The 72,089-nt window shown below is 42.5% G+C and overlaps 1 protein-coding gene and 2 long non-coding RNA genes across 3 annotated transcripts; 2 read left to right on the top strand and 1 right to left on the bottom strand.

Moving 5' to 3' along the window:
- Positions 1-15,216: 15,216 nt before the first annotated feature.
- On the bottom strand, positions 15,217-28,111 carry LOC132542936 (uncharacterized). The gene is made up of 2 exons (XR_009553906.1): positions 27,458-28,111; positions 15,217-17,312 (listed from the first exon to the last, which is right to left on the bottom strand). It is a non-coding gene; the product is annotated as an uncharacterized LOC132542936 (long non-coding RNA).
- A 1,175-nt stretch (positions 28,112-29,286) lies between these two features.
- Positions 29,287-32,162, top strand: JUN (Jun proto-oncogene, AP-1 transcription factor subunit). The gene has a single exon (XM_007522719.3). The coding sequence runs from the start codon at positions 30,293-30,295 to the stop codon at positions 31,343-31,345; it is 1,053 nt and encodes a 350-aa protein (XP_007522781.2). The 5' UTR covers positions 29,287-30,292; the 3' UTR covers positions 31,346-32,162.
- Positions 32,163-32,973: 811 nt separating this feature from the next.
- On the top strand, positions 32,974-34,898 carry LOC132542557 (uncharacterized). The gene is made up of 2 exons (XR_009553556.1): positions 32,974-33,239; positions 34,644-34,898. It is a non-coding gene; the product is annotated as an uncharacterized LOC132542557 (long non-coding RNA).
- Positions 34,899-72,089: the final 37,191 nt, after the last annotated feature.

Here is a 72,089-nt window from a genome sequence, read left to right as displayed (position 1 = left end):
AATAGTGTGTGTGTGTGTGTGTGTGTGTGTGTGTGTGTGTACACTAGGACACCTCCTATGAGCTAGAGAATACACCAATCATGCTGTTGTGGTTTGTTTATCTTACATGAGCAGGGTATGGAATCAACTTACCCCAATTGTTTCCCATAATATAGTTCAGTACATGCTCAAATAACCATGAGTGTTCTTGCTAAAATGCAATGAGCTGTTGTTACTCCCACTCCCTTGCTTAAAATCTCTCAGTAGTCTCCCACTGTTTTTATACAAATCTACAGGGCTGAAAAGCATACTCTGCTAACTACGTGATCATATATCCATTGTGCCTCTTACCTCCTGGACTTTGCGCATGGATTCATTTTTCCTGAAGTGTCTTTCCAGCTCCTTGCTTCATTTTCTACTTTAATTTGCCTAAATACTAGTCATCTTCCAGTTCTCAACTTCAGATGTCACCTTCTCCAGGAGCCCCTTTTGTCCCTCAGATAAGGTGAGGTCTGTCTTATGACTATGTGTTTAATGGTCTATCCCATTAGATTCTGAACTCCTTTGGGGATAGTGATTATATCCTCAGTACCAAATATAATGTAGCTCCTAATAGTGTTCAATAAGTTTTTAATGAATAGACGAGGAAACAGCTGAGTCTTAAAATTACCCCCATTTAACAGAAAAGAATATGAAATCAGGCAAAAATGCCTTTCTATGGTCAGACAGTGGATGATTTAAACTAGAACTAAATCCTTCTAAGTTTACTCTCTTGGATCACTATTTCACTTATATGGAAGATAATAACAACCTCCTAAGTTGCCTCATTGAAGTTGCCCCAGCTTGCTTGCTTGCTTTATTTATTTATTTATTTATCTATTTATTTATTTTTATCAGAACACTGCTCAGCTCTGGCTTATGGTGATGCAGAGGACTGAACCTGGGACTTTGGAACCTCAAGCATGAAGAGTCTCTGCATCACCAGATGCTTTAGAGGAAAAAGGAGGAGAAGGCAGATGAGAAAGAATATCCAAGTCATACACTCCTGACATCACTTAAATCATCTACAGTAACAATTTTTATCTTTAGAGCAAAACAACTCAGTTACTTAGGAATAAAAAGATAAAGCATTTCTGCTTCTATAAAAGAGGAGGGTTACTATGCCAACATCCTGGCTCATAAATTAGAGATCAATTTACAGCTCTGTTGAAAAATAAAATGCTCTACTAGCAATCTTAAAATGCAGCTGTAGTTTGCACTAGGCAGGGACCCAGTGGACTCAGTGCTGTTAAGTATCTACTGGGTAATCCTGAACAGTTTGTCCCACTTTCAGGCATCTGTCTCCTGAGTGGAACCGTGGTACTAATGGTGGTCCCTTGCTGGGATTTGTGGGAATTAGATGATGTCATAAATGTGAAGCACTGAATGCCTATGCCTGGCACATTGTGGGTACAAAACAAATATTTGGGTTTTATTTTCACCAGGATTATACCTGGAGCTCGGTGCCTATATGATTCCAACATTCCCAGAAGTCAATACCCTCCCCCCAACACACATTTTTAACAGAGGTAAAAAAACAAAGAAAAATGAAAAGACAGATACAGAGAGAAGGAATGACATCTGTAACACTACTCCACCACTCCTGAGGTTTCTCTGTAGGTGGGGACCAGAGGCTTAAACCTGAGTCTTTGTACATTGTAATGTGAGCTCTCTACATGGACCCTGATCCAAGACTGACTTAGTGGGCAAAGTGCATATTTTCCATGTGGGAAGCCCTGGGTGCAGTCCCCAGCACCACATGCACCAAGAACAGAGAGAATGGAGCATCTTAGAATAGGAAGCAGTGGTCTGATGCCCAGGGCAGAGTAATTCAGATATCACATATACATAAGACCCTATGATAACTCTCTGGTACTACATTGAACAGCAAAAGAGGGAGGGGAGATAAAGTCTGCTTTAGAAATAGAACAGTCATGAAAAAGCCCAGCCCCATCCCTACTTAACCTTAACTCCCACCACCAATCCTACCCCCCAGAAAAGTAAAGTTCCACAAGACTAAACAAAGCCATTTCCCAATCATTTGTTCAAGGAACAGCCCTTGTGGGATGTGATTGGTCTCTTACATACAATATGTTTGATCTTAACTAGAAAGCCAAAAAGTAATATATATAGTGGAATGGTATGTTTTCCTTCCTGTTGTCCTTAATCTAGGCCTTGCCAGTAAAAAAAAAAAAAAAAAATGCATTTAGTCAGTCAAAACAATTATTGCCACTCACACAGCAGGCATGTCAACATACCTGTTGACATGTACACACATATTCTAAATATGCATGCAATGCGATGCAGCCTGATAAAACTGTGGCTCCCTTCCACATGCATTCAATGAAATGGATGGAGAGAACAGAGACTTTGCAGCTGGATAAATGTAGGTTCAAGAGAGCCATCTTCTTTTAATAGTAGCATGATTTTGAACAAATTACTGGAGAGCTCAATCCCCCTTATCTGAAAAAGAAAAATAATTAGGGAGTTTGGCAGTAGCGCAGTGGGTTAAGCACAGGTGGTGCAAAGCACAAGGACCTGCGCAAGGATCCCGGTTCGAGCCCCCAGCTCCCCACCTGCCAGGGAGTCACTTCACAGGCGGTGAAGCAGGTCTGCAGGTGTCTATCTTTCTCTCCCCCTCTGTCTTCTCCTCCTCTCTCCATTTCTCTCTGTCCTGTCCAACAACGACAACAACAATAAAAAAACAACAAGGGCAACAAAAGAAAATAAATATTAAAAATATTTTTAAAAATAATAATTATGATAGCTTTTAGTCTTATAAGCATCAACTATGAAAAGTGCAGGTAAATGGATAGTCTTCTATGCTCTAGATGCTTAAAAGTATTTATGGCACAAAAGCCAAGAGTGTGAAATAAGAGGAGAGAAGGATCTTCAGCACTGAGTTCAATTTCTTCACGGTGTTTGACCCAATGACAAAGTCTTCCAACACCTTTAAGGTATTTTTCCCCCTGTAGTAGTAGGACTTGAACCTTAGCTGTCTTTCTGATGTTGTGGATCTATTTTCATTTTGCCTCCTCATATGAGCCAGCAGACTATCTGAGTGTGACTATCACATGTTCCTTCTGTGTATCTCCCTCCCCCACTCCTGGTCAGTTCTTCCTATCACTGTAAATGTCCAGTACAAAACAGGAGCTAAGTCTAGGAGAGGAGAATAGCATTTCTCTTCCACCTTGAACTTGTTCTTTCCATGGCTCTTAACACCTTGCTCTCCATCTTCTGTCATTTTGAGCTTGCTTCTGTGATAGTCAGCTGGGAGGACAGGAGGAAAAAGGATAAATAAAGGAGTGACACTAAACACCTGGCACAGAAATCTTAAAATGGGAATGAACAAAGGTATTGCTGAAATAAAAATTTAAATAAACTTTGTTTCTTCATCGTTCCTCATTTGTTTGAAAAACCAGTAGGTGGAGAGGGTAGAAGTAAAGAGTAGTCCAGATCTGAGACACATTAGAATTTGAAACCCTTATTAGCAATTAGTTGGGGGGCTTGGCAGTGGCGCACCTGGTTAAGTGCACAGGTTGCAACACACAAGGACCCAGGTTTGAGCCCCCGGTCCCCACCTACATGGGGAAAGCTTCATGAGTGGTGAAGCAGTGCTGTAGATGTCTGTTTCTCTGTCTCTCTCCCTCTTTCTCTCTCCCTTCCCTCTCGATTTCTGGCTGTCTCTATCCAATAAATAAAAATAATAAAAAAATTTTTTTAATAATTACTTTGCATATAATGCAGAGAGCTTCCTCCAATTTGACCTTTATAGCTTATATTCTACAGTGGTTAAACAGAGGGTCAGGTCAGAACAGTGTAGCCCCTGAAATTACATAGCTGGGAGATTGCAGATACTGATCACAAAACTGAGTCCAGGTCCCAGATCTTTCCTGTTATAGGGCCATTTCTCTATAGGTCAAAGAATAGGAATTCTGAGTCATTTGGTCAGTCTCTCTCTCTCTCTTTTTTTTTTTTTGAATGAATCACATAACATGTTTCTTCTATTTACTTGTTTGTTAGGATAGAGAATAATTGGGAGGGAGAGAGGGAGAGAGACACCTGCAGCATTGCTTCACCACTCGTGAAACTTTCCTCCTGCAGGCAAGGACCAGGGACTTGAGTCTGGGCACTTGTACATGGTAACACGTGCACTCAACCAGATGTGTCACCACCTGGTCCCCTCATTGGTCAGTCTTGAACTATAGTCTATATCTCCTCTTATAATTCTGGTCTGACTATGTGTACCTAAACAATTTGAGTGGTATGCACACAGAGTGGGTCACTCACCATCAATCTGCACTCTTAGGATTTGTGTATAATCCATGCCAAATTCCTTTTTGTTGTGTTTGATTTTTTTTTTTTTAATTTTAGGGCTGTGGTGAAGAAGAGCAGAGATTAAACTCAGGTCCTCATACAAATGAAGCATGTTCTCCCACTAAGCTACATTTCCAACTTAAGCTATACTTCTTCTAAAACACACACACACACACACACACACACACACACACACTTTTTAAATTTAACAGAAAAACACTTTTCACTAAGACTGACTCCCTAATTTTTCCTCTAATATGCAGACCTACTAATATTCCTAAGACCTCTCAGAGCTCCCCAGTGCTTTCTGAATGACGTATAGCTGCTTACACAACCCTGATCCTTTTCCTGCTTCTCCCTTCACAACCCTTCAGGACCCACAAGAGCCAGGGTTTCTTTCTCTGTTCCTTTTCTTCCCTAGAATTTCTCCCCTCCACAGCATGGCTAACTAAGATTCATCCTCCAGGCAACCTTCTTTGACCCTCCAGAGATGTACCCCAGATTTCTGCTAAATCCCCACAGCACAGATGTCACTGCCTCAATTCGTCCGCTCCCTTCCAGCCTGTGAAATCTTCATAGGCACGGGTTATGCCTTCTTTTTACCTCTCCCCCTCCACTGAGATCAGCAGGGGCACTGTGACTGTTTCTGGATCAAGGAATGAGTCAACCTCCTATTTGCCTTTCAGGAGAAATTGTTTCACTCTTTCCTTGAAACTCTGGTGGTTCAACTTTGTGGTTTTTGTCCTTTTGTCTAATCTGAAATTCCTGTAGGGCACTCTAGTGATGTAGATCTTTGTCCCTTCAAATGAGATAGGTCCAACCCTTTAGTACTTGTTTGTAAATAGGGTATCTGTAGATAAAATGAAAGATCTTATCAAGATGAGATGATATTGGATTTAGAGTGAGCGCTAAACTAATGGTGCACTTATGTTACAGAAATGAGAGGGCTATCAGAGTTCCAGAGACACCCAGAGGGGAGTTCCTGTGATGAACAAGGCAGAGACTGGAGTGGCACTGCTGCAAACCAGTGAACCCCAGATCTTACCAGAAGCTAGAAGAAGCAAAGAGTGAATAGATTCTCCTTTCATGCCTTCAGAAGCAATGTGGCCCTCTTGACACCTTAACTTCAAGATTTTTGTCCTCCAGAGTAGAATAGTCTATATTTTGAAGGCACCAACCCAGTAGTACTTGCTAAAGTTGCAGACACTCTGCTTCTCACTGCCATGATATCTACATGCCCCAAAATCTCCAACTTCACCATAAATACAGGATACCCATGAAAGTGTCCTGAGGTACTGGTTCTAAAAGATCTTGCCTTTATTTTTAGCTGGGTTGCCTCTCTTAAACATGGACTAACACCAAAGAAAGGTTATCATAACACCACAGTTGTGTAAATCAGCCAGCATAGAAGGCACCAGCATCTACTGTGTACCCACTGTGGGCTACTCATTCCACTCCTGCTGTTGCCTTAAGACATCATTCACTCAACACATGTTACCAACTTCCTGGTTTTCAAGCAGGCCCATTTTACAAAGGAGAAAAGCGGGACTTGGGGAAGTGAGATGGCTTGCTTCAGACGTTATAATGAATTGTGGTCCTGATACTAAGCACCCTGAATTTCCAATGTTATTTTTCACTTCCCTAAGCCACCATACTTTGTGACAAAAATAGATTTGGGACAAGCAAGGAAAGGGGGTGAGGGAGTGGGGAGTTCAGGTGGAAAAGAATGATTCAATACTAATCAACTTTGTGTGTTTATTTCTGTTGTCTGGGAACAATTAGGGACTGTACCCTTGAACTTTCAATTTGTTGAGGTGATGCTAAATTTAAACCTTGGGTGATCATTATCTGTGATGGGTACATATCTACATGATCAAAATGAATCATGTAGAAAAGCTGCCATGGAAATGTTAGATGAGAGAGAAAGAAAGAAAGGAAGGAAGGAAGAAAGAAAGAAAGAAAGAAAGAAAGAAAGAAAGAAAGAAAGGGGAGTGATGGGAGGAGAGGAAATAAATTAAGTGGAATGTGAGGGAGAGAATGTGTTTTACATATCAAACAAAACTCAGCCATTGATTGCTTAATCTAGACTCTGGGGTGGGAAAAGGGAAATGGATATCTCCCATGTGTCTTTACACACCCCACCTCATCATGTGGCAATCCTTTGAGGAAGGAGTAACTAGCCCCCACTTTATAGATAAGGAAGCTGAATGGTGGTACTGCAACTAAGCATACAGACAAGACTGGTGTACAGAAATCAATTGAGCGACTGCCTAAATCCAAAACCTGCTCATGCTGACTGGGTGCATGGAATTGTTTAAGCATAGTCCAGACCTGCCCTTAAAGACCTTTCCCAAATTACAATTCCATGAGGTCAGAACTACTACCCCTATTTTTGGAAGTGAGAAAACTTATACCCAGAAAGGTTAAGTGACTTGCCCAAGTCACAACAGCTGGTAAATAGCCAAGCCAATAGAATTCAAACTCTGGTCTAGCTCCTAATATCTTAACACAACCCTGTGTCATTATATAATATAATTGTTTGGGACTTTACTGAAACTCTTTAAGCTTCGTTTACATGTTGAGGGTAGGTATGAAAGGAACAAATTATCTACATCCACCAGTATTCTAAAATGTCCTGAAGAATCACACAGACTAGGTTAATTGACTTTTATACATGCACCTTTAGATATGCCCACGCCCATAAAGTGCACACATACACAACATGCCTAAGTCAATTGCTTCCTAAATTGGCCTCTGTTATCTAGGTCTCAGGGGAAGGTAAGTCATTTGCCCAAGTGTGATGAATTGCCAAAGACAATCTGTTGATTCCCAAGGAGTACATGGATATCTTCTTGCAAACTATTTCTAAAAGATGAACTGCTAAGTTCTCTTGCCATTTTCTTGAGAGGCTTAAGGAACTGGTGGGACTTAGAAGGCTGAAATGTCAAGTACACATCATCCATCAGTAGAGAACTCCACAAAACACTGAGCCTCATTGATTTGACTTATTCTCTGGAAACACAGGTTTGACTCCACTGCCACCAACCATCAGAAGGGAAGCTGAAATAGCTCACTTGGATAGTGTGTTGCTTCACCATGTGCATGACCAGGTTCAAGCCCAGCCCCCACTTCACTGAGGGAAGCTTCAGCTTTGTGGTCTCTTTGTCTCGCTCTCTCCCTCTCTCTCTCCTTCATTTGTTCTTTCTAAAGTACTACTAATATTATTAATAATAATAAACAAAGGGCCCCTTAAATAAAGTGTCAAGTACACAGTTTAGTTTAATTGAGTTTAATCAATCTTCAGCTCCTCCCCCTGCCAGTAAAAAGGCTGATGGATGGCAAAATTCAACGTCTTGACCTTTCCCCTCCAAGGTAGAGAATCACTAACTCTCTACCAATAGAACCTATAATTACTATCTTTAGTATGAAAGGAGGAAATTTAAAAAAGCAGTCACATATTTTCACACAGAAAGGCAGGTCCAGGCATCATCACCATGTTGCTAGGTGTTGTCAAGCCACCCACTCAGCCATGCAGTGGGCAGCAATTAATGTAATTAGCTCAGTGATGAGTGTCCTTTGCAATGATAAACAGCTCTGCCTTGCAGAACTTGACAGACCTGCTGCTCCCACAAGCCTCTTAACCCTAGACATCTGTCCATCTGTCCACTTGGGGAACATTATAGTTATATTTGTAGAAAGAGACCAGCTTTGCTGATGGCCTCGCCAATATGTCCCAGAACCTCACCTCTCCAGAGCCCTACCCCACTAGGGAACGGTAGAAACAGGCTGGGGGTATGGATTGACCTGCCAACGTCCAAGTCCAGTGAAGAAGCAATTAGAGAAGTCAGAATATCCACATTCTGTACTCCCCAAAAGAGTTTTTCATCCATATTCCCAGGAGGGGAAGGAATGATAGGGGAAGATGACCAGAGTATTCTGAACTACAACTCCATCAGGACCCAGAGAGAGAAGAGATAAAAGAAAGGACATTTAGAAGTAGCAATAAGTGTAGGTGTAACTTAGAAAGGAAGAGAAGGTAGGACCATAAAAAATGGGCAAATATATGTAAATATAGATAGTTGTTGCAATAATAGGCAACCCAAATCTGTGGCCTTAGAAGAACTACTGTAGCTTCCAGTGAAAAAGAATGGGGACAGAGAACTCTGGTGGGAGGAAGTGTGTGGAATTATACCACTGTTATCTTATAAGTTTGTAAATCAAAACTGTCACTAATAAAAGTGAAAGAAAGAAAGAAAGAAAGAAAGAAAGAAAGAAAGAAAGAGACCAGCTTTGAGTCAGATGAAACCAGATGTATACCCTGTCTACTAATTCCTAGCTGTGTGACTGAGAGCAAGCCATGCACCTCTCTGTACTATCGTTCCCGTATTTATAAAACAGACTTAATAATCTCACAGAGTTGCACTTTTTACTTCACCATCTCCATCATCATCATCACTACAGACACCTCAAAATCAGGCCGATACTGAAATGTCAAAAGTGGGGTGTCTGAGGAAACACAAATATAGTTGATACCCAGAGCTGAAGCAGTCCATTTCATTTCATTTATTTTATTTATTTATTTATTTATTTATTTGATGCCAGGGTTATCACTGAGGATTGGTGCCTGGACAATGAATCCACTACTCCCAGTGGCCATTTTTTTCTTTTTTCATTCTCTTCTTTCTTTGCTCTTTGTTTCATAAAATGGGAGAGAGGGCAGTTGGGAGTGAACACTGCAAATAAAAACCAATCATCTGACTCGAGTCTTCATGCCACTGATAGACCCATGCAGTGGACCTTCTTTGGAATGTTAGCATCACCTCTTGTTCATGATTTGTGATATATTCTTTTTTACATTTTTTATATGTATTTATTTTCCCTTTTGTTGCCCTTGTTGTTTAACATTGTTGTGGTTATTCATGTCATTGTTGTTGGATAAGACAGAGAGAAATGGAGAGGGGGGAAGACAGAGAGGGGGAGAGTAAGATAGACACCTGCAGACCTGCTTCACCTCTTGTGAAGCGACTCCCCTGCAGGTGGCGAGCCGGGGTCTCAAACCGCGATCCCTAACAGGTCCTTGCGCTTTGCACCATGTGCACTTAACCCGCTGCACCACCACTGGACCACCAGACTCCCGATTTGTGATATATTCTATAATGATTTGTGAGCAAATAGATAACTGACAAGGCATGCCCAAAGCTACCTTGTAACTGGCAACATACGGTGTAATCTGAGGCATAAAACATGACCCAGATGATGTGGTGGGATAGAATGGGCCACAATACAAACATGAACAGACAGCGAGTCCTAGCATTCTCAGGATACAATGGTGCCATATCCAGTCTGAGGTGATTAAAAGACACAACTGAGGGTTCCCCCAGGCGGTGATGCTTCATCCAGTCATCGAGAAACAAATGTGGATTTTTTTTTCTTTGCTGTAACAAAATTGGCCAAGTGTAGAGCCAGTATAGGAAAGTCTTCAATTCCTGGTCACGGGTGATGGCTCCTGCCTGCCTTTCCTCTACCTGGACTGCACCAGTCACAGTGCCCTCCTTCTCCCAAGGTCAGCATGTACATCCTTTCTATGGCAGCCCCTCTTCAAAGAGGCCCTTTCTGCTCATCCTCTTCAAGTAGGTCCCCACTGTAACTCTTCTTCAAAACCAGCGGTCATAGGGCAGGAGAGATAGCTCACCGGGTAAGGTGTGTGCTTGCCATGCTCATGATCCTAATCTGAGCCCCCAGAACTGCATGAGAAGACAGCACTGGAGGAAGCTCTTATGTTGTGGCCCGCTCTGCAAAAAGTCAAATAAATAAAAGTGGAGGGTGCATACACTAAGGGAATATAGAACAATTCCCTAGAAATAGATTAGGATCTGTAGTTATCAATAGAGTCAGCTATCACCTCCCATCTCCTCTCTCAGAGAATGTTGGCATTCTCTACTCATTAGACCACAGAGAAAACATAGTTCTAGGTTATATGCCATTTCCACTCAATTCTTTTTATTCATGATAGTTATTTCTTACTATGAATCTATGGAGATTTGTCTATAATTTATCTATTATCTGTAAAAACACACACAATCCTAGTAATTATGGTTAAGATTTATTGGGCACTTAACTAGGTCAGGTACTACTCTAAGCAATATATATATATATTCATTAATATTCATAACAAAAGTAGGTTGTTGGGAAATTGTGAGGATGTGGTAGAGCCTGGCAGGGTTTGACCTGAGGAGTGTGTCTTTCCAGTCAGTCTCTCTCTCTACCAAGAGGTTGAGCAAGGAAGGACAGGAGTAACCCCAAAGGTGTGCCTCATCCTATCAGACTCCCTGCCTCACAAAGCACCCCGAATTCCTGATATTATGGCTATTAGATAAAAAGAAAGGGGGAGATGTCAGAAAATTGTTAAGACAGCTCCCCCTGCTCCACCCTGCATTCCTGATACTATGGCCTAGCTACATAACCATTGTTTTGCCTGAGAGATCCCCATCCATTCCATTCCTTTGGTGTATCTTCTTTCTTTCCTCAGGACCCTCCCTGCCTCCAGGGTATTAATTAATTCCACCAGTTAAAACCCTCGCAACAGTTGCTAAGGAAGTTTCTACCTTCCCAGCTCCCTTTTGCCTTTCTTCACCCCTTCCTAGCCATTTCCGTTTCCGACTTGCCACTTCCGGGTCTATCCTATAAAAGCGTTGTCTCTCTGATCAATAAAGACATTGATTGCATTGCCACTCCACCACGAGTTCAAGTCATCTCTCCTGCATCGCTGAGTGAGCAGCAGCCCAGGCTGGCTCCAGTCGAGTTCTCTCCAACCCAGAGAGTACATGCCCGGGAAGAGGCACCTCCACGCTAGCCCAGCAGTAGGTTATATTATAAGCTTCACTTTACAAATAAAGAAAAGAATTCAGAGAGGAATCTGGCCAAATTCATGTAACATGTATAAGACGTATAAGACAGAGTTAGGTGTCAGATCCAGGTAGCCTATCTCCAAGAATTAAACACCAAACACTTAAACTTTAGATAATACCCAAGGTTTATGATGAGAGGTTCTATTCCCTTTTGCCCTTCACTTCATTCCTAAAGCCTTGTGTAGTGTCTGGTATGGAATGGGAACTCAATAAATACTTCAAGGGAAAAAAATGGGGGGGGAGGAAGATAAAGAAATGAAAAAGAGAGAGAAAGATGATGGATTTATAGCTCACCAGGTAGGATGTCTGGAAGGTACTATGGCAACAGAAGAAGCTTCAATGTTGTGGTGCATCTCCCTCTTTCTGTTTCTGTTTCTATCTGAATGAAGAAAGTAGAAAGAAGGAAGGGGAGAGGAAAGGAGGAAAGAAGCAACAGAGAGGGGAAAGAAAAAGAGCTGAGGAGGAAGATGTGTTGCCAGCCCCATCACAATCTTCTTGTGGGTAAAGTAGAGCTGGGACCCACTGAGGAGGTTTCCTGACTCATCTGGAAGAATTAGAGATGCTAGTGATAGAGCTGAAAATACACAGTCCCTCTCTTGGAAGAGTGCTTCTATCCTCATCATAATGTGGTCGCATGGTTCTGACGCCCTCACCCTCGGAGCTAAGTCCAGATAACACCTGGCTCTTGCCTGCTACAAAAGGAGGTCCGTTATAACTCATACTGCAATGATTCTGTTAATGGAGACTGACACATTTACTCGCAAACAAGTAAACAGAGATAAAGAGACATTCAATGATAAGGAGATAAAATAGGACTTGAATTCACGTCTTCAGCCCCAAGTCCAATTACTCAGTCTTCATGGTACTCACAAAATTTAGCATGTTTCCTAAATGTTAGTAGGTAATCTATAAGTAACTGATTCTGGAAACAATGAATACTGCCCCAAATCACTCATCCATCTGATAATACAATTCAGAAGTAGCATTTGGTGGGCAGGAGTGGCTGCGAATGAATACAGTACTACTATAAAACAAAAATGGCAATAGCTGCTTTGGGAACATTTATATACAAATTTTGAACTCGCTATTGTTCAATTAGAAACATATTTAACAATTCAAAGGAGTGCACTGAATTCACATTATTAGGAAGTACATTAAAATTTGAATACAAGCTTTCCTAACTCCAAAGTCTATACCTTTCCACTATATCAATGGATAATGACTGCCACTTAGAAGACATGACAACTTTTATTGGCATGTGGACAAGCTAGTTTCTTTTAATGGCTTTTTATTTTTTGCAGTTGTCTAAATGTTATGGCAAGTAACTGTTACTATCCATTTATAAGAGCTATGTATCATAATATGTAAAAATACATTTAAGTTTCAAAAAATTAAGCCTATTTAAAGAAAAATATCAAGTTAATTGATTTTAGAGATGTAAGCAGACATAGCAAAATGGAAAAAGTGATAGGCGAATGATTGAAACTTGAGGAACATGACTCAGTCCTAACAAATTCTCTAATAAAACATTTTCTTTATGCACTTGATTCCCATGAGTTATATCAGCAGACATTTTCTAAATTACGTTGAGTAGAAAGGAAATTAAAACAGGCAGTATTCCCTGGCCAGTGTTTTAAGGAATTTCATGTGCTACTCTTTATTACAGTTTCTATGCCATTTGGTGTTTCTTCATAGAATCCAGAGATAATTGGTCTAAGAAGTGCTTAGTTTGTCTCTTAAGATAAAGGAGATAGTAGACGAAGGAGATTTGGCATGTTTTTGTTTTTTTTTGTTTTTGCCTCCAGGGTTATTGCTGGAACCTGGTGCCTGGTGCCTGCACCATGAATCCTCTGCTCCTGGAGGCCATTTTTCTCATTTTTTTTTGCCCTTATTGCACTTATTTTTATTGTTGCTGTTTTTACAGCTATTATTGTTGTTGGATAGGACAGAGAGAAATTGAGAGAGGAGGGGAAGACTGAGAGAGGGTGAGGTAGATAGACACCTGCATAGCTGCTTCACTGCTTGTGAAGCAGCCCCCTACAAGCAGGGAGCCAGGGGGGTTGAACCAGAATGCTTACAGACCTTGCACTTTGTGCCATGTGTGCTTAACCCACTGTGCTACTGCCCGGCCCAGCCCCCTTGACATGTTTTAAAATAGAATAAGAGCTTGATGAAGGGTCCCAGATAATAGATAAACTTGATGCTTGTTTCCACCCCACTTTTGACCACTAACTTACTGTGCATTCAGGTAGGTCACACCTGATGGGCTCATTGTCCCTAACAGTTAAATAAAGGACTGTGGGGCCAGGGGTGGTACACCTGGTTAAGTGCACATATTACCTATTACCAAGTGCAAGGACAGGTCTGAGCCCCTGCTTCCCACCTGCAAGGGGTCTGCTTCATGAGCAGTGAAGCAGGTCTGCAGGTGTCTATTATTCTCCCCTCTTTCTATCTCCCCATCCTCTCTCAATTTCTCACTATCCTATCTAATAAAAAATATGAGGGGAAAATGAAGGAATGCTGATTTCCATCAATGTTTTTCAACAATGAGACACACTCAGTGAAGTATAATTGGCAAAAGCAATTGCTCGTTGTAAGTTAAGAAGCACAAGCTTAGTATGGCATCCAAGCCCTTCCAGATCTGGAAGTGTGTGATTTCACGATTTCAGTTCCTTGAATTGCAGATGGCCACACAAGCAGAAAGAGTGATGTATACAGAGGGCCATGAAACAATGCCTGCATTATGCTTTGACTATCATACCACAAGCAGTATAAGTCAAAACAGTAGAAACATCTACCTCCTCCACTAATTATCCATGCTAATATCATTACGCTCATTAGAATTGTAGATAGGGAGTTTGTATTTTTAAGAAATGCTTCGTGAGACTTTGGGATATATTAAATACAGTGTAAACTATCCCTGGTAAATGTGTTTTCCCTCATCTGATTTTTCCTAAGAAGACAAGTAAAGTTTGTCATTACAGATTTTACCCCCTAGCAACTATTTGCTTCCTCCTTCCATGATCTTTTTGACTTTCCAGCTCCACTGATACAGAATTTATCCATGTGACTATCTCCTGCAAGTAAAATAAGGATAAAAATGACGGGCATAGGTCTTAGAAAGCTGTGCCTATTGCCATCCCCCCACCGACCTTGGCCAGGAGAAGAACACAGCTATCACAGACTCTACCTCTCTAGGATGGATTCTAGGAGGAAGCACAGGCAGTGTTCCTGCATTTGACACTCAACTCCCACTTCTCCTAGTGACACATGAATAATACACAGCACTGTGCTACAGTCTGCTGTTCCAGGAAAAGCCATCATCACTGCTTAGAAACTGCAGGAGGTCCAGAGAGGTAGATACAATAGACTGGAAAGAAGAATGAATGGCAATTTAGGAAGGCAAGGGCACCTCAACTGCTCTGCCCTGGAAAACAGAAAAAAGGTTACCACTGTACAGTACTCAGATTTTACAGTGACTTATTTCACAACAAAAGCTGATTAATCCACCTAATGGGACAAGTAAAAATTTATAGAAATCATGTATCTTATAAAATGGATTAAAATCTCTCTAATCTCATCGCCCAAGAAAGATAACTAACAATGACCACTTGTCACACAGCTTTTGTCTTACTTTTTCTGAGTTTTCTAAGGATTAAGTGAAGAAATGTGTAGTAAGTACTCATCAAATGCTTACTGTTATTCATTAACATTCTCATGCAAAAGGATGTACTCCAAGTTAACAAATGCAAAAGTGAGACCCGTCTATATACCTGACTATGCAATTTACTTTCTTCATGCTTGTCTCCATCAAGGCTTTTCTTTGGGTTGACTCATCTTTTGAAGGGCAACTAACTCATCTTTCAAAGTGGGGACATAGTATTCCATGGTTTAGAGTATGCCATCTGTTGTTAATGTTTGCCAGGCTAGCTTCGCGGCAGTAGACAGAGACAGAGACTCGGGGACACACGGCTGGGCTGAGAAGCTGCAGTTTAATCTTTATTCACAAATGGGCAAATCACCACACCATGTGTTTCCCCATCATTCTTCCTCCGCTGCTGCTGCTGGGACTCTGGACGTCCTTAGCATAGGGGGCAGGGAGAAAGCGGGGCGCGAAACTAGCAAGGGTCAAACCAATTCTCTCAGAGGTAGGGGGATGGGGGCCAAACCAACACAAAGAATACCCACATATTCCCCCTTTTCTTTTTAACTAAATGACCACAGTATCAGGGGTGTGGGGTGAACAGAAACCTGTATCGTACAGGCATTTTCAAAAAAGAAACTGGCACAAACATGGAGAAACATGTAAGCAAGTAACAAGAACCAGTGTGCTGCCAAGGGAAGGCCTGAGGGGGGCATTTTTTGCCTCTGTGGGCAAAACTTTATCAGCTTAAAAAAAACATTTCCTGCCTCTGGGGGGCGTACTTGCCTCGACAGGCATTTTCTAGCATGGGGGGAGGGGGAGGCCTAGAGTCCCAAGGCATGGCTGCAGTCAGTCTTTGAGAAACCCAGCAGCATAAGGGAAGCCACTAGTTTTGTGCAAAGTGTCCAAGGTGTATCAGTGAGTCTGATAGAAGTCCAAAGCAGATGTCCACCGAAGAATTGCCAGGGGGTGAATTGTTGTACATCTGTCTCGATGGGGAATGTCAGCCATCAGAATTCTGCTTTTCTGTAGAGAACTTGACAGCTGCAATTCACTTACTTATGAAACAAAACTTGTAGCAGGTTAGAAGTTTACCACAATTGATAACTCTATCACAATTGGAAGTCCCTTCCAGCACGATTCCAAGGCTATTTAAAGTTCAAACAATAAAATGTGGAAAGGCAAACATGAACCATAGAAAGAAAAAGGCCTCAGGCATGAGAATTATTAGCGTAACCATAGCAACCTAACATTTCTAATTGAGAAGGAATTTGAGACTTTTACATATCAACAATGTCTTTTTAACCTTTTGTTACACCCATTCAAGATGAAGACACACCCTAGGTGTGTGCAGGTTTTTTTTTTAGACCAACTTAGTTAAAATATATTGATTGTTAACTGATTTTTACCTCAGACTTTAAATGTAAGTTAATTTTATCTTTATGAGAATTACGTTGAAAACCTTTTTCATTTAACTTTGCCTGGTAAGAATTTAGCCTTAAAGTTACATTTTTAACCTTAAAGTTAATGTTACCAAACTTTAAACACACACATACACATGGTCTTCAATACACAAGGAGAGAAACTTTTGTTACAAAGACATGTCATTTTAAACACGAATTTAGATCTGTACTGTCTTAGTTGTTGGGGGGGGGGGGTCACCATCCATGCAGCTCCACTTCTAGGAATTTTAGGTTGCGATCTCTGGACGAATCTCTGTGTATTCTAGCTTGTCTGCCTTCAGACCCAAGCTGGAGATCTCGGTCAGGGGGCCCAGTTTCGGCAGGGAACCTGCGGTCTCCAGGTGGTCTGGGATCTGTCCAGACTTCATAGCACAAGGGTGGGTGGGCCAGCCATGCAGAAGGCGTGGGCCAAGGTGCCCTGGGGTGGCGGCCATGATAGGCTGCCGCGGCCCTGCCCCATGGCCCTGCCATGTCTGCTGCCCTGCTCCCCGCAGCCGAGCAGTGTGGAGGGAGCTCGCGCCCAATGCCCCGCGCCACGTGGCAGAAAGCCAGCTCATGCAGGCTGGCATTGGGCTCCTGCAGGCTGGCGTTGGGCAGAAACCACAGAGTGGTCCAGAGATAAATGTTCCAGAAACAGCGAAACAGTCTCGTGAAGAAAGGGCAGAGGCCTTTGGAGATCTCTTCACAAGCAGAAGAGAAGGCCATAGTACATAGGTAGCCAAATTGTCTTCACTTATCTGAGAGATGCGCAGGTCAGCCCCACGTTGGGCGCCATTTGTTGTTAATGTTTGGAGGCTCCAGTAGGCCAGGCTAGCTTCATGGTGGTAGACAGAGAGAGACTCGCGGACACACGGCTGGGCTGAGAAGCTGCAGTTTAATCTTTATTCACGAACGGGCAAATCACCACACAATGTGCTTCCCCATCATTCATCCTCCGCTGCTGCTGCTGGGACTCTGGACGTCCTTAGCATAGGGGGCAGGGAGAAAGCGGGGCGTGAAATTAGCAAGGGCCAAACCAATTTTCTCAGAGGTAGGGGGAAGGGGGCCAAACCAACATGAAGAATACCAACAGCCATCATTTATTTTACAAATAGAGACAGATACTAGGAGAGCTGAGACTAAACTGTGGATGTTGTCAGGCCTGCAGATGCAATATGGGCAGTCAAAGGTGAATGGAAGTAGCACGTGTTACAGACCTCCACAACTGTGGTTTCTCTCTCTTCCCTGTGGCACACACCAACAATGTCTCAGAAGGGGGCTGCTCCTTCAGCCAAGATCTTAGGAGAAAGCTGAGACCCACTGCAGGATGGAAATGTAATATGTGCATGAAATAAACTCATGCTTGTATTAGACCTCGGAGAGTCGTGACTGAGATTGTTGTTACAACATAATTTGGAGAATGTTAATTTGGTGTTTCAAGACTTCAAATGTTTAAGTGTTTGTTGCAAATTTCCATCATTACTGACTTGGCCAAGCACCAATATGCTAGTCAATCAAGATGTGGGCTGAGAGAATAAGAAACAATCTCTTCCCTGAATTCATGTTTAAAAGTTATCAGTAGTCCTCATCATACTTAAAAAAAAATCACCAAATAAAAGACATGGCATCCAACCTTCCTTCCCTGGGCAGATAACTTCACTAATGTGTCCTGGTACCCCACCTCCCTGGAACACTAACCCACTAGGGGAAGATAGAAATAGCCTGATTGTATGGATCAACCTGTCAATGTCCATGTCCAGTGGAGAAGCAATTATGGAAGCCAGACATCTGACCTTCTGTACCCCATAGAGATCTCTGGTTCATACTCACAGAGGAATAAAAAATGGTGAAGCTTCCAGTGCAGGGGATGGAATATGGCATAGTGCCACCAGTGGAAGTTATATGGACTGTGCTCCTCTTATCCAAAAATCCTAACTATCAGTATCAAATCACTAATAATAAAGAAAGAGAAGCTGAGGGGGCTGGGTGGTGGCACACCTGGTTGAACGCATATGTTACAGTGTGCAAGGATCCGGGTTTGAGCCCCTGGTCCCCACCTGTAGGGGGGAGCTTCATGAGTGGTGAAGTGGGGCTGCAGGTGTCTCTCTGTCTCTCCCTCTCTACCACCCCTTCCCTCTCAATTTCTGGCTGTCTCTATCCAATAAATAAATAAATAAATAAAGATAACAAAAAAGAACTTAAAAAAGAAAAAAGAGAAGCTGAAAAATAAGAAAACACAAAGCAGAACTTGGACTGGGTTTGGTGTACTGCACCAAAGTAAAAGACTTTGGGGTGGGGCAGGGAAACATGATAGCAGAGGAAGACCTAGAGGGGGCTGAATTGTTATGTGGAAAACTGAGAAATGTTACACATGTGAAAACTACTGCATTTTACTAATTAACTGTAAACCATTAACCACCCAGTAAAGAAAAAAATTAAACACACACACAGACATAGCAACCAGCACAGAAAAGTGTAATGGCATAGCAAAGGAAGAACAGGGACCATCCTCTCTGTGGGTAGCTTCTTAGCTAGGTCAGATCCAATTGCTCCAGTTTCTCCAGGTTGCAAACTTTCACATCAACATGCAATGTAGCACTAAAGTCACCAGTTCATATAAAAGCCATCATCAGTACTTTGAAAGCAGCAAGAAAAACTGGCTTAATGGAGAGAAAGTAAAATGAATAAGACCTTTAGAGGCAAATTCCAGCCTTGTTGTTGGGCTCAAGATCAAAGCTTTCTCATAAGATGACTGTGAAGGTTCATCGAGGGACAGTGAGTACAGTCACAACTACCAAGAAAAAAAACATCTATTTTTTTTTTTACTAGAAATGTAATACATGTTTACTGTAGAAAGTTTTTAAATAAACAGAGAAGCATAAGGAGGAAAATGGAAATTACCCAAATACCTCTACTGTTACCATCTTGATGGTTAATCAACCCCATTTTCTTCTCTTTAGATGAACTCACAAATTATAGTAGAGGCTTTCTGTATACTCATGCTTTAAGGCCTTCCTCTCAGCTCACCCTACCTATTAGTCCCTTCTGGCTTACCTTTTGGTTCCTCCAAACATGTCGCACATTCAGATCCTCCAGCATGCATCCCCCTTCTTTTACTCTCCTCTGTCTCTCCTTCTGGATAATCTTACTTTCTTGGTTTCAGTGTGCTCAAAGCCCCCTCAGAGAACAATTCTCTGACTGCTACACTTGACAGGTGTTCTGTCCATGTGCACACGAACATCCTGTTCCTCATAGCATCGTCTCACTGGGCTGGCTGTGCCTCGTTATGATATACCATTTTCTTCACTACATTCCAACTGTGAGCAGGCCCTAGAGCTCCTGTTCACCATCTTTTGATAGAACAGAGATAAGCTGAGACAGGTGGGGGAGAGAGAGAGAAACCTGTAGCACTGCTTCACCACTTGTGAAACATCTGCCCTACAGATGGGGACCAGGGGCTTGAACTTGGGTCCTTGCATATGGTAATGTGTGCACTCAACAGGTTACTCCACTGCCCAGCTCCCAGTGTTAAACAGTAGCTAGTATACACAAAGCGCTCATAAATCAATGAATAAATGAGAAAAACATTCAATATGTGCTACCTATATTTTGCCTCAATAAATAGTGAAAATTAAGTACAGAAGAGAATGCAAAGCATGGAACATGGCTCATTAAATTTGTAAATTTGATGGGAAAGAAAGCATTAACAATAAGAAGTCTATCCTCCTCCACCAATTCTCTTTAAACTGGCAAAGACAGTATCCTGAATTCAGTTCCATATTTATCCTCTCATTGAAGGTATCATTCAACATCAATTAGGACAAGAACAAACTAGAAACTTTGACAGTGATATTTCAAAATCTCAGTGGTTCAACACAAGAAAAGTTGTTTTCTCACACCCAATGCACATGATCTTAGTCAGTGGATAATCTTACATGTGGTGATTCAGACACCCAGGCCCCTTCTATCTGGGATCCTGTCCTTTATTCCCCTTAAGAAAAGATAACCAGAGGTAAGTTTATGGTCCAGGCTATAAGTGGTGCAAGTCACATTTACTCCCTGCATGTTGGCTACCACTTGGTCACATGGCCACACTAATTGCAAGGGCCTGGGAAAAGCAGTTTAACTACATGTGAGGGAAGAAAAGAAAAAGGGGATTATCTTTTAATATTTTGTAGCTCTTCTACATAAACGGCAAGTAACAAATGATAAGAAAAGACTCAGATTGGGGGTATGGATCAACCTGTCAATACCAATGTACAGAGGAGAAGCAATTACAGAAACCAAACCTCCTGCACCCCATAAAGACACGAGTGTCATTTGGCCCATACTTCCAGAGGGATAAAGAATAGGGACATTTCCAAATGGAGGGGAAGGGATATGGAACTCTGGTGGTGGAAATTGGATGGAATTGTACCCTTCTTATCCCACAATCTTGTCGAACATTATTAAATCACTAATAAAATAAAATAAATAAAAAGTAAAGACCCATCCTGCCCATTCAGCCACTTGGAATTTAGTTTTGGATCAAACTTTTTCTACAGCAAGTATATAATTACTATCCTCTTAGAAGATGCCTGTAACTACCTACTTTTACCAGGGTCCAAATGTTAATTTAAAGTTAAGTGTGAAGCATTAGGCTGGCCTCAAAACTGCCCCATTATCCAGTCTGTTTTATATTGGTTAGCAGGTTCACATTTCTGTCTCTGTTCATCTCTTTCTTGTGTCTTTCAACTTTTTTCTACACTTAGAAATTGAAAGGAGTATGATGTATCACCTTTGTCAACCATAACTGCCATGCAGGGTAAAAAATAAGGACTTATCAGAAAGTCTAATTTAGATCTAATTTAGACGGGGGACAGTTATGACATGAAAATCACAGGAAGTCAAAGAGTCATTAAAGCTACGATCCAAAGAAAGAAATGGACTAAGAAGCAGAAATGTAGGAGGACTCATAAAGATGCTTATGGAAGAGATGATGTGTCCTGTTTGAGGAACTAAAAAAGTCTATCCTGGGAAGTCTTTAGAGCTGGTCACCAAATGCTTGTAGCTCTCTGCCTTCCAGACAAATAGGATTGCACTTCCTGCTTCCTTTGTGGTTGGGTGGAGACAGGTGACTAGCTTTAGTCAATGAATTGTGAGAACTAACAAGGACTTTTGGGGCAAAGGCACAGCTTAAGACCCTTCAAAGTTCACTGTCCCTTTATCAGAAGATCTGTAGTCTTCCCAAAAGAAGGTTCTTTGTCAGTGGATGCTTTACTGGGTCCCAGAAGAAGGCAATGTGGTCAGAGTCTCTCATAATCCTGATGAACACAGAGCAGAGGCAAAAAGCCACAAATGTTTATGTCTGAAGCCACTGGATTTAGAATTGATTCTAGGTTATTTACCCCAATACAATACCCTAATACAATAGTCAAAAGGCTACAGAATTGTTAGTGTGGGGAGAAGTACTTGCTATTTAGGCTGGGGAAGTATAGACTGTTCAGATTACGTAAAAGCTCAGAGTCATGGTAAGGATTCTGGATTTTATTTCAAATCCAATAGAAAGCAGTTAAGGAGATTTCTTAAAAGGCATGGGGGGGCTGACATATTCTAACTTTTTTGTGTATAAAAAAAAGAACCTATTGTTATTTGAATGGTAAAACACTCTAATTCCCTTATGGGAAAAAAAAAACTTTATTTTTAAAAATCCATCAGTGAACATTTGCTGGGCACTTTTCTCCATGAGAAAACTGGAGATATAAAAATAAGCAAGACAGTGTGTCTGCATTTGGAGCTAGGTAAGAAGATCATGTGTTAACATTCCCTACTTCAGGTATCCATTGTGGTGAGAGGGGAAGAAGATAATGACCATTTGAGACTGGGGTGAGAGAAGGAATAACAGAAAGAATCCAAGGTAGTAATTATTTGAGCTGGGTTTTGCATGATGAGTAGGAGTTTTTATCAGGTGGCATTATGATGGAATATAAAAGTACACGGAAAGACAGGAATATGTAAGAAGAATGAAAAATGTTTGGAATGGCTTGGACTCAGGAATGGGGGGAATGTGTAGTGCAGGGTGTGGTAACTGTATTACTTCTCACAAACACTTGCTGCTCCTCCCCACTGACATCAGGCTTGGCTTTCTGCAGTTTAAGCACCATGCTCTTTTCTCTGTCGTGACCATCAATAATGGTGGAGAAAGGGTCCGAGAACTAAGATGAAGTGTGTGAAGCAAAGACCTCCCCAATCCATACTGGCTAGACAGTATGCATGAGAAGTAACTCTGTGCTTCCAAGTTAGTAGGTTTTATTATTATTACTGCTAATGTGCTATAACCTACCTAGTCTGTACGGACAAGTGTATTTTTATCTCTCTGGTTTCAGGCACTTCATAATAGTGTACTTTATTGCACCCTCTAAGCAGAATATGGTCATTTCACTAGCTTTGGGTCTATGTAAACATTTGTAAACGAGTGTCATTTGGGGGTGGAAGCTTTTGAAGCCAATGTGAGTCTCTTCCTTCCCCAGTCAATAGTACCGGAATAATTTATTTTCATTTTATTTATTAATTTATTGGGTAGAGACAGAGATGAGTTGAGATGGAATGGAAGGTAGGGAAAGAGAAGAGATAGCTGCAGCACTGCTTCCTCCAACACACACGAAGCTTCCTCCACAAGTGGGGACCAGGGACTTGAACTCTGGTCCTTATGCATGGTAGGATGTGCTCTCAACTGAATGTACCACCACCCAGCCCTTGGGATACTTTTGGAAGCATGTGTCAAAATAAACCCTTTTGCAGAAGGCAAGATAGCTCACCTGTGAAGAAACCTGCTTTGTCCTGTAGATGGCCCAAATTCAAGTCCCTGGCATCCCAGCACTGAGGGTGCTGTGCTGTCCCCCACTTCCCTTCCTGCCAGCCAGCTTCTATCCAAAAAGAGAATTTGGCCCAGAGTGGTAAGCCCCATATGATGACAGTAAGCAAAAAACAAACTATTTTAGACTTGGTCTCTCAGTGAATACACTTAACAGAGCACCTCTGACCCTCAGTATGTACTAAAAGCAAGAAAAAAAATAAATGTTTAAAACACCAAGATTATGATACCATACCTTGAGATAAAACATAGCCTATCTTGGTATAAAATTGATACCTATAAGCTATGTAATGTAACATGTAGATTGCAAGATATGGCTGCAAGATATGGTCAATATAAAAACAATAATGAAATGAAACGTGTGAATACAGTAGAATCTCGTAACTGAGAACACTAATCAGAAGCAAAAAGGACAATGAACTATTTGTGAACATATCACCTATAACAAGTTAGAAGGCATATTGTGAACTAATGATGAAAGCAAGATACAGTAAAACAAACTGCTAATAGCCTGTGTTGGTGGTTGTTAGGTACATTCAGAAGCTTGTAACAAAAAAGAGATCAACCAGTAGAGTGGGAGACCACAATAGAAGCCAGTCCACTAAGCAGACATATTTGAGACTTATTATCACACATAAGCCCCAACTTTAATCTTATTTATTAAAATATTAATGTATTTATTATGAGAGAGTAAGGAGAAAGGATCAAAGATCAGCTCTGGCATAAAGTGGTACTGGGGTTTGAACCCGTAGCCTTTCTTTCTTTTTCCCTTTCTTTTTTTTTTCTGTTTTTTTTCCTCCAGGATTATCACTGGGGCTCGGTGCCAATATTACCAATCCACCGCTACTGGCAGCCATTTTTTTTCCTTTCTTTTTTTAATTTGATAGGACAGAAATTGTAAGAGAAAGAGGGAACAGAGAGGAACAGAGAAGGGAACAGAGAAAGATAGACACCAGCAGACTTGCTTCACTGCTTGTGAAGAGTCTCCTCTGCAGGTGGGAGGGGACTCGAACCCAGATCCTTGTACATAGTTCTATGTGCAGTTAATGTGGTGTGCCACCACCTGGCTCCAAACCTGTAGTTTCTGTAGCCTCCAGACGTGCAGTAGTAGTAGTAGGCTGAGCTATCTCCTCAGCCTTATAAGGCCTGATTTTTTACAATTTTATTTTAGAGCATTTTCCCCAAAGCCTGATTTAAATGTAGAAAAAGGAAGACCCTCTCAGAGGGAAGGTCAGAGGTCTCAGAAATCAATGAATACGGTAACTACACTTAGGAAGCAGGATGGAGGTCTAACTGAGGAGCTGGACAAGGAATTCTCAGTGTGTCTGCTCAGTGGACTAGGACCTATTGTGCTCTCCCATTCCTTGACTTTCCAAGCAGGTTATCTAGTGCAGTCATCCTCTCTATCCCATGTTACATATGAGAGTGTTCAGGCAGACAGGTTCCCTCTAGATGAGGAATCCCATCGGGAGATGATATAGCATCTACTATAACTCACTCAGAATCTGGAAAGAGATTTTATACTGGAACTAAACTGGGAATACAGTAAAGCTGAACAGTTGGTGGATAGAAAGAGGAACTGTTAAGAGTCACTAGTGTTGTTCCTTAAATATTCTAGGATCTCTCCCTTTTAGACACTTGGCAGGAGTACAGAGATCTAAGAGGTTAGGCATAGCCTTGTGACTTGCTTTGGTCAAAGATACCCAAGCAGAAGTGTTTTTGTTGCTTCCTGGGGTATGCAGCCAGTGCATGACCTGCTCCTTTCTCTGCTCCCTGCTAAGCTCATAATGAGAAGCTTGTGTCAAGGTGAAGCTTTCTCCTATCCAAATTCTCAGGTGGTCACAACGAGCAGAAATCCCTTGCAGACCCACAGCAGGCATGTAGCACTAGCAACAATACCAAACAGAAACAAACAAAACAACCTTCCCCTTGGGCAAGGGACTGAGATATGACAACTACTTGTTAGAGCATCCTAACCCAGCCTTTCCTGACTGATACTGGGAGTCAGAAACGAGGCCAGTGAACAGGAAGTACACTGTTAGGTGCCCCCTTCTCAGGCAAAGACAACCAAATTCTCCTAAGGAAAACCAATGACAGTTTCCAAGCAGGGGCATTAACGTGAGATTTAAAATAAATAAATAAATAAATAAAGTTTGTTATTTTCAATAGAAGTTTAAAAAAAAAAGCCTACTAAACCACATAAGACAGAAATACACACAGAAATCTTAGACAAAAAAATATATATTTATACAATGTCCTAAGTCTTGAAGTTCCTAAATAAAAGAACTTTTGGAAGGAGTCACAGAGGACTGGGCAAGGCAACTTATTTTATCCCACCAGAAGTTCCACTGCAGACATACAAGAAAGTCTCCCAGAGAGGAGAAGTTAGTTTGAGGGAATGTAACACAGACCTGAAGCCAGTTTCCAGCTGTCTGTGTGATCGGAATAAGGCCTCTCTAGGCACATTTTCCTTTTTCTTTTTTTTAATTTTTATTTTAAAATGTTATTTATTGAGAAAGTTAGAGACCAAAGTGTTAGGGATCAAATCTATAGGGTCTTGGCATATAAGTACCTCATTCGAACTGCTAAATTACCTTAGCATTTGTCTTTCAGTCATACAGTTTTGACCATGTCCCCTCCTTCTCCATATTTAAAAGCCATCCAGAATTCTGTTAGCCATGGACTGGTATCAAATTTTAATGTGGTTTGCTGACAGTGTCATTTTTGAGCCCTTTCTCTCTATGCTCTGTGATCTAGGGGCAGAAAAGGAAAGATGTAATGTCAGAAATAATGTCAGGATGCTCTTCTCTTGCTTACTTGTCTGCAAGCTTGTCACATAGCTACCCCGCCCCCAGCCTAGGATATGGCTCCCTCCCCTCCATGCCTACTCTACTCCTTGTCTTTTTAGGATTCAACTTGAATCCTAAAGACTTTTCCAGAAAAGTCTTTCTCAATGACCTAGTCTAAATTAGGTCTCCTATAGCTTGCTATGAATACCTGTGCTGTTGAAGCAGTTACGATGGACATAATTTCTCATACAGTAAAATCAGATACTAATTCATGTATCTCAAGGTATTTTCGGGAAGATAAAGCACATTTAAAGTTCTAAGGTGTAGGATGTTAGTAAAGGGCCTCACTGGTAAAGCACACACATAACCTACCATGTATCAGTTCCTAGGTTTGATCCCTGACACCATACAGCAGTACCATGGCCAAACAGTGGCAGCCCACCCCCCTCCCATGGTGGAGTCCTGCTTTAGTCTCTGTCTCTCTCTTTCCCTCACACTCAAAAAATGGAGAATTAAAAATGGGGTAAGAAAGTTGTTCAGCTGAATCATGTGTGCACTAAGGTTTGGACTAACACCCTGGCAGTTGAATAAATAACTTTGGAAAATTCCTGATTGATAGCTATTTAATACATGAAACTTACTTTGATTATTGTTATAATAAAAGTATTTGTTAAAATGTTTAATTATCTTTATTTATTTACTGGGTACACACAGCCAGAAATTGGGAGAGAAGGGGGGGAGAGAGAGAGGGAGAGAGACAGAGAGACACTTGCAACACTGCTTTACTGCTCTCAAAGCTTTCCCCCTGCAGGTGGAGACTACAATGCAAATTCTTAAATACACCAGCTCTCTAAATCTAAAAGAAAATAATTCAAGATGCCAGAGAGTTAGCTCATTAGGTAGGTTCCTGCATCGCCGGATAGGGATGGCCCAGGTTCAAGTCTTGGCATCATATAAGAGGCGCTATGGTGGAATGAAGGAAGCCTCAGAGGGCGCTTTGCTGCTGCGGTGCTGTTTTACTGTTTCTGTCTGTATCGGACGGGGGGGGGGGGGGGGAAGTGACCCAAATTGATGAAATAATGCATGTTTAGAGCCTCGGTTCCACCAAAGTGAAGGTGAAGAAAAGAAATGACACAGGGCAACAGATGAGAAGAGAATACCCTCTGGCTCTTGCCATCCTGTGCCCTGTCACACCGGACCCCAGTGCCTGGTTTACAGTCACCACTCAGTTCCCTTCTGCTGCAGGAAGTAAACGCCAGGAATTTAAAAAAAAAAAAAAAAGTTGGGGAGGATTTGCCTAGTATCAGCTGCTGTTGCGTCCAAACTTTCCAAAAGCCACACAGGCTTGGGGCTATGAAGCTAGCACCCAATTCCCCGCCAGGTCAGAAGTTTAAAAAGGCAAAATTCAAAGGCATGCAGAGTGGGGCACGTCTGTCCTAACTTCAAACCCCTGTCCTGCACAAAGGGGCCCCGAGGGAAGAACTGACTTCTGAGTCTTTCCCGTTGTCACCGCTCCTTCCAGGAATCCGTACACCTGACCCTGCCAAATCACACTCCTTTCTCCTCACGTTCCGCGGAGGTGCTCGGGGGCAGGGCCGTGTGGTAGGCGAAGAAGCGGGGGGCGAGGTGGTGCCCTAGCTCAGCTCAGAGGCCCCCTTCTTGCAGAGGAGCTGGAGCTCAGAAAAGTGGCTTGACTTTTGCGCGCTTCACGCAGGAGCAGCGGGAGAGAGAGAGAGAGAGACAGAGAGAGAGACAGAGAGAGAGACAGAGAGAGAGACAGAGAGAGAGAGAGAGAGAGAGAGAGAGAGAGAGAGAACCCGAGATCAGGGATTGAGCCGATACTGAGGGGTGGGAGGGGTGGCAGGAGGAGGAGGAAAATCCCGAGGACGGAGCAGGAGCCACTCACAGGGGTCTAGCGCTGCCTAGAGGCCACGCGGGAAATGCCCCGCCGAGAGCTTTTCAAATCTAGTTCTGCCAGTAGCTCACTGCGTGACTTCGGGCGAGTGCCTGCTGCTGGCGGGACGTGTTTTCCCGGAAGCAAATCGGGGCAGGAAGAGGGAGCCGGGTGTGCGGGTGTGGAGGGTGTGCATAGGTGTGTGCGGGTGTGCACGCGAGCGTGTGCTGGTGTACCTATGTGCTGGAGTGTGCGGATGTACGCGGGTGTGTACGGGGGTGCGCGGGCGTGCCCGGGCATGTGCGGGTGTACGCAGGAGCGTGCGGGTGTGTGTGCGGATGTACGTGAGTATGTGCGCGCGGGTGTGTGCGGGCGCGGGGTGCAGAGCGTGCGCTTGTGCGGGGGCGAGAAAGACAGGATCGCAGGGGGGTGGGTTCAAGTTTCAGGTTCCCCAAAGGCTCGTTCCCTACTTAAAAGTTGTCCTCTAATTCTATTTCCAATTAAAAAAAATTTTTTTTAAAAAAGAAAGCTTCGTCTCGGAGCAGAACCGTGCGGCAGACCCCGCACCCCTCTGCCCGGCCGGGAGGTTCCGTAACCGCGGGGCGCGGGGAGCCCCGGCCGCCAGCCACGCAAACCCCGCCGCCACCGCGCGCCTCCAGAGCGCCCGAACTTGACCCGGAGACGCACTTCCGAGCGTCCTCTGCAGGGGGCGGGGGGTGTCGAGCTCCAGCCAGGCCGCCCCTTGACTTCATTAAACCCGCTTTCCCGACCCCCGCGTCCCCAGAGCCCCTCGCACGCCCGGAGCCACCTTAAGGGCGCTTCTCCCGCCCCCGGAAGTGCGGGGGGCGCGGCCACCCCGGGGCGCTGGACCCGCACTACCCGCGCGGGAGTCCCCGAAACCGGGAGCTGCCACCCGCTCTGTGGCCCTGCCTCCCCCCTCCCAAAATAAATAAACAAACAAATACACCATCTGACCCGGCTCCCCAACCTCCGGGGGTCCCCCACAGGCCCTCCATCCCCACCCCACCCTGAGTCCTGAACTTGAGGCCGCCCCAGTCGGAGGCTACGAGCGTCCCACAGCAGCCACCGTCACGACAGACCGTCAAACCCCAAGACGTCAGCCCACAATGCACCGGGCGGGCCGGGAAAGACGCGCCGCCGGGGAGGGGAGGGAGAACCAGGGGCGCGAGCGACTCCGGAGGGGGCGGGGGGAGGAGGAGAAAGAAGGGCCCAACTGTAGGAGGGCAGCAGAGCATTACCTCATCCCGTGAGCCTCCGCGGGTCCCGAGAAGAATCTTCTAGGGTGGGTCTCCATGGTGACGGGCCGGCCCGCCCCCCTGACAGCGACGCGAGCCAATGGGAAGGTCTTGGGGTGACATCATGGGCTATTTTTAGGGGTTGACTGCTAGCAGATAAGTGTTGAGCTCGGGCTGGATAAGGGCTCAGAGTTGCACTGAGTGTGGCTGGAGAGGCGAGACAGGAGTGGAGGTGCGCGGACTCTAGAGAGGCAGACAGACAGCAGAGTCACTCAGTCTGTCCAGCGGTCGACTCCGAGCTGCAAAGCTTTTGCTTTTTCATTTTCTCACCAACTACCCAGAGCTCGCGCCTGTGGCTCCCAGGTTGGTGTCTGGGGGAGCGTCGGGAGAGCCCTCTTCTCCAGCTGCCCCCGGGAGGAGAAGACCGCTGTCCGGACGCTGCCGACAGCGCAGAGAGCGACGACTGTCCGCCGGGGTGGACGTCTGACGAGCGGCTGCAGCGGCAAAGAACTTTTCCTGACCGGGAAGACAGGGGACAAGTGATCCCGCCGCACACACACACTCAACACACACTCACTCACATCCCTCCTCAGGTCCCGGAGAGAACTTGTAATTACTTTTGCAAAGCGTTCCCTCTGCTGAAGCTGCGCGGCGGCGGCGAGGAGGAAAAGGCGGAGGAGAGGAGGAGCGCGCGCTCCGCTTGGCTCGCGCCGATCGCTGAACTTGAGCGAGTCGCGCCGCGCGCCCCGTCCCCCTCGCGGCGCCGGAGGGAACAGACGTCCGAGTCCGGGCGGCGGAGATCCGCCGCCGCCGCCGCCGCCGCCGCTCGCCGACCTCCCCCGGGTCGGCGCCGACCCGCGCCCGCGCCCTGGGAGCCGCTGTCGCCGGGAAGCCGCGTCCGTCCTTGGACTCCGCCGCGCTCTGCAACAGGCTCCGTGAGTGACCGCGACTTCTCCCAACGCCCGGCCCCTGGGGGCGAGCCGGTGAGCGGGGCGCAGGGCGGGGGCCCTGCCTGCGGGGGGCGCGCGCGCTCGGAGAGAAACTTTTCCTTTGCCAGAGGCCCCGGGGAGACCCGGGTGTTCCTCCCGCCCCGCTTTGCCGACGCGCTGCTGCGGCCCCGAAACTTGTGTGCGTGGCCCACGCGAAGCCCCCACGAAGCCTCCGAGCGTTCTATGACTGCAAAGATGGAAACGACCTTCTACGACGATGCCCTCAACGCCTCGTTCCTGCAGTCTGAGAGCGGTGCCTACGGCTACAGCAACCCCAAGATCCTGAAGCAGAGCATGACCCTGAACCTGGCCGACCCGGTGGGCAGCCTCAAGCCGCACCTCCGAGCCAAGAACTCGGATCTCCTCACCTCGCCCGACGTGGGGCTGCTCAAGTTGGCCTCTCCGGAGCTGGAGCGCCTGATCATCCAGTCCAGCAACGGGCACATCACCACCACCCCGACCCCCACCCAGTTCCTGTGCCCCAAGAACGTGACGGACGAGCAGGAGGGCTTCGCCGAGGGCTTCGTGCGCGCCCTGGCCGAGCTGCACAGCCAGAACACGCTGCCCAGCGTCACGTCGGCGGCGCCGCCGGTCAGCGGGGCGGGTCTGGTGGCGCCCGCGGTGGCCTCGGTGGCGGGCGGCGGCGGCGGCGGCGGCGGCGGCTTCGGCGGCGGCAGCCTGCACAGCGAGCCGCCCGTCTACGCCAACCTGAGCAACTTCAACCCGGGCGCGCTCGGCGGCGGCGGCGGCGGCGGCGGCGGCGGCGGCGGCGGGGCGCCCTCGTTCGGCGCGTCGGGTCTGGCCTTTCCCGCGCAGCCCCAGCAGCCGCCGCAGCAGCCGCCGCAGCAACAGCCGCCGCAGCCGCACCACTTGCCTCAGCAGATCCCCGTGCAGCACCCGCGGCTGCAGGCCCTGAAGGAGGAGCCGCAGACGGTGCCCGAGATGCCCGGGGAGACGCCGCCCCTGTCCCCCATCGACATGGAGTCCCAAGAGAGGATCAAGGCCGAGAGGAAGCGCATGAGGAACCGCATCGCCGCCTCCAAGTGCCGGAAAAGGAAGCTGGAGAGGATCGCCCGGCTGGAGGAAAAAGTGAAAACCTTGAAAGCGCAGAACTCGGAGCTGGCGTCCACGGCCAACATGCTCAGGGAACAGGTGGCACAGCTTAAACAGAAAGTCATGAACCACGTTAACAGCGGGTGCCAGCTCATGCTCACGCAGCAGTTGCAGACGTTCTGAAGAGAGACGGTCGGGGGCTGAGGGGCAACGGAGAAAACAGTAATGATAATAATAACACTGAGAGACTGACTTGAGAACTGGACAAGTTGTGGAAGAGAGAGAGAGCGAGAGAGAGAGAGAAAGAGAAGAAGTGTCCGAGGACTAAAGCCGAGGGTAGCCAAGTTGGACTGGGTTGCGTCCTGACGGCGCCCCCAGGGAGCACGAGTGGGAAGGACTTGGCGCCCTCTCTCGGCCGCGAGCCAGGGAGCGGCCGCCTGCGGCCCGGGCCGCCCAGCTTTGCGGACGGGCGGGCTGTCCCCGCACGGACAGAACATCAGACTTTTAACATTGACCAAGAACTGCATGGACCTAACATTCGATCTCATTCAGTATTAAAAGTGGGGAGGGGGGGAGGGAAGGGGGTTGCAAACTGCAATAGAGACTGTAGATTGCTTCTGTAGTTTCCTTATGAACAAACACCGGGGGTTGGGGGCGGGGAGGCGGGCGGGAGGTTTGTGAGAGCGAGGCCAAGCCTACCTTCCGATGAACTCTTCTCTGGCCTGCCTTCCTTAACTGTGTATGTACATATATATAAATATTTTTTTTAATTTGATGAGAGCTGATGACTGTCAATAAACAGCTTCATGCCTTTGTAAGTTATTTCATGTTTGTTTGTTTGGGTGGTCCTGCCCAGTGTTGTTTGTAAATAAGAGATTTGGAGCACTCTGAGTTTACCATTTGTAATAAAGTATATAATTTTTTTTATGTTTTGTTTCTGAAAATACCAGAAAGGATATTTAAGAAAATACAATAAAATATTGGAACAAGTACCACTTAACCGCTTTTCTGCATTATCTATGAATTGCATAAGGGGAGTTGAAAGAGTGGTCAATAAGATTACTCGGTGCTTCTTATTCTCAAGTAATAAAAGGTAGTCTCTGCTAGACTTTAGAAAGAACTGCAGCTGAGGTGCTCAGGAAATTGTACTCTCCCTTCCTCCAGCTATCTATGTAGAGTTGCTCACACAGGATAGAGTGGCTTTTCATGAGACTGAGAGAAGGGAGACTGTGGTACAGAGTGCCAACCCCCAGAGGAGTCAGACACTTTAAAGTTTAGATTCTATCAGGTGGCATTGCTGTGACTATCACTATAATGCCACTACCAGTAGTGGCTTAGTCTCAAAAAAGGAATAGTGGCAGATTTTTATAAACAATGTCATCTTCCAAGTTGAAATTAACGTTTTAACAATTACTAGATTTAAAAAAAAAGGTCTTTGCTTATGAATATTTATAACAGCAGTCTTGTCACAATAAATGTATTCAGTTACCAATAGCAGATCCTGAATTCCATTCCCTTTACTGCTTTTTTTTTTCTCCCAAGCTTCATACTGGAGCTTTTCTTTTCAGTTGCTTGGGTTAACATTAGTGTCCTCCAAAATAATTCCATAATTAAAAAGCAGAGCATTTAGGAAGAGTTAACACGATTTGCAACCCGAATGAAAGTCTCCGGTTTCACTAATTCTCTCTCTCATAAAAGTCTGCACCTGGAGAGATTACCAGCATAGCAACTTACCAATTTAGTTTCTCCCATAGTTTCTTAACTTTGTCTCTGAAACAATCATCCTTGTTTTAATGATTATCATAGACTCAGTCTCAAAAGATGATGATCCAGATACTGTGGGAAGATTTTCAAGAGATAACATGAACATCAACACAGTGGTTACATGTCTAAACCTTACCTCTGGGAAAAGAGCAAACTTTGAATTTTGTCGACAGGTAACTCAGGAGATCAACATGACAGTCCTCAACAAGGGAACAGTTTTTTTCTTGGTTGCTTTCATCCCAAGAGCCAGTGTGATTACCAAGCAGCAAAAGCAATTTGATATCCAGGAATATTTCACAAACCACTAATTGAGGTAGGACTGTTTGCTCATTAGCAGTGCTCCAGTACCCAAAAGGTCTGGGAGTGCTAATATTCTGCCTGTGGCTGTAAATCCAAAGACATAAAAGAGTCTCTCCTTGGTATATCTAGGAGTGGAAAAGATGGGATAGGTGTGTGAGCTGTCAGATCCGCTCACTGTAATAACATTTCTTTAACAAAGGGTTACTGGGAACAGAGCTGAATTTGCCAAACTGTGAATTTGCCGATGTCAGCAACCCAGAAGGTGAGTTGATTTTGACCATATGTAGGAATAGTCAGCAGAGGGACATATAAAGCACTTTGGGGTGGGGCTCCATGAGAGCTAAACAAGAGCCAACTAGAAAAAATAAGCAGGCTGGGGAATTAATTACCTGCAAAGGTAGACTAAGCCCAGACAACAGTGCAGCACAGAAAAGCCACACCACTCCCTCGTCTGTTTTAGACTTCAGTGGTGAAAAATAACACCTGAAACACAGGCCTCTTCCCACACTTGCTTCAGCATTCTATGTGTATATCCCTTGAACTGCTAATCATTTGAAAAGGAGGGTGGGGCCGGGGGTTAATTGTGGCAGAGGAAATTAACCTCCTCTAATTTTGGAGAGCGAACACCAGCTAATTACTTGTAGACTCTCAAAGGTTAATTTGGGTAAATTTTATTGTGGTGGGAATTCAATGAGTTATTTGGGGGGAGGGGTGTAACACTAACAGGGAAGACAGTGATAGTGACACATAAAGCTATACCTTCTCTTTGTTTCATATATATTAGAGCAGAGATCTTATGAACTCAATGAAAACCACTCCAAAATTTGTGTGTATACATGTAGACTCTCCTTTGAGGAAAGGAATCATTAGTTTTTCACTTGGTTTTCACAGTCTTGTGACTTGAAAAATATCAATAATCTCTAAACTAGATACACATTTATTATCATCTTTGTGTAAATCTGAATCACATGTCCTTTCACCCCTCCACACTTGACCTGTACACAGCACTCAACCCAGATAGAATATTATTTCTTTCTGGTCATCTGATGAACACTACACATTTCTGTAAGTTTTGATGAAAGCAGTTCCCTCTCCGTGAAGTCTGCACTGGCTCCTATAGGTAGAATAAATATTCCCCATTAAGAATGCAAAAAAAAAATTACCAGAACATTATGATAGTACTTATCAAAAAGTACCATCTCTAGAAACCTCTGTGTTTCCTGTCCAGAATCCTGTCTTACTCATTTATGAATCTTGGACTCCTTTCTGCTACAATGCCCAACACATAGGAGATGTTTATAAAATGTATAAAAACTGAATGAACAGTTGAATGTAAACCTTCCTCTAAAATACAATTGAATGTAAACCTTCCTCAAGTCTTAATTTCTTCCTTTAAAATTACCTTCTCCATTTGCAGGGTACAACTCCAGATGAATCAAAGACTACCACACTCCACTCCAGAAAAGGCTAAGCTGTTAGCCCATCCATTCTCCCAGTCACTAAGAGGGTCCCTTCACCTATCAATTAATGCAAGTGGGCATCATCTTCTTTAAAATGGGTCTGCCTGAAACAGTAAGCTTGAGGGTAAAGATAGAGAAGGTGGTGATAATATGTGATTAGGCATTAAAAAAAAAAAGCTCCGGATGTGACTATTAAAAATAACTACTTCATGGATGATGTTGAAGAAATTTCCTGTTTGTGTAGTTAAGAGATTTCAGGGGTCTATAAATTAATATCCAGGGTTTTTAAAATTTTGTATTATCTTTATTTATTGGATAGAGACAGCCAGAAATCAAGAGGGAAGGGGGTGATAGAGAGGGAGAGAGAAAAACACATGCAGTCCTGCTTCACCACTCACAAAGCTTTCCCCCTGCAGGTGGGGAGCAGGGGCTTGAACCTGGGTCCTTGCACACTGTAACATGTGTGCTCAACCAGGTGCGCCACCACCTGGCCCCCCAATATCCAGCTTTTATTTCATATAGAAAAGGACCATGGCAAAGTATTATTTCCATTGTCCTGTGTTTATTTTTTTACTGGAGAAGTTGTGTATTAGGTAAATAAATTAAAAAATACAATGTCTTTTAGCTGCCTCTGTTCCTTGCCTCCACAACCTACATCTATCTATGAAGCTTCAGAGAACTTACATAGAAGAGGTGAAGGATCAGACTATGAAATGATTCCATAAAGTGAAACTCTCCTTACTCTGGAACCTGTACCCAGTTATTTACTTTTGGACTTTTACATTCCAAAGAAAGGAATTCCTCTGGGCCCGGATCTCTTTGACTCAGACAATGCCAAAACCCAGTCTTGGCAATGATGAAAAAGACACAACCTTGTTTTCTAAAAACTCACATTCTGATGGGGGAAGAAAGCAATGAGGAAGCAGAGAGAGTCACCAGATGGGGCCAGAAGGAACCATTATTAGAAAAGAATTCTCATAGAGGTCAGATCTGAGTTGCTCTAGCGGTACTTACCCAGGTTTAAAAGATTGTAGGAACTTGTGTGTACACATACATGGGCACATGGGGCAGAAGAAAGCAAAGTGTATTGAGGAACTTATAAGCTGCTTAGAGAGTTTGGGAATGAAGGTGTAAGAAAAAAGTGTTAAGGGAGATGAAGCAGGAAATATAAGAGCCATGTCATAAGGTAAACCTATTCTGTGTCAAGAGTTTGGTTGTTGCCAAAAAATTATTGGGGAAAAAAAATTAGATGAATTTGAAGCAGAATAGGGACATGGACTCTCAGATAAATAAATACTCATGTGAGCAACAGTGTCAGTGATGGATTGGTAGGGAAGAGGCCAGATAAGGAAAGTAAAGCTGACCCTTGGGCAATGGGAGATAGAAGCACGGATCCAGGAGCAGTAGGAAATTGGCATAGACTTTTAATTACCTCAAATTTAACTATAGTCACCACTTAATGTCTTCAGGGGACTCCCTTAAACCACCCCAACATGTTCAAGTCATTTACATCAGTCCTCTTTATCTGCGGTTCCACATTCATTTCAACCTTAGAAGTCAGTTGGTTAAGTCTGTAGATGCAGAAACTGGGGACAAAAAAAGTCTCATGTAAGTGGACCATGCAGTTCAAACCTGTGTTGTTGAAGAGTCAACCGTGATGCCAAAGAGAGGGTTTTAGTTTAATTTGGAATGCCCTTTGTAAGGCCTGGGTGGTGGCACACTTGGTTGCGCATACACATTACAGTGAACAAGGACCTGAGTTAAAGCACTGTCCTCACCTGCAGGGCGAAGACCTGAAGCAGTGCTGTAGGCCTCTCCCTCTTCCTCTCTGTCTCCTCCTTCCCTCTCAACTTTTCTCTATCCAAAAGAAAAAAAAAAAGTAATATTAAAAGCAAGCAGTCCTTGAGTTAGGCAAAGAAGGGCAAAAGATGATTTAGTACAAGCTATTTCATGGAAAACTCCTTTTTCTTTTTTCTTTTTTTCCTTCTTTTCTGACAGAGTAAGACAGGTAGGCAGAGGAGGGTCCTGGGTCGTGTACACAGAAAAGCAGTACACTATCAAAGTGAGCTATTTATCTGGAGTAACTCTCCATGCGATAACTTTCTGGCAAGTTTGGACTAAAAAAAAAATGGCATCAGGAAATTCATCTCTGTGTCCTATTTGTCATATATATATATGTATATATATATATATATATATATATATATGGTGTCACTCTTGACAGCTGAAGAAAAATCATCCTATAAATGGCCCAGCATCCACCTTCTCTGTTTCAGAATACACAGATTAAACTGATGTGAAAGAAAAAGGTCTTAGGATTACAGTTCACAGAGTAAAACTTCACTGCAGTAGAAATAATAATAATAATAATAAAATTTTATCTAGTTACATAGAACTGGCTAAATTCAGTGAGACTAACTGATTCAAACTAAACACATTCTCTGGTGCATGAACAAAGAGGCCAATATTTTTGTGATGGAGGAAAGATATCTTAAATTCACATAATGCATACCCTGTGAGGAACTCAGCTCACAAGTACTTGGACTGTTACATAATTGACACTTCCTGTAAGGATGACGACAGGGGCCAATAACAGGAGAAAGACTCCATGATAGTTTATCTGGTGGTTCTGTGACACCAACATAACTCTCTGGGGCTTTTGCCCCCCCCTTTTCTTGCTCTTTTTTTTTATTGTTGTAATTATTATTGTTGTTATTGATGTTGTCATTTGGATAGGACAGAGAAAAATGGAGAGAGGAGGGGAAGGCAGAGAGGGGGAGAGCAAGTAGACACCTGCAAACCTGCTTCCACAGCTTGTGAAGAGACCCGCCTGCCGGTAGGGAGCCAGGACCTCAAACTGGGATCCTTAGGCCAGTCCCCTCGCTTTGCACCACGTGAGCTTAATCTACTGCGCTACCGCCTGACTCCCTTTCCACCATTTTATTTCACCCCTTTCAATCCATGTGCACTCAAGATTGCTTCGGTCATTCCTGAGATGGTCGGTAAACACAAACATCAGCGGCAATGCAGGGATGTCTTCTTAATTTTCCCCCTTCTTCTTCTTCTAGCGTTTGCCCTTCTTCCGTAGCCAGTCAACAGCGTCAGGTTGAAAGCTGTCAGGAGCTGCTTGTTGCTGGCTTTGAAAGTGACTGAGATCCATGTGGATTCAGTCGGCTAGGAAGGATCCTCAGTTTCCCCAATGAATGGGTACTCACGGGATGCACCACGAGAAGGTCGATCCAATGCATCCCAATTTTCCCCCTAATTTTATTAGCAAGGGGACTTCGCAACTTCACCCCAGTAGACTTATCCTTGAGTCCCATTGCTCAGCAGCAGGTAACGTGCCTGTATTCAAACTTATCCCTGGAAAGGGAATGAGACCACCCTGGCTTACCTTTGAGGTTTCTTTTTAATAAGTACATGGTAGACTAAACACTGAGTAAAATGTTTTTAAATAAAGTCAAATCTCTGATAGCAAAAATTAAAAAATTCGTGAAAGAGGTAGTTACTGGATAGCACCTACTTTACTGAAAATATTTCTGATATTTCTCCTTGATACAAGGTAGGATTGTACTTTTTTTTTTTTTTGCCTCCAGGGCTATCACTGGGTCTTGGTACCTGCACTGCAAATCCACTCCTCCTGGAGGCCATTTTTAGCATTTTTTGTTGTTGCTGGATAGGACAGAGAGAAATGGAGAGAGGAGGGGAAGACAGAGAGGAAGAAAAAGATGGACACCCGCAGACTTGCTTCACTGCTTGTGGAGTGACCCCCCTGCAGGTGTGTGTGTGGGGGGTCAAACCAGAATCCTTGTGTGGGTCCTTGCACTTCGCACTATGTGCACTTAACCTGGGCACTACCGCCTGGACCCCAGATTGTACTTCTTTACTGACTACCTCCTATAAATTGGGTGAGAGGACTTGTTACTTGTGTCAGAGAAAGGTAAGTAGTGGTGACATATCATGTGCAAGCAGAAACTGAAGAATAAATGTGATTCCCTCATTTCCTTTTCCCTGCTTTGGAAACTGTGCAAGCACAGAGATAAAGTCTTTCAACTAGGGACCCTAAATGATAGTAATTTTTTAACACAAATAAACATTTGTGATTTTATTTTTTGATCTGAAAATCATAAAAAACGATCATGATACAGACCAGAGTTCCTTCCCACCTCAAGCACAATGAGCAAGAATAAAACCTTTGTTTTGTTTTAAGGGTTACTTGTTATTATAGTATTACTTGACCTATTCTAACTATTTTAGCAGGGACCAACAGTATCTTCCACCAATATAATGAAAACTAGCCCCTATACCAGAAAGATAGCACAGTGCTTGTACACAGAACTTGCATGTGAGAGGTCCCAGGTTCAATGTAGCCAAAGTCTCAGGGTGCTTTGGTCAGAAGACAGTAAATAAAAAATGAAATGAAATAAAAATCCTTCCATACAATAGACATAATAGGTACCACTGACTAAATGTCTACTATGTAGTAGGCACTGTGCCAAGAATTAAAAGGAAAACATTTGCACAACATTTTTCATGTGAAAAAAAAAATGCAGCCTTAGTTCTTATTCAAGTTCATGAAATAAGTGACTGGTGGGACTCAAGCTGAGTCCAAGAGCTTACTTTGCATGCATAGGATGTTACTTCTGAGCAGCATGGTCATGTGAATTTATTTCAGTTGAGCCTTGCAACCCCAGGCTTTCTATCAGTTTTTCACATGAAGAAACTGAGGATGAAAACTAACCTGTCAAACCTCACAGAGATGGGAATACACTGGAGTTTCTGGCCTTTCCACCGTTCCTAGATACTGTTCTAATCATGAGAACTCATGATAGTTGAAGTTAAAGGAGGCTGCATTAGGTAGTATGAGCTAGGCGCTTCAGAGTTGAGTGCCTCGGAGTTAAATACTAGCTCTGTGGCTTGCAGCTGGGGAGCATGGAACAAACCTTTTCATATTTGCTTTTCTTTCTTTCCTTCTTTCTTTCTTTCTTTCTTTCTTTCTTTCTTTCTTTCTTTCTTTCTTTCTTTTTCTCTTCTTTTTCTTCCAGGGTTATTGTTGGGGCTTGGGGCCTGCACTACAAGTCCACTGCTCCTGTGGCCATTTTTTCTCATTTTTTTTTAATAGGACAAAGAGAAATTGAGAGAGGAGGGGGAGATAGAGAGGGAGAGAGACATCTTCAGATCTGCTTCTCTGCTTCTGAAGTGACTGACTCCCCTGCAGGTGGGAGTCAAGTGCTCGAACCGAGATCCTTGTGCAGGTTCTTGCACTTCATACTATGTGTGCTTTAACCCAGTGTGCCGCAGTTTGACCCTTGCCCTTTCATATTTCAAAGTCAAGATTCTTCCCTTTATAAAGACAAGACAAACCATAGCTACCTTGGAAGGTATATATGATACCCCAGCATCATATTTATAAATATAACATGGAGTAATATAAGTATCTTGTTTTCACTGTAGACTTGTTCATTTAAGAAACGACAATGAGTCCCCCCTTTCCAGTGAGTTTGAAAACACACAACACACACACACACACACACACACACACAAACCATGATAGTTGAAATGAAAATAGTTCCTATTAAGATTCAACAAGGTCTCAGAGGACCTACTTCTTGATCATATAAGTGCTGGCAGGTCTTCTCTGTAGGCTAGAGAAAAGTTTTGTTTCCCCAGCTGCACTCACAGGGGAATTCTGTGCAAGCAAGGCATTGGGAACCTGTTTGGCTTGGCTCAGAGGTCTGTCAGCACATTCAGGAAGTGAACTCAGAAAGAGGCAGGGTTTCAAACAGAGCCAGCTGCACACAAATGCCCAGGCAGGGAAATGTCTTATCCAAGCAGGGTGCCTGTTAGCCTGGGTTGCCCTGGGTACTGCCAAAGAAACCTCTGAGAATGGCTTTGTGCCAGAAAAGGAAGAACCAATCACTGTACCCAGGCGAGGGCCATGGCTTTCACCACAAAGTCCACAGAAGGGTTACTCACGGGTCGTCTCATCCAGTCCCCTGCCATGGTCATTGACTAAGTCTGGGCTCCCAGAGCCTGCTAGATAGGAGGATTAAAGTATATCTTCCTGGAAACTTGAAGTCAAGTTGTGAGAAAGAAGGAGAGAAGAAAAGAATAGTGAAATGAAGGAATACTTTAGAAGTGTTGGGAGATAATAAAAAGAAACAGTTCAAGTGCTTAGGAAAATCTGGAATCCTGAGAAGGAACTTTTTTTTTTTAATTTAATAATGATCTACAAGACCATAGGATAAGGGGTACAATTCCACACAATTCCCACCACCAGAGTTCCACTTCCCATCCCCCTCCTTTGAAAACTTTCCTATTCTTTATCTCTCTGGGAGTATGGACTCAGGATCATTATGAAGTGCAGAAGGTGGAAGCCTGGCTTCTGTAATTACTTTTCTGCTGGATATGGGCATTGGCAGGTCGATCCATACTCCCAGCCTGTTTCCTATCTTTCCATGGTAGGGTAAGGCTCTGGAGAGGTGGGACTCCAGGACACATTGGTGAGGTTGTCTGCCCAGGGAAGTCAGGTTGGTGTCATGGTAGCACCTGCAACTTGGTGCCTGAAAAAGCATTAAGATGTAAAGCAGAACAAATTGTTTAATAATCAGGAACCTAAAGGCAAGAATATAGTAGATGAAATTTGGAGTCTCCATTTTGGAAAAAGCTAATAGGTCTATTTTAGGAATATTCCAAGGGGCCATGACTTTACTAATTTTTGCCCGAGTCCAACAGCTAACATGCAGATGGACTAAAGGTATTGTCTGGGGAAATGGTGTCAGAGTTGAGGATAGAACTAGAAAACTGGATCAGGGATAAGAGTAGCTCCCAAATCTGGGAAAAGTATATAAATATCATGAACTGTAGAGAAAGAACATTCTACCTCTCCCTAACTATGTTCCCATGTTGAAATAGTTGCTAAAATGTAAATTCTAACCCTAATTTCAACATTCCCCTAGCTATGGAATAGAAATAATAATACCTATGCACATAGGATAATTTTAAGAATTAATTAAGTTAATGTAGTGTAAAGGGACTTAGCTCAATAATAGCATAAAAAATGCATCAGTCAAAAATTCTGATAACTGCCAAGAGAACAAAAAACTCAAACGCATCTTAAGAAAAAGGAAGATAAAGTATTGAAAGACATAGTTAAAAAACAAAAAGCCAGTCCAGCTAGCTCTAGGCCTGGTTATGCACAAGACATAGGTGGTTTCACCAGGATTTGATCTCTCTCCATCACTCAGCGTGCAGTGGGAAGGTTTAGCTTCATCCCGAGTCTCCACGTGACAGTGTCCAGCAGCTGACTTTACTCATAGGAGTGAGTGAGAAGGCTACAGCAGTTCCTCATAGCCTCCCAAGATAGCATTTCATTGATTTGATTGGGTCTCACATTCATCTCTGAACCAATCACAGTGGGTAAGAGATGTAGCATGAGAAATATACTGATTGGTTTAGGTGTAGGTGACATGCCTCTCTTTAAAACCACAGATGCGGTTGCTTATGGGCTCACACTGGAATTTCTGAGGTGCTCTGGAGTGTGAGCAATTTTCTAGCTGGAAGTTCTTCAAAGGAAAATTAGTAGGAGTATATATTGAAAGGCAAAGAGAAAATTTTAGCCTCTAGAGTGGTTAGTGTTGTTATTATTACCCAACATAGTGTAGAGGGACATCTACTGCCTTCAACAATCGAGTTGAAATTTAAAATTCACTCTTTCATCTCTTCTGATGAGTCAGGGGCTCCAGGTATAAATCATGAAGAACATAATTAATCTCTAAAGGGAAAACACCCAGGAGTTTCTATTAAACATATGTAAAATACTCTGTAAAAATATCAGTATTAGTTGGTGTTGTGTGACACTGATTATTAAAAAAAAAAAAAAAAAAAAGCCAAAAATCCATTCATCTAGGCCAATGAAAATAAAAAGATGAAAATTTGACAGGTAAGACTTTGCTGCTTCCGGGCCAGGTGGTGGCACACGTGGTTGAGCACACATGTTACAATGTGCAAGGACCAGGTTCTAGCCCCCAGACTTCACATGCAGGGGGAAGGTAAAGCAGTGCTGCAAGTGTCTCTCTATCTCACTCCCTATTGATTTCTGGCTGTCTCTATCGAATAAATAAATAGGTAATGCAAAATAAATTTAAAGAAAGAAAACAAACAAAAAGACTTTGCTGCTTCCTGTTGGTGCTTCTCTCTCTCCTTGTTTACTAAACTATATCAGTCCCACAATTCAACTGCTGTGGTAACAATGCAAACGAGAATGAAATAGACCGGTACTATGACTAAATTCTGAGGAATGTCTAATGTTTAATGAAATGTTCCCCCCCCTCTTTCTCTTTCTCTCTCTCTTTCTCTCTCTCTTAAAATAAAAGATCTTTACACTCAGGATACAGGAGGTGAAAAATAAAATTTTCTAGAATGCATTATAAACATTAAAAAAAATTTAAAAAAGAATGATCAGGTACAGGACTTACATGAGCCCTAACTTCCATATGCCAGAGCAATACCCTGACTCTTCTCTTTCAAAATAAATGAATTCATTCATTCATTTTAAAAGAAGTAAATGATGAATTAAGTATTGCAACTAGAAATGCCAAAAATGGTGACTGGCGGGTTGGAGAGACAGTATAATGGCTATGCAAAAATGCTTTCAAGCCTGAGGTTCTGAGATCCCAGGTTCAATTCCTAACACCATCATAAACCAGACCTGAGCAAGGCTTTCATCAGTCTGTCTGCCTGTTATCTATCTATATATCGTCTATCTTTATCTCTGTTATCTCTCTCATTAAAATAAATGAAATGTTTTAATTTAAAAAAAGAAAGTTGGTCAGTACCTGCTATGTGTCTTAAGACATGTCTAGGAGTTAATAAAGTCGTCAATTCATATCCTAAATATTTCTTCCGGAGGATATTTATATTGGATGGTAGGATTGGATTGAATTGGATTGGACTGGATTAGACTGGATTGGATTGGACTGGATTAGACTGGATGAATGTCACTCTCTAAGAAGACAATGTTATGCTGTTCATTCAGACCATATTTAACCAATGCCCCCTCTGTGTCAGAAAACCCCTATGCACTGAAGGGGAGAAGCTATGTATGCCACCAGTCCTACTCTCAAAAGCTGGTGGTATTCAATATATTATTTGACATGACAGAGGTAAATGCAATGTACTTTGGGAACAATACCCCACTTAATGGAGTTCAGCAGTGACTTCATAGAGAAGTTACTTTGAAACTGTATTTCAAAGAGAGATCAGTGGGAGTTTGACAGAAAAATGGGATAATGGTGTTCCAGACAAAGGGGACATTAGAAACTAAGGTAAGTAGGACTCAAGAACCATCAGTGAAGAGTCAACTTTTCATGGGTAGAATGGATAAAGCCCTTACTTACCATCAATCAAGGAAAAGAGACAAATTGTTAAAGAGATAGATGATCACAACAACTTTCTGAAGCTCAACACTTTGTAGCCAAAGTGCATAGGCAGTACTGCTGTAGACACTGGGAAGGAACTACCAGAGTGTTCTATGGAAGGATAGGGTGTTGGGGTGGGGTTGGGGATTTGACTCAGTCTGGTCATTAGAGAGATGTCCCCTAAGGAAGCAACCTATAATCTGAGATCTGAAGGAGTTAGTGGGATGGGTTGGAAGAGCATTCCTGTCAGGCAAGTGGTGTGTGTGTTGGAAGTAGTGAAAAGACCAGTGTATAATTAGAGCATACACTTACCTCTGAGAGGGGGACTGGAAGAAAAAGGAGGCCATGGGGCAGGTGAATACAGATGGTGTGTGATTGAATGCAACACATCAGAATACAGTGCCCAAACCTACAGGTCTTCAACAATCTGGAGGCTCGAGATGATGAGGAGAAAAGGGAATCCAGGCCGTTACATCCTGAGGGTCTCAGCAGTGACTCCCAGCTCCAAAAGACTGGTCATGACATTGACTGTTGATGAAGCTTCTGTGATGTGCCCAAACCTTATTTCAATGTCACAACAGCCTTATTAGCTATCCCACACTAGGTGAGGAAGCCAAGTCTCAAAGTGGTTGCAAAAAATGAGTGTGGCCCCCACAACTGTAAGAGGCAAGCACATGGTTAGACTCTAGAGTTGGACTCTTGACTACTCCATCAAACTACCTCTGAGGAGAAGCAAAATCATTAGGAATCCTGTCTGAATCTGATGGTTTGTGTTGAGTAATGGCTCACCTGGTAGAGCACACATGTGTGAGGACCCAGGTTCAAGTCCACCCCCCACCTACAGGGAGAAGCATCACAAGGGCACTAGGGCAGTGTCGCAAGTATCTCTTTCTCCTTCTCAGTGCTATCTTTTGCTCCCTTTCTCTTTCTCATTCTGTCTCTTACCCTCTTTTAAAGAGAAAGAGGGGGAAATTTGGCCATGTGGTATAATAGAAGCATGCAGACACTGAGCCACAGCAATAATCCTGATGGCAAAATAAATTTCAGTAGCTCAGAATGTCACCCCCCCCCCATGAGGTACTTTCACATGTAGTAGGTTTACAACAAATGTTAATCCTTTTCCTTAATGTGGAAGGTATAAGGGAAGCCCCTGGGAGTTCTTCTATTTTCTTTCTCACCTGTATCTGGGCTTTCTCCACCCCACCCCACCCCGTTGTTTTGAATTCCATTTCAGATTTTAAAAATGATGATGATGGTGATGAGGACGATGATGATGAAAAAATACTCTCAGTCAAACCATTTGGATTTAAAACAGACAGGCAGAAACCTGGAAGGAGTCAGGATTCTTCCTAATGTATCAAATACTGCAGCCTGTGCCAATCTGAAAAGCTTTGCTCCATCTTGTAAAGAGAACAGGCTGTATTTTGAAAATGGATGACTAAGGCTTACTGTTGCAACTTGTCCCACAGTCTGGAGGCCAGACCTGGTTTTGATCTGTCAGGTCTAGGTCTCCAAGCGTGGATTATTCCTCTGCACAGACTCAGAGAGACTTCATGATCCCCAGGAACAGAACTGGGATAGCATCCCTTTGAAGACTTCCTTGGTGGGTGTTTATTGGGATTTGGTGACCATTGTGGAATCACAGTAATTAGCTAAAAAGTAATGTTTCTCATTACACTGGCAAATTATCCCTTCTGTTTGCTCGGATGTGCCCAGTCTCTGATCTCTATCTAATAAGAAAAGAAATGTTTTTAGAAGAAAGAGACAAAAATGAGGGAATGTCAGTTGTCAGGGTGGCAAAAGAGAGAAGAGAATGATTTTCTTTAAAGTAAGATAAAATATTTGTTATATACTTCCTTTACTAATTAGTCTCCCTCTAGTACATGGGGAGAGGGAGACTACTAACGAGGCATAGGAAGCATCCAATTAATCATGGAATACAAAACCTGGATCTGTTAAGGGGCTCCTTTAGACCCGGAAACTGCCGGTAGGTGGCGCCAAAGGGTAAATGCAGTGCTATCTCTTGCAGAGTGTCAAGGGTAAGGAGGAAAATAAGATTCCACATTCTGCTGTATCTAAAGTACAGTTTGTGTCTGTCAAACATGCAGTTTTTACTCAACAGGAATGCATAGATGCTGGAAATGTTCTTACTTCACCAGTCAGAGCCAGAAAGTGACGGTGTGTGTGTGTGTGTGTGTGTGTGTGTGTGTGTATGTGTGTGATTTCAAAATGAAGCATAAAACTCCACAGGTAGGGTGCCTTGAGAAGCAAATCCAAATTCCCAAATAGCCGATGCTGTGTCTAAACTAAGAAGGCGATTGTCTCAGAGAACTTCTTGGATAAGACTGTAAAAGCTTATGTTGCTGGAATAAACCCATCTACCTTAATAGTGCTTGGTATACTGGGAAAACTTTGAAGGTCTAGGTATGTACAAAATGAGGCAGGTTAGATAGCATAACGGCTATGCAAACAACTTCCATACCTGAGGCTCTGAGACCCCAGGTTCAATCCCCAGTACCACCATAAACCAGAGTTTAAACAGTATATCTCTATCTCCCCCCTTCTCTCTTTCAATAAAACAATAAAATAATGAAATAGTAAAATATACACATAAATACATTTGTCCATAATTTAGCTAAAATCTTATTGTGTGGCCTTGTACTATTTAATTCCCTTTTTTGGAGAGAGAAAGAGAAAGAGAGAGAAAGAGAGAGAGAGAAAGAGAAAGAGAGGGAACCAGAGCACTGTTCAGCTCTGGTTTATGATGATGATGCAGAGTACTGAACCTGGGATTTTGGAACCTCAAGTATGAAAGTATTTTTATGTAACCACTACGCTATTTCCCCCATTGGTCTCTTTCCTTCATTGAGCAACAGCCTGCTTATCTCTGCAATTGATGTAAGAGCTGTGAGTGGGAAAAGAATATCTAAATTTTAGAAAGGCTGGACACAATATTGAGTATTTAGTAAACATCAAAAAAAACCCACCTCTGCCAATATTAACACTAAAATTAATTCATGTGTGTGCTGGGGCCATTCCATGTGGAAAAAAACAACCTCCTTAATTATTCACTATTGTGTCTTATGCACACTGATTCTCCATGAACATTATTTTTCATCTCATATATTTACACAGGTCATTAAATTGGACATTCCCTTAAAAAGCTATATTGTACAATTTTCCTTGAATTCCTAGCATCTATCAGGGTCACCAGAATTGAACATCTGTGTAATGTATGCATCGTTCTTGTTATTCCAAAACACCGAGCTGAATGGTTCAGCTATGATATAATGGTCACATCTCACTTTTTTTTTTTCAAGTTTAAAAAAATAAACAGAAAATACTACAAGTCCAGTGATGAAAATTGGCTTTGAGTTTTTGTTTTAGCCAAGAACCAAGTAAAAGCCAGATGCTGAAAAGCCATTTTCAGTGCTTGCCAACTCAACCAAATAAGATAAAATAAATAAATACCAAGACAGGATTACACAGTAGATGAAGCGCTATGATCTTAATGATATAACTTAAGACCTGAACATATAGAATCCTAGCCTATGCCATTCAAAGAGAACATAATGCAGGGGTGTGAAGAAGAATGACCAGAATGGAAGCAGATGACAAGAACCCATTGATATCAGTGATAATAGTGGCAGCCAATACTAAGGAGGAGGTGGAAACCATAGAGCTGGAATATTGTGAGTCAGATAATCTTGGTTACTTAAAATACTCCCTTTGGAGAAACTTACTAGCTTCTGAAAGGCTTCATGTCTTTACCTATAAAATGGAGTGTACTAGCCAGGGTGTGTTAATCAAATGCCGAAGTGAAACTCTGAAATCCTAGCAACATAATAAACAAAAACTAATTTCTCAGTTGTTTAAGTGGGTCAGTCATGTTTCTTCTTCATCCAGTAATTTAGAGATACTATTTTCTTTTGTCTTGTGACACCACCATCCTATCACATGACTATCAGTTTTTCTGTGGCAGAGAAAAGCACACAGGCTCTTGAGTGTCTTCGTGAATAAGTGATGTATTTTATTTCTGCTCAGATCACACTGGCAACATTGCCCAAACTAAATGCAAGGAAAACCAATAAATATGGAGAAACAAATAGATTATTTAGGGATCTCCCAGGATATCCACCCATGGGGACATCAAAATTAAATGGTACAGTATAAATAAGGATGACAAATAGCTGTGGCTATTAAAAGTTACAGACTTATTTCCACTGTTGCAAAAGACATCTAAAGAGGACTGGAATGACAGCTACATAGTTTCATAAGCTCCTTCTATGGTTCTGTTCCCATAGTTTGCATATTTACAGCTTCAGGATGCCTTCCAGCTATGAAATCCACCTCCTAGCCAAGTAGAAGTGTTGTATGCTTTACATTGGGTTGTTCTAGCTCTCCCCCACCAAGAAAATTGGATCAGTCCTGCTAATTTCGCGGCCCACTTGGCCCCGCCCCAAAGAACCCCAAGAGGGTTCCAGAGTTCCAGAGTTGGAGAGTTGGAGAGTTGCAGAGTTAGAGAGTGCTTGGTGCCGCCGCGGGGGAAAGAGGCAGCAGAGTTCTGTTTGGTGATTAGTTTGGGTTAGTTTATGAATCGTTGTTCCTGAATAAAGAAATACAGCTTCCCTGCCCAGCCGTATGTCTCTGGTCGTCTCTGTTACCCGCCTGTGAAGCTAGCCCGGCCAGCTGGAGTATCCGAATTTTAACAACATAGAAGGAAAAAAAGATCATGGAAATAAAAGACTTCCTACTGGGTTTAAAGACTTTTTTCCAGATATTTACTTATTTATGTATTTATGAAAGTGAATTAAAGCATCACTCTGGCACATTCAATGCTGGGGATTGAACTCAGGACCTCATATTTGCAAGTTCAACACTCCATCCAGGACACCACCTCCTGGGACACCTACTTTAAAATCTTTATATATATCGAGACTATGGTTAGATTTTTACTACCTAGAATACAGTAGAGAATGAGACAAGCAATGCTTTTTTGAGAAATCTCCCTGTGGGGGTCAAGTGGTGACGCATCTAGTTAAGCTCACATAGTACTAAGCACAAGGGCCCATACAAGAATCTGGGTTCAAGCCCCCTACACACACACCTCTCCCCACATGCAGGGGGGATGCTTCACAAGCAGTGAAGCAGGTCTGCATCTTTCCCTTTCAGTTTCCCTCTCCCCTCTCAACTTCTTTGTCTTATCCAATAAAATGGAAAAAATGGCCACCAGGAGAAGTGAATTTGTAGTGTCAGCACAGAGTCCCAGCGATAACCCTGGAGGGGAAAATAAATAAATAAATAAATAAATCTACATGACACGTTAGCATCTTACATCCTTATAATAGTATCTTCTAGGTAATTTCTCAATTTCTCATCCTTTTCTCTGGACTTCCTCTGGTATTCTCCACTTTGTTGATCTCAGCCATAGAGACAAAAGCAGCCCTGTTAGCCACTAAAGCCTAGATATGAGAGAGATTACTTAATTTGAAGTCCCACTCATAGGAGACATAGAATTTTCACATCCCATTTTAGTGGTGACTCAGAAATAGTACAGGGCTAAGCCCATGGGTGGAGACATTTATGGTGTCTCCTGGATAATGTTGGAGAAGAAACAGAGTTGACAAGTAAAGAGATCAACTTGAAACATTCCAAATCTTTAAGTAGAAAGATGGATAACTATTAATGTCAATTAGAATATCTTGACTGCAAGCAATAGAAATGACTGTATCTTAAGTAGAGGCTTACTGGAAGAAAATGGGGGCTCATAAACAATATTTAAAAAACAAACTAGTGGGAGCCGGGTGGTAGTTCAGTGGGTTAAGCGCACGCGGCAAAAAAACAAACGAGTGCATATACACATATAGATGTGCAAAGTTGTATTCCTGTTATTTTATAGTATTGCAAATCAATGATAAATCAACAAAAGTGGGTGGGTTTTTTGCCAAAAACAATGGAAATGTTAAATGCTTTAGAAGGAACCAAGTTCAGAACATGAGAAAAAAAACTTTGGGGGGGGTCAAGCAGTCGCGCAGCAGTTAAGCTCCCATGACTCGAAGCTCAATGACTGGCTCAAGGATCCTGGTTTGAGCCCCTGGCTCCCCATCTGCAGGGAGGTTGCTTCACAAGTGGTGAAGCAGGTCTGCAGGTGTCTTTCTCTCCCCCTCTCTGTCTTCCCTTCCTCTCTCCATTTCTCTCTGTCCTATCTAACAACAATGACAGCAATAACAATAACACCAACAAGGATAAACAATAAGGGCAACAAAAGGGAAAAATGGCCTCCAGGAGCAGTGCAGGCATCAAGCCCCAGCAATAACCCTGGAGGCAAAAAAAAACTTTTCTGAAATCCATGTGTCTGTCAAAGACAATGGACCTCAATAATATGTCTATATTTTTTCCTTCTTAGTCAAGACACAAGTTCCTAAGAAAGAGGGGTTTACATTTTAAACCCCCCTTCCACCTGCAGCCCAATTGACAATTTCTATTAAATTAACAAGTAAAAAAAAGCTGGTAGTTCCTGAAAGCAAAAGAAAGACATTATTATCAGAATGGAGACTGGAACTTACACAAAAAAATACCACATCTCTTCCACCCCAAAGCTGTGGCATCAAGTACATTTTACGGGAGTCTATAGAATTTTTTTTTCTGGGAAAACTTACAATTGTGAGGAGCTAGACAATGGCCCAATCTCCAATATTTGTGAAAATTATATGCCCATGTTGGGAACTTGGAGTGAGACAGACAGAAATAATCACTAGAGATTATTTAGCAATGCAAAACAGAAAATATTTTATTTTTGTATTATCTAGGTATTTAATCTACATTGTTGTAATTATTTTTTAGATATTATTTATTTGTGTATGTATTGGATAAAAACAAAAAGAAACGGAGAGGGTAGAGAAGAGAGAGAGAAACTTGTAGCACTGCTTCACCACTGATGAACTTCAACCCTGCAGGAGCAGGTCCTTGACATGGTAACATTTACACTCAACCTGGTGTGCCATTGCACGGCCCCTCATTTTTGTAATAATTTTTAAAAATTAATAGTGTATTCACTTTTTATTAGCGATTGAATAATGATTGACAAGATTGTGGGCATAATGGAGGTACATTTACATACAATTCAATTCTCACTATCAGAGTTCCATATCCCTTCCCCTCCCCCCTTAGAAGTTTCCTTATCCCTCTGGGAGTATGGACCCAGGATCATTATAGGGTGCAGAAGGCGGAAGGTCTGGCTTCTGTAATTGTTTCTCTGTTGGACATGGGTGTTGTCAGGTCAATCTATGGCCCCGGCCTATTTCTATCTTTCTCTAGTATGTAGTGCTCTGGAGAGGTGAGGTTCTAGGACACATTGGTGAGGTCGTCTGCTCAGGGAAGTCAGGTTGGCATCATGGTAGCATCTACAACTTGCTAGATGAATAGCATTAAGATATAAAGCAGAACAAATTGTTTAATAATCAGGAACCTAAAGGTAAGAATAGAGCAGATGAAATTTGGGGGTCTTCATGTTGGAAGAAGATAGAAGTCTATTTTAGCTATATTCCAAGAGACCCATGACTTTACTAATTTTTGCCTGAGTCTGACAACTAGCATGCAGGTGAGCTAGGAGTATTGTTTGGGAAGATGGTGTCAGTTGAGAAAAGGACTAGAAAGGTAGATCAGATGAAAGAGTAGCTGTCTTGTCCTATTGCCAACTCTGACATCATCTTCCTAGACAATACTTTCAGCCCACTGGCATGTTAGATTCCCTGGGCAGACAACCTCACCAATGAGTCCAGGACCCCCACCTCCCAAGAGCCCTACCCCACTAGGGAAAGGTAGAGACAGGCTAGAGGTATGGATTGACCTGTCAATGTCCATGTCCAGTGGAGAAACTATTACAGAAGCTAGACCTCCACCTTCTGCTCCCCACAAAGATCTTTGGTTCATATTCCAGAAGGATAAAGAATAGAGAAGCTTCCAATGGAGGGAATGGGATACAGAACTCTGTTGGTGAGAATTGTGCCCCTCTTATCCCACAATCTTGTCAATTTGATGTAATCCCATTGGTTTATTCTTGCTTTAGCCTTCTTTGTAATTGGATTCATTTCATTGAAGATGTCTTTAAAAATTATGCGGAAAGGAGTTCTACCAATATTTTCCTCTAAGTATTTGATAGCTTCTAGTCTAACATCCAAGTACTTGATCCACTTGGAATTTACCATTATTAAATCACTAATAAAAAAGTTTAAAAAAAGAAGAAGATCCCAAATATGGGAAAAGTTATAAACATCATTAACTGTAAACCCCATTTATCCAGACTAGGGCCCATGTCTATTCATTTTTAGCACAGGAGACTGTGTAACCTTTGCATCCCTGTCAGTCTGAGCTCACAGTCCATGGTCACAGCTGGGAACATTCTAGGCTGCACTCATTTCAGGACCAGTCTTGCTTGAGTGGCAGAGTTTGTTGACCCAGCCTCCATTCAGTGAATGGGACAATTTCTACCATTGTTCTACATTGAGGGCAATATCCTGTAGAAAGTTTATGATGTTGTTCTTGATGGAGATGACCAGTAATGGTGAAGAGAAAGAGATCTCTTAGAGGTTTAGGCCCATCATATCTATATGGGAACCCCAGGATACTCTGACTAGGGCCTCGGATGATGGAGTGGCCTGGTAGTGACCAAAAGAGCCATCATTAAAGTGGGCTGGTCTCTTGCCCTTATCCAGCTTTTGTAGTTTATCTGACATGGTGAATCTTAGAGTGATGGAGGGAAGTTAAGTAGGAAGTAAGTGAGGAGGGTATCTAGGTCTAAGAAGAAACTATTTGACTAAGTACATTGTTGTGTCCTTTTCACAACTTTCTACCTACTTGCTTTACCTTTTGAGTCACTATAAACTATTGCACACTATAACAAGGGCTTGAACCTGGGTCCTTACACACAGTAATGTGTGGGCTCAACCAGCTGAGCTTCCACCCAGCCCTTTTGTTGCCATTATTTTATCATTGTTGTAGTTATTATTGTTGTTGTTGTTGTTGGATAAGACAGAGAGAAATGGAGAGAGGAGGGGAAGACAGGGGGAGAGAAAGATAGACACCTGCTTCACCGCTCAAACCAGAATCCTTACACTGGTCCATGAGCTGCACGCCATATGAACTTAACCCCCTGCACTAACACCTGGCCCCCTCTAAAGCCTCCTTTCCATAACACCCATGCTTCTTCAAGTGCTAGTTTTTCTCACTGGCACAGGAAAAAAAAAAAAAAAAGCACCCCCCGCCCCTATAATATTTCACCCTCCCATCCATTTTACAAATTTGTTTAGATATCATTTCTCCCAGATGAATAATTTGTAGCAGGAGCACAGATTTGACATGTCCGTGAGAAACTGTTCAGAACAAGCCTTTCTACTCTGCGCAAAACCTCAGGAGTAACAATAGATATTCAAAATAGGACAGCTATGTGTCAGCTTCTCAAAGCCATGGAACAGAGGAAGGTAAGTATGTGCCATAAAAAGAAATCATTTTGAAAAAGAAAACAAAATCATTCCTATGATCATTTACTTTTTGGGCTTCCACCCTCCACCTTCTTCATAGCTGACTTTTATTGCATGCTTTCTGTACAGGCCTTTCTGGTTACTTTTGCTTCTGGTTTCAAAGCATTATTTTCTGGGGGCTAGGCCATTGGTGCATCCAGTTAAGTACTAAGAGCAAGGACCCATGTAAATATCTGAGTTCAAGCCCCTGGCTCCCACCTGCAGAGAGGAAGCAGGTCTGCAGGTGTCTCTGTCTCTCTCCTCCTTCTATATCACTCCATCCTCTCTCAATTTCTCTCTGAACACTAAATGGATTGATAGTGCCAGCACTGAGACCCAGTTGATAAACCTAGTGGCAAAAAGAAAGGAAGGAAGGAAGGAAGGGAGAAAGGAAGGAAGGGAGGAAGGAAGGAAGGAAGGAAGGAAGGAAGGAAGGAAAGAAGGAAGGAAAGAAGGAAGGAAAGAAGGAAGGAAGGAAGGAAAGACCCAACATTATTTTCACATGAAAGTTCTGAATTCTGAGCAGACTTGTCATCCCAGGAAAGAAGAAGACTGTGAAGGGAACAGGCTTTAACTGCAACTTGCATTTTAAGAATCAAAAATTTGGGTCTGGATGGTGGCACACCCTGTGAAGCACACATGTATAAGGATCTAGGTTCAAGCCCCAGGTCCCCACCTACAGGGGAAAAGCTTCGTGAGTTGTGAAATAGTGGTGCAAGTGTCTAGTTCTCTTTGTCTATATTCAAAATAGATAAATATTTTTAATCAGAATTCCAAATCAAAGTTGTCGGGTTTATATCAGCATGATGTTTATTTGATATGCTGAACTTATGTGGTGTTGCACAAAGACTTCTAATTTTCTGAAGATTCCTGTCAAACTCTCAGGAGCAGGGTAGGTAAAGAGATGGGAACTGGAGAAGGAACACAGTGGAGAATGGCCTTGTGAATAAATAAACATCTTTCTGGGGGCTTCACATTAATACTCCCAGCCTCTCCACTTCAAAGTGAGTGTTTTCAAGTTATAGGATAAATATTCCATGAAATACTACTCTGAAATCAAAAATGATGATATTATGTCCTTTCAGACAAAATGGATGGAACTGCAGGTGATGATGCTTAGTGAAAAAAGAGCTGAAAGACAACTACCAGATGATTTCACTACTATGTGGAATCTAGAGATCTGATACACAAGAACTTGCAAAAAGAAAAAAAAAAAACACAGAAGCAAGCAAACTGTCTCTGAGACTCTGGTGGTGAGAACTCTGGTGGTTATCGCTGGGAGGGTGAGGACACAGAACTCTGGTGGTGGGTGTGGTGTGGAGCTATACATTGTAATCTTACAATCTTGTAACAGACTGTGAATAACAAAAACAAAAGAAATGAAGTGAATGCTTTTCTTTTAAGTCTTGGCCTTTAAAGGTGAATAAAGTGAGATTAAATAACTTACCCAAGATCACACAGTAAAAAAAAAAAAATGTCAAGGGGAGAACCCAAACCCAGCTTGACCCATCCCAATTTCTGTACTGTCACTGCCAGTGACAGCTCACTATTTTTCTTCTTAGAGGACAAAGCAGCAAGATGTGGTGAGTAAGGAAACTAAAACTTTAGTCCCAGCATGGGGACATGGGATGGTGATTTCTATTTCCTTAGACTCAGAAGTCTCCCCTAGCTAATCACATAGTTGAACAAGATGGTTCTTAAAGTGCTTCTGCCCTCTGATAGTCTGGATGCCCGTATCTATTAATACTTTTACCAAAGGCATCCAACAAAAGAATCAAAATAACAGGAAGGGTGAGCCACTGGCAGAATCCTTCCATGGGCTTCAGGAGTTCAGGAAAGGCCAGAGACGCTGCAGGATAAATAAACTGAGCTTGGTGTTCATTGCCTTTTCTAATCTTATCAGCTTGTGTAGCCCCTGCCTGCACCATTCAGGAGCCTTTTATCTGGGCCTTGCCATCTCCATTCCTCCTACCTTCAACTTTCACCCCATCCATACCTGTATAAATGTCAGCGATGCTAAGTTCAAATGTCTATTTCCATCCCCTCTCCCCAAGACCGATCAACTAAAACTGCAAATTATAGGAAAATGCTTCCAAATCTGGGTAGACATAACCTTGGTTCAAAACACATAGCTTGCCAAGCACTCTGTTCCTGCCTTCTTTATTCAGCTACACTGTGCAGTACACAACTGTAAATGACTTCCCTTCGATGAGGCCAACTGGAGATTCATATCAGTGAATGATTCTGGACCTAGGAATAGTAATGATCCTGTTTTTTTCCTTCAACTCCCATGTTCTACCCACCATACCACTGATTTAGCTACTAATTAGCTCTCAGATTTCTCATTACTCTCCACAACCACCAACCATCTTGTTAAAAGGACATATTTATTCTGAAATGGAACACAAGCCTCCTTACCTTCAGACATCTAGTCTGCCCTTCCTTGTATTTAGTCTCATTGTCACTGTCTTTTTCTGTTTTTAAGATTTTATTCATTTATTAATTAGAAATACAGGAAGAGAGAGAGAGAGAGAGAAAGAGAAAGAGAGAGGCATCACTTTGGTACATGTGCTGTTGGGGATTGGACCTAGGACCTCATGCTTGAGAGCTTCAAAGTTTTATCCACTGTGCCACCTCCCAGACCACTCCAGCTTTACCTTGCACTATCTTCTTTTCAATTATCTTCTCTCTAGCTCCTCTGGAGTGTAGCAATTTATATGCTATTCCTTCTACCTACCCTGTTCATCCTTTTATGTTTGCCCACTAACTCCTATTCACACTTCAAGTGTATCAAGTGACAAGCATTGTTTCTGTGAGGTCTTCCCCTGATCTTCTGGACTGTGTGTGTGTGTGTGTGTGTGTGTGTGTGTGTGTGTGTGTGTGTGTGTGAGAGAGAGAGAGAGGGGGGGGTGTAGAGTGTAAATCAATAAGTCCCTCAGGGACAAAGGCCTTCTTTTATCAGTTACAATGCCTCATATATCAGTAACATAATCCAATACTGTTCCTCTCTCAAACCAGCCTGTATGTTGTACAATGCAGTGTCTGGAATAACCAATATATTTCTGGTTTCTGGTTCTGAATATTGTGTCTGGGTCATACTCTGTTCTTGATAAGAATTTACATGTGAAAGAATACAGGTTTACCTGTCAAATGCTTCATGAGTGCTGAAGCAGGGCTGCAGGTGTCTCTCTGTTTCTCTTCTTCTCTCCTTCTCCCTCCCCCCTCAATTTTTCTCTCTGTCCCTATCCAATAATAAATAAATAAAAGATTTTTCTCAAAAAGAGAGGAGTCAGGTTTGTGTTTTTCCACCCCTAATCAAAAATGAGCAAATGAAGTTGATCGTGACAATTTTTTATTCAAATTAGATGTGTGCAACCAAAAGCCTCCAGTACTTAAAAATCCAATTATGGAGCCCTCAGTACCCAGAATATTATTCCCTAGGTATAGGTCTTTATAATATGAAAATTCAGTTTAATAACTATAATTTGTACAATGAAATGTAACTCAGAGTCTCTGAATTTAGAACAACCCTTATACACTCTTCATGAGAATGTAAATTGATCTAGTCAGAAGTCTAATCTCATTTAATCTAAACATGCTTTTTACATGGCATTTAAATCCAGGAGAGGAAGTGATTGTCCAAGTATGTTGTAGAGCTGAGATTCCAATGCAAGTTTCTGGAGTTACAGTAGTTATTACAACCCTGGGGTGTGCTGGGCTTCAAATGAAACATATAATTCATTATCTCTATTAGCAAATCAAAAAAGCCATACCACACACATTTTAGAGGTAAAGAAAGTAGGCTCAAAAAGCTTAAATGATTGACCCGAGGCTTGTTGATTAAACACAAGTACTCCAAATAAGACAGTTGGAAAGGAAACCAGTTCTGTCTGAATCCAGTCACTGGTAACAACACAAATGAGCCTAACAGCTGTCATGCTTAATGAAATAAGACATGTGGAGAAAGACAAACACTGTATGAATTCATTTATATATATGCCCAGAAAACAAAACAGATAAAACAAATGGTATGCCCAGAAGACAAAACAGATAAAACAAATAGTATAAAAGTAAATTTTTGGAGTGGGTAAATGGAAAAGAGAATGGGAGAAGAGTTAAATCAGGATAAGGAACACATGCTGATTTTCCTTTTTTTCTCTTTTTATTTATAAAATAGAAGTATTGACAAAAATCATAGGATAAGAGGGGAAATTTTTCACATAATTCCCACCACCAGAACTCCGTATCCAATCCCCTCCCTTGAAAGCTTTCCTACTCTTTGTTCCTCTGGGAGTATGGACCCAGGATCATTATGGAGTGCAGTAGTGGGAGGCCCGGACTCTACAGTTTCTTCCCTGCTGAACATGGCATTGACAGGTCGATCCACTCTCCCAGCCTGTCTCTCTATTTCCCTAGTGGGGTAGGGAACTGGGGAGGTGGGGCTCCAGGACACTTTGGTGGGGTTGTCTGCCCAGGGAAGTCAGATTGGCTTCATGATAGCATCTGGAACCTGGTGGCAGCCTCAAGCCTTGCTGCCTTTTCTCTGGAGTGCTAATCTCCTTGGAAAGCAGCTCCTCTACAGCTCATCTCCCACTACCTGCTTCGGGATACCACCCTTTGGTGTCAGTGGCTGGGGTGGAATAAATTCTCATACCTTTCCCTCACAGAAAGGACAGGCTGAATTTAGAAGCTTCCCCATTGCCACCTTGACATTTAGATTCTTCCATGCCTATAATACTCATGTTCATGTCTGGCTCCACTCAGACCCAGGTCTCTGAGAGCGGGATGTGCTCTCCCATCTCTCTCTGCCCATCAGGTAGCTCAGAGTGACCATGCAGGAAGTGTTAAGCTAGCTGAGTCACACGTACGTGTTCGGTTGCCAGGAGAGGCAGCCATGGTGGGCACCTTGAGCACCCACCACCGAGATATATCTGAGCAGGAGAAGAAGCAGCAGCCAAAGAGCTCTTTTTTTTTTTTTCCTTTTGGTGTTAGGATCTCATATATGTATGTGTGTGTCTGTGTGAGAGAGAGAGACTTCACAAGTTTTTCACATAGACACACAGTCAGAGGAAGAGAAAGGGAGAGATACCATAGCACCAGAGCTTCCCTGATGCCACTGGAATACCTTCACACAGTGGTGTTGGGGCTTGAACTAAGGTTGAGCAAATAATAAGTTATATGCACTACTCTGTGAGGTCTCTCTTCCTCCCACATGTTGATTTTCTTTTTTTTTTTTATTTAAATTTTTAATTTAAGAAAGGATTAGTGAACAAAAGCATAAGGTAGGAGGGGTACAACTCCACACAATTCCCACCACCCAATCCCCATAACCCACCCTCTCCCATGATAGCCTTCCCATTCTCTAGCCCTCTGGGAGCATGGACCCAGGGTCGTTGAGGGTTGCAGAAGGTAGAGGGTCTGGCTTCTGTAATTGCTTCCCCGCTGAACATGGGCGTTGACTGGTCGGTCCATACTCCCAGTCTGCCTCTCTCTTTCCCTAGTAAGGTGTGTCTCTGGGGAAGCTGAGCTCCAGGACACATTGGTGGGGTCTTCAATCCAGGGAAGCCTAGCCAGCATCCTGGTGGCATCTGGAACCTGGTGATTGAAAAGAGAGTTAACATACAAAGCCAAACAATTTGTTGAGCAAACATGGATCCCAAGATTGGAATAGTGGAGAGGAAGTGTTGGGGAGGTACTCACTGCAAACTCTAGTGTAATCCTGCTTTCAGGTATATATTTTGCAGTAGTTTATGGATACGTGTGCGCATACGCTCTCTCTCACAGAAACTGGTGTATGTCTAGGTTATGGGACTTTGTTAGAAAGTGAACTACCTGAGATGAAATTAGAGTGTACTATAAAAGGAAAGGTCTCACCCGAGTAATGAAGCTGAAGGGTTGTCATTCCACACGTGAAGTCTCTGGATACACTCTGAGGTGAAGCATGTTGAGATGGCAATCGTTGCTTTGGTTAGGTTGTGATCGGCGGATGCAATATTATTTGGTATGGATTGGGAGAAGCATACGGGAAAGTGAGCCCTATCCATGGGTGCCAGGACTGGGGGAAGTAGGGGCTCTATAGTGAAGATGTGAGGTTCCTGCTGTCTTAGGGCACATGTTGATTTTCAACGATGCACACTTGAACCTAGACCTCAACTTTGCCTTTGTAGCAATGTTGCTGAAGACATGACATAGTCATTAGCAGCCAGACCCCTGGGTAGCCACACAGCAAAAGTCATGAGGGCGGGGAAAGCATAACATTTGTGTAGATATCATCTTGTTGAACTTCTTAGCCTGTGCTGGACATAATATTCAGAGATCCAGGAATGTAAGCACACATAATCCCCATTATAACCCTCTTCATAACAATTTCCTGTTGGTACCTATATTTTACAGAGAAGGAAACAGACATGGAGTTGAGGCAACTTCTCCAAATTTACATGGTCCTGTCTGTTTCCAAAGTTCCTATTCTAAACCACAATACCAACTTCCTCCACAATGAGACAGTCTGGACACTCAGAACAAGACTAAATAGCACTTACAAGGAGGAAGGGGTCCTGGAGAAGATATTAGTGAGCTGATATGCATATCACAAACTCAGCACTAAGGCGCTAACGAGTATTTCAGTTGAGATCTTGATCAATTTGCTAGGATACAAGAACATGTAAAGCTTGAGCAAATGATTTACATGTTTATTGAAATGACATGACCTAATAAAACAAAATATTAGACATTGAGCATAATACTTAGAATGTGTAGGTTTAAGAGAACTTATTTGGTAGTTTGTTCTGATTTGATACAAGATATGCTGGGCCTTGGTAGTGGCACACCTGACAGAATGCACACATTGTTATGCTGTAGGAGTTAGATTCAAGCCAGGAGTCTCCACTTGCGTGTGGGGGAAGCTTCACAAACAGGGAATCAGTACTGCAGGCGTTTCTCAGTCTCCCTCACCCTTTACTTGTCTATATTTTTATCAGAAAAAGAAAGAGAGAGAGAGACAGAGAGAGAGAGAGAGAGAGAGAGAGAATGTGTAGGCTTCAACCCTCAGTAAATAACCCATGTGGCAAAAAAAAAGAAAGAAAATATATATTATTTATTTTCTTTTTATTTAAAAATTATTAGTGGGGTCAGGCAGTGGTGCACTGGGTTAAGTGCACATAATATGAAGCACAAGGACCCATGAAAGGACCCCAGTTAGAGCCCCCTGCTCCCCACCTGCAGGGGAATTGCTTCACAAATGGTAAAGCAGGTCTGCAGGTGTCTATCTTTCTCTCTCCTTCTCTTTTTCCCCACCCCCTCAATTTCTCTCTGTCCAATCCAATAAAAAAAAGAGGGAGAGAGAAATGGCCACCAGAAGCAGTGGGTTCATACAGTAGACACAGCCCAAGCCATAACCCTAGAGGCAAAAAAAAGTGACTTAATCATGATTTACAAGATTATAAGATAATAAGGGTATAACTCCACACCATTTCCACTACCAAAATTCTGTGCCTTCCCACAGTGGTGCCCACAAAAGTTCCCCCAAGATCATAGTTATGCAATAACTATATGCTTTTTTTCAAGCCCGTGTGTTTCAATTCACTAATTTCCACTTAAGAGTAAAAAAAAAAAAAAATTAGTAATAAAAAATCAAGGCCAGGCAGTGATGCCTCCCATGTGAGGACCCAAATGCAAATACAAGTCACTAACCCCCACTTGCAGGGGGAAACTTCACAAGCATTGGCACAGTGCTTTAAATATCTATCTTTCTCCTCATCTTTTTCCCTCACTAGTTCTCTCTGCCTCTATAAAAAAAAAAGAGAGAGAGAGAGAGAAAGAAAGAAAATTGGCATCAGGACTGTGGAATAGTCAGTCATGCAAGCACCAAGCTCCAGCAATAATACTGGTTTCAAGGAGAAAAAGAAAGAAAAGTAAAAGAAAATAACAATAAAGGAAAAAAGCTCTGTGCGTATTTAAAACATCACAGGGGCCAGGTGATAGCACAGCTGGTTGAGCACATAGATTATAGTATGCGAGGACCAGGGTTCAGACCCGGGCTTTACCTACAGGGAGAGGCTTTATAAGAGATGAAATAATGTTGCAGGTGTTTCTCTCTCTCTCTCCATCTTTCCTTCTGTATGTCCCACTTCCCTCTCGATTCATATAGATTCTAAGAAATTAATATTAAAAACCTTTGGGTGGCAAAGATAACCATATCAAAGTAAGGACTACAAAAGCTGAATAAGAGCAAGAGACTGGCATACTCTTTAGTCACTATCAAGTCACCCCATCAGCTGGGGCCCTAGTAGAGGAGTCCTAGGATTCCAATACAAACATGATGAGCCTAGACCTCGAATAGATCCCTCTCTCCACTTTCACTGGTCATCTCCATCAGGAACAACATAATGGACCCCTTTTGGGACCCCCATAGGAACTTATCCTCAATGTGGATCAACAATGGTAGAGAATGTTCCATCCTCTGAAGGGGGGTTGGATAACATACTCTAGCTACCACCTGAAGAAGATGGGTCCTGAAACTGGTGCAACTCAGACTGTTCCTACTGATGACCACAGAATGCAAGTTCAGACCTACAGGAATGTAGAGGTTACACAGGCTCCTATGCTGAATATGGGCCCCAGATCAAATCAATGGGGTTTACAGTCAACAATATTTATATACTTTTCCCATATGTGGAAGCTACTCTCTTCCATGATCCAGCTTTATAGCCCTCTTTCCAGCCATAACATCATCTCCCCAGACAATAACCTGCGTCCACCTGCATATCAGAGGTCAGGCTCAGGCAAAAACTATTAAAGTCATGGGCCCTTTGGAATATACCTAAAATAGACTTAATAGCTTTTTCCAAAATGGAGACCCCAAATCTTCATCTGCAATATTCTTGCATTTAGGTTCATGATTAATCAACAATTTGTTTGGCTTTATATGTTACTCTTTTTCAGCCACCAGATTCCATATGCTACCATGATGCCAACCGGACTTTCCCAGACAGATGACCCCACCAATGTGTCCTGGACCTCTGTTCCCTCAGAGCCCTACCCCACTAGGGAAATAGGGAGACAGGCTGGGAGTATGGATCGACCTGTAAACACCCACGTTCAGAGGGGAAGCAATTACAGAAGCCAGACCTTCCACCTTCTGCACCCCATGATGACCCTGGGTCTATACTCCCAGAGGGTTAAAGAATAGGAAAGCTATCAGGGGATGGAATATGGAGCTCTGGTGGTGGGAATCATACCCCTCTTGTTCTATGGTCTTCTCAGTGTTTCCATTTTATAAATGAATAAATTTTTTTAAAACCTTTGGTTAGAATTATTGTTATTCATATTTTCTTATTTATTTATATATATATATATATATATATTTTACCACCAGGGTTATCACTGGAGTTCTGCAGCTGTATAATTCCACTACTTCCAGTGAACTCCTTAAAAAAAGGGAGAGGAGTGAAGGGCAGAGAGGGAAAGAGGGGTAGAGAAGGACAGGGAAGTAGAGAAAGTGATGTGCAGCAGCACAATTCCACCACAAGTGAAGCTTCCCTTGTGTGAGCTGTGGCCTCCCACATGCGCAGTTCCACCACTCCCAGATCACTCAAGAGAATGAGGGACAAAGAGGAAGAGAGAAATCACAACACCAGACCTGCCCCAATACCAGCACTCCTATCTAGTGCTGGAACTCAAACCTGGAACAAGTGCATGAGAAAGCAGGTGCCTTATTCCGTGAACTATTCCTCCGACCCTCTGTGATTTGTCTTTTATTTTTTAGTTAGTGAGTTAATAATGATTTACAAGACTGTAAAGTAATAGGGTATAATTCCATATAGTTCCCATCATCAGAGTTCCCTGTCCTATCCCCTCCATTGGAAATTTCCCTATTCTTTATTTATCTGGAACTATGTATGGGCCAAAATTCCTTTTGGGGTGCAGAAGGTCTTGCCCTATTTCTGTCTTTCCCTAGTGGGCAAGGGCTCTGGAGAGATGAGGCTCCAGGACATACTGGTAAGGTTGTCTGCCCAAGGAAGTCAGCTTGATGGAAGGTGGTAAGATATAAAGCTGGACAAATTGTTTAGAACACAGGAACCCAAAGGTAGGAACAGAACAGATGAAGTTAGGGGTCTTTGGGTGGGAAGAAGCTAGGAACTCAATTTTAGGTATGTTCCATGGGGCTTATGACATTGGTAATTTTTTCCTGAGCTTAATAGCTAACATGCAGGTGGACTAAGAATATTGTCAGAACAGAAGACCCCACCAGTGTGTCCTGGAGCTCTGCTTCCCCAGAAACCCACCCTACTAGGGAAAGAGAGAGACAGGCTGGGAGTATGGATCGACCAGTCAACGCCCATGTTCAGTGGGGAAGCAATTACAGAAGCCAGACCTTCCACCTTCTGAAACCCACAACGACCTTGGATCCATACTCCCAGAGGGATAAAGAATAGGAAAGCTATCAGGGGAGGGGATGGGATATAGAGATGTGGTGGTGGGAATTGTGTGGAGTTGTACCCCTCCTATCCTACGGTTTTATTAATGTCTCCTTTTTAAAACAAATAAATAAATAAATAAAAAGAAAAAAAAGAATATTATCTGGGGATATGGTATCTTATAGTTTTTTAACTTTTTATTTATAAAATGGAAACACCAACAAAACCATAGGATAAGGGTGTACAATCTCACACAATCCCCACCATCAGAACTCCGTTTTCCATCCCTATCCTTGATAGTTTTCCTATTCTTTTTTTACTTTTTATTATTTATTTATTTATAAAATTGAAATATTAACAAGACCATAGGATAAGAAGGGTACAATTCCATATAATTCCCACCACCAGAATTCCGTATCCAATCCCCTCCCTTGATAGCTTTCCTATTCTTTACCCCGCTAGGAGTATGGACCCAGGGTTATTATAGGATGCAGAAGGAGGGAGCTCTGGCTTCTGTAATTTCTTTCCTGCAAATCATGGGTGTTGATAGGTGGATCCATTCTCCCAGCCTGTCTCTCTCTTTCCCTAAAGGGACAGGGATCTCAGGAGGTGGGGCTCCAGGACACATTGGTGGGGTCGTCTGCCCAGGGATTTCAGGTTGGCATCAAATCTACCTCAATGTCTGGAACCTGGGGGCTGAAAAAGAGTTAAGATATAATGCAGAACAAATTGCTGACTAATCATGAACCTAAACACAAGAATATTTCAGATGAAGATTTGGGGTCTCCATTTTGGAAAAAGCTAGTAGGTCTATTTTAGGTATATTACAAGGGGCTCATGACCTTACTAGTTTTTGCCTGAGCTTGATATCTAACATGCAGGTGACCTAAGTTAATGTCTGGGAAGATGATGTCACAGATGGAATAAGGACTAGAAAGCTGGATCAGGGAAGAGAGTAGCTTCAAATATGAGAAAGGTATATAAATATTGTTAACCATAAACCCCATAGATTTGATCTGGAGCCCATAGGCAGCACAGGAGCCTATGTAACCTCTGCATCTCTGTAGGTCTAATCTGACATTCTGTGGTCATAGCTAGGAACATTCTGAGTTGCAATAATTTCAGGACCCATCATCCTTGGGTGATAGGTAGAGTATGTTGTCCAACCTCCCTTCAGATAATGGAACATTCCCTACCCTTGTTGATCCACATTGAGGGCAAGGTCCTATAGGGGCCCCCAAGGGTGTCCATTATGTTGCTCCTGATGGAGATGACCAGTGACAATAGTGAGATGGATCCACTAGAGGTCTAGGCTCACCATGTCTGTGTGGGAATCCCAGGGCTCCCTGACTAGGGTCCCAGGTGATGGGATGGCTTGATAGTGACTAAAGAGTCATCATTAAAGTATTCCAGTCTCTTGCCCTTATTCAGCTTTTGTGGTCCTTATTTTGTATGACAATGTTAGCTTCAGAGTGACTGAAGGATATGCAATAGGAGGTAGGTGAGGAGGGTATCTAGGTCTAAGTAGAAACTATTTCATTAGGTATTCTGTGATGTCTTTTACATCTTTTTTTCTTGCTTGCTACATTTATTGACTATTGACAAACTATTTTGCACCTTTGTTTTAAGGTATATGTTTTTCCCTAACTTATGGATACACGTACATATGCCCTATCTCATGGGCCCTGGTCTATATCTAGGTTTTGAGATCTGTTAAGAAGTGTACCACCTGAACTGGAATTAAGGAATCTTACGAACTAGGAAAGGTCTCACCAGAGTAATGAAGCTGAGGAGTTGACATTCCATGCCTGACATCTCTGGATGCAGTCCAAAGTGAAACATGCTAAGGTGGTACTAGTTGCCTTGAGGTACCTTGTAATTTTTAAAGAAAAAAATTAGCATGTAAGAGGAACTAAGTGGACCAGGAGATCATTTAACTTGCTGAAGCACCATTTTGCTTGCCTGAGTCTCTAGAGGCTACAGATGCCATTTCTGACATCACCTTGTGCCAGAGCTATGCACTGGTCCTTTATTTACCTCTTTTCTCATTCTCTTTCTTTCTCACACATACAATAAACAAAGCATTTTAAAATGTATTTACTATTTATCTATTACTTTTTTCTTTTCTTTTTTATGATACAAATAGAAAAAGAGAGGAAGACACCTGTAGCACTGCTCCACCATTTGTGAAGCTTCTCCTCCTGGAGATAGGGACCAGGTGCCTGAACACTGATTGTCATGAATGGTAACATTTTAAAGAATAAGAGAAGTCAAGAGAAATATGGCAAAGGACGATGAAAGTAAACATGCACTGTGGTATATAAAACAATAAAACTACCAATATTACAATGATTTGGAATTGGAAAATATTAGGCTGACAAATCAGTTTATTAATCTAGATGATAAAGTACAAAGGCACATAAAATTTAGATACATGATTTACTTTTTCTCTGAGACTGAGGTTTTCCTAAAAACAATATAAAATCATTGCGTGGCCACAACTTACTAGATATGAAGTCAACTGACTATTGACTAATGGAGGGAAAACATTTCTACTGTAATAACTTCCTTAACATAGGGACATCTTATAATCCAGTAGAAAAGTTGACATGAACAACTATTTTTAATAAAGAGTAAGAGAACAGTAGCTTGAATCCTGGCTAAGTTATCATTTTATAAGATGGCCCTGATTACACCACCGTCCATCCTGATCATTAGATATATTATGTAGTTATCAAAGTAAAAATTCAAACCAAAACTAGAATAGAAACAATTTCGTTAGTCATGAGTGACTACTACAAGTGTCATCAGCAACTTGATGAAAGAGGGATAGGAAATTCATATCAAGATTCTATTGTGCACAAGTCATAGTTTGTTGTGTATAATTAGACTTATTCTGCCTACATAACAAGCTATTGCAGAAAAGGAAGTGAAGTAATATCAAAAATGAAAAGGGTACTGATAGGAGGACTTAAATTGAGCTCTTCCTCTAGTTGTATATATCCTTTGACAGCCTCACCAAATATTCCCTTCTTCATTTATCATTAAAATGTTTACAGTAAATCCTTTTTACAATGTTTTGGAGAGAAATATAATATTGAGGGTGTATAGTATTTAACATGTTTAATTAGTGTTCAGTGAATGGTAACTATTACCATAATTCCAGAATAACTCTGAGCAAACATGTAAGGACAGGAACAAGGGGCTAAAACCTTGTTCACCTTACTGACCTGGCTTCAAGAACTGCTAGATTAGGCAGTAGAGGATTGTGGCCACGTGGACAGAGTATGGCTTTGGTCAAGCTCAGAGCCATGCATCAGCATTGACATCTAGCCAGAGAATGACTCAGGATCAGTTTATTCTTGTAGGAAGGAGATTGGTAGTATAAACTGTAGGAATTATCCAGGTATGGAAGTAATCATCCTGGACACTTTGGGTTTTTCAAAGACCAGAAAAATAACAAAGAAGTACCAAGCAGATCCGTAAGATAAAATGTAAGGAAAATGTATTAATAATTCCTGTAGGCATGGGAGTGATCCAGAAATTCTGAGTAACTCACTATGTGGTCTAAGATACCAGACTCAAACAGTTTACCTAGTGGAGGACTTGAGGATGGAGACAGGGAAGATCAGTTAAGAAACTTGGGAGTCGGGCGGTGGCGCAGCGGGTTAAGCGCACGTGGCACAAATCGCCAGGACCTGCATAAGGATCCCAGTTCGAGTCGCTTCACAAGCGGTGAAGCAGGTCTGCAGGTGTCTGTCTTTCTCTCCTCCTCTCTGTCTTCCCCTCCTCTCTCCATTTCTCTCTGTCCTATCCAACAACAACGACATTAATAACCACAACAATGTTAAACAACAAGGGGGACAAAAAGGAAAATAAATAAATAAATAAAAACTTAAAAAAAAAAAGAAACTTAACAAAAAGGAGCACAGGCAAGCAAAGGAATATAAAGTTATGTCTTATCTTCTCCATTGATTAGATCTTCCCTCGGGAACACACTAACCTCAAAGGTAACCTCCATTCTGTCTTCAGGGACCCACCTATTAAGTTACACCAACAATATTTTTGGGTGGGGTGTTCGGCAGATTTTTGCTCCTTTACAGAATCAAGTTAAAGGAGGCCGTGTTGGGGAGAATGCCCTGCGAGCTATAAATCTATTAGTCTTAGCTCTACCTTCTCCAACTGGAAGACTCATCCTTGAGACAAACTAATTCAGAAAAATCTACCTCAAAATCACCTTATTTACATTCTCAGACAATTGGAGGAGCTTAGAAGATGGTCTTAGATCAGAAATATGATGCCTTTTCCAGCACCAAGCTGGAAACTCCAGGATAATACGTAAACTGTCACTATCCCTCAGTCATACCCCATATAGGCGTGTGTCCTATACTTTCACAGGCTACTAACCCAAGACCCAGTCAATATTCCAGGACTAATTCTTAGTGCTTTCTGTGCCCTGAGCCTAATACTGTCTTTTATCATCACTGTTTCAATTAATCCCCACACCAAATCCATTAGTACCATTAAATCCTTTCTACAATTGGAAAAACTGAGAGATTAACAGTTTAAGGACAAAGGTGAAATATTTCATAGTTCATAAATGATGGGTCAGAGTTGATCCTATATCAGTATGACTGTGAGTTTTCTCACTGTGCTGTCTCTCCCTCCAAGAATTACATGTGATCCTAGAAGGCTGTAGACACTGCAGATGTTCCATAAGACATGAGGGATCCTCCCCCCAAATCATACATTGAAGTATCATCTCCAAACCCACCCAAACTAGGATTCAAATATGTAGCAAAGTCATATGTTCCCATGATATCTCTTCTGCCTTTCTTCCAAATGCCATGAAACTAGTTTCTGCTATAGTTCCAACTCAGTGGTTAATCAGTCTTCTTAGTTTCTTTCCCTGAACACTGGGCTCCAGAGCCTGTCCTTGCTGTCAGGACACCTGCTACAGATAGGTATTTAATAAAGATGACAAATTCCTACTTGGGTCCAGATGTGCAAGCAGAAATCCCCATTCCAAATATACCAAACAGATCCATTCCCTTGGTTACTATGCTGGGTCCCTTAGATTGCCCTGCTCCTATGTTAACCTGAGTAGGACTGAGAGGTCAGTTTCCCAGTTTACCTCCTATTAATATCTTCCTTTTGTTGGTTCATGCATGCCTTGTAACACCTTGTATTCAAACCTGATACAATCTGCCAACACTAGACTGTCATATATATATATATATATATATATATATATATATATATATAGCCATTTGTTCATTTCATTTGTAAAAGCAACATGTCATTGTATTATTTTCCACTGCTATGACAAACCCATCCCCTCTACAACAATTCCTAAAAGCCTAAAGGGAATAGGATGTTTTGTTTCTGGCATGAGTACAAATTATAACTCCTCCAAGATGTTCAAAGTGTACTGCATCCAGATCAATTTGCAAATAAAGACTCCCATTCAAATCAAGTGATTCCACTGGGGAAAAGCACACTAAGAAATAGAATATTCAAACACTCAAAATCATTTCCTTGCAGTCTTTCTGTAGCTCATTGGAAGAATGAGTCATCTTCCTATGTGAAGTGTTCAGACTCACTTCCGGTGAGTAATGTGAGGGACGTTCAGGGTTGGGCACAGTCACTGTGTACGTGGTGCAGCACACAGCACTACAGCTTCCTTTTCAGAAAGTAGTAGTGGTGCCTCCGGGGCTCTGTCATTTGCCTCTTTTCTTCAGGCCACAAAATAATCAAAGTTCCTGAGGGAGCATCTGCAGATGGCATCTGTCAGCTCCCTCTCCAGTGCATAAGTGATGTCTCTGACTTTTTGCAAGCTCCAGCCGGAAGTCATTTATTCTCTCCTGAAGCTCTGTGGTTCTGTTGGCTGAAATTCAGAGTGTCTCTTGGAAAGGTCTGTGTTGTTGGCAAGCAACAGTAGGGGAACCACAAAGACGCAACTTTAACTCAGACTGCAACAGCACAAAAGAAAAAATACAAACCAGAACAAGCTGATTTGTGTGAGGAGTGGACTTGTCTATTCAGTAAACAGGAAAACAGACTTTTAGTCCGGGGGAAAGCTTGTGAGTGAAAGTCATGCATGCAATATGTATGTATTAGCTAGCCAACCACAGTCTTTCAGAAGAGATAAGAAGGGGAAAGGATTATTAAATCACTAATTAAAAGCATGGCATACCTGGTTGAGCACACACATTATAATGTGCAATGACCTGGGTTCGAGCCCCCAGTCCTCACCTGCAGGGGGAAAGCTTTGCAAGTGGTGAAGCAGTGTTGCAGGTGTCTCTCTGTGTCTCTCATGCTCCTTCTCCCCTATACCTTTTGATTTCTGGCTGTATCTATCCAATAAATATAAAAGATTTAAAATTTTTAATTAAAAACAAGGGAGGGAAAAGGTCCCATTGTTCCTACACAATATATAGACATAGTGGAGATGCCCATGTTATCTCTAATTTAGGTTATTCATAAAACTCATAAAAAACTCAAAAAAAATAAAAATCATCAAATGATTCCACAGAAAAATCCTATCAGGCAGGTATTGTCACTTCCACCTAGCATAAGCTAAGCTTTGGAGTGGGTAAATTACCACAGATAACACCTGTAGTCAGTGACTGTGGCATTTGAACCATACCTGTCAGACAAATGTGCTCACAGCCTCTTCAAAATTAAATGTGTTCTGATAGAGTCTCAGTGAAATATATACACCTATATTTTGTGGCCTGGCTTACAGCCAGATACCCTCCTATACTGTTGAATAAAAGAGAGAGAAAGGGGAGAGAAATCCTAGCTTTGTTGCTTTTTGTGTGACCTTGAATAAGGAAGGCACTGATAAGTCCCCTTGTCTCAATGTTTAACACTAATTTCACCTTAGGAAGTTTGTGGGAAATTCTTTGATACTCTTTCGCTTACTGATCGTGTGGAAGTATAGTTTTTCTTATTCATCCATCATTGATTTGTTTCTTAAATCTACAAAAAATATATTGACTCCTCAGAGGCAATTATTGAGATAAAGGGAGAAATGAGACATCATGGTCTTGTGGGGGAAAATTCATCTATAAAAATAATCACACTACAGTGAGACTGATGGGTGTTAGTATAGAAGTGGTGGCAACTGATTCAGGATTCAATAAAAGTTATTTGAACCTAGGAAGTTCCCAGCTGTGACCACAGACTGCAAGCTCAGACTGACAGGGACTCAGAGGCTACACAGGCTCCTGTGCTAAATATGAATATATATGGGCCCTAGGTCAGACTGATAGAGTTAACAGTCAGTGGTATCTATATACTTTCCTCATATTTGGGAGCTACTCTCTGCCCTAATACAGTTACACTCTCAACTCTGATACCATCTTCCCAGTCAATATTTTTAGTTGACCTGTATGTTATCTATCAGGCTCGGGCAAAAATTATTAAAATCATGGCCCACATGGAACATAGCTAAAATAAACTTCTTAGCGTCTTCCCACCTGGAGATGCCTAGCTTCATTTTCTCTATTCTTACATTTGGGTTCCTGTTTATTAAACAATTTGCTTTATATCTTACTGCTTTTCAGCCAAAAGTTGCAGATGCTACTATGACACTATTCTGACTTCCCTGGGCAGACAGCTTCACCAGTGTGTCCCAAAGTCTCACCTCTCCAGAGCCCTTCCCCACTAAGAAAAGACAGAAAAAGACTGGGGGAGACAACAGCTTAGGTCACCTGCATATTAGACGTAGGTGCAGGCAAAAACTAGTTGGGTCATGGGCCCCTTGGAATATACCTAAATAAGACCAACTAGCTATTTCCAAAATGGAGACCCCAAATCTCCATCTGCAATATTCTTGCCTTTGGGTTCATGATTGGTCAACAATTTGTTCGGCTTTATATGTTAGCTTTTTTTTCAGCCACTAGGTTCCAGGTGCTACCATAATTCCAACTGAACTTCCCAGGGCAGAAAACCCCACCATGTGTCCTAGAGCCCCACTTCCCCAGATCCCAGCCCCACTAAGGAGTGAGAGAGATAGGCTGGGAGTATGAATCAATCTGTCAATA

This window comes from Erinaceus europaeus, chromosome 13, assembly GCF_950295315.1.
Source record: "Erinaceus europaeus chromosome 13, mEriEur2.1, whole genome shotgun sequence".
NCBI classification, from domain to species: Eukaryota; Metazoa; Chordata; class Mammalia; order Eulipotyphla; family Erinaceidae; genus Erinaceus; species Erinaceus europaeus.
The sequence above is the reverse complement of the archived record's forward strand: the minus strand, read 5'-3'. Positions and strand labels throughout refer to the sequence as shown.

Bases quoted from the DNA above. Each gene is read 5' to 3' on its own strand.
- JUN (XM_007522719.3), top strand. From the start codon at position 30,293: ATGACTGCAAAGATGGAAACGACCTTCTACGACGATGCCCTCAACGCC.